The sequence below is a fragment of the Ornithorhynchus anatinus genome, chromosome 10, assembly GCF_004115215.2.
Source record: "Ornithorhynchus anatinus isolate Pmale09 chromosome 10, mOrnAna1.pri.v4, whole genome shotgun sequence".
NCBI lineage: Eukaryota > Metazoa > Chordata > Mammalia > Monotremata > Ornithorhynchidae > Ornithorhynchus > Ornithorhynchus anatinus.
Genome location: NC_041737.1, coordinates 58,194,006 through 58,254,170, shown reverse-complemented (window position 1 = coordinate 58,254,170; position 60,165 = coordinate 58,194,006). Strand labels below are relative to the sequence as shown.

At 52.3% G+C, this 60,165-nt stretch overlaps 2 protein-coding genes across 5 annotated transcripts; both read left to right on the top strand.

Annotated features, from left to right (window-relative positions):
• The first annotated feature begins 30,351 nt into the window (after nt 1-30,351).
• PPP1R1A (protein phosphatase 1 regulatory inhibitor subunit 1A) lies at nt 30,352-38,522 on the top strand. Its single transcript, XM_029072956.2, has 7 exons — nt 30,352-30,574; nt 35,663-35,723; nt 36,547-36,584; nt 36,907-36,970; nt 37,240-37,434; nt 37,666-37,793; nt 38,382-38,522. Exons 1-6 carry the CDS (start codon nt 30,491-30,493, stop codon nt 37,791-37,793), a joined length of 570 nt encoding a protein of 189 aa, XP_028928789.1. The 5' UTR covers nt 30,352-30,490; the 3' UTR covers nt 38,382-38,522.
• A 7,041-nt stretch (nt 38,523-45,563) lies between these two features.
• Nucleotides 45,564-59,168, top strand: LOC114814714 (zinc-finger homeodomain protein 10-like). Of its 4 annotated transcripts, XM_029073889.2 has the most exons (7): nt 45,564-45,888; nt 46,064-46,114; nt 57,188-57,385; nt 57,505-57,543; nt 58,005-58,154; nt 58,440-58,472; nt 59,028-59,168. In XM_029073889.2, the coding sequence occupies exons 3-7, from the start codon at nt 57,328-57,330 to the stop codon at nt 59,054-59,056; spliced, it is 309 nt and encodes a 102-aa protein (XP_028929722.1). In that variant the 5' UTR covers nt 45,564-45,888; nt 46,064-46,114; nt 57,188-57,327; the 3' UTR covers nt 59,057-59,168. The 4 variants fall into 4 exon arrangements, with proteins under 4 accessions (XP_028929722.1, XP_028929726.1, XP_028929728.1 ...); XM_029073893.2 differs by lacking the exon at nt 57,505-57,543; XM_029073895.2 differs by lacking the exons at nt 57,188-57,385; nt 57,505-57,543.
• The last annotated feature ends 997 nt before the right edge of the window (nt 59,169-60,165 follow it).

Sequence of the window (60,165 nt, the reverse complement as noted above, 5' to 3'; positions counted from 1 at the left end):
TCTCCCCCTGACTTTCCTATCACTGTAGACAGGGTCACCATCCTCCCTGTCTCATAAGCATGTGACCTTGATGTTATCTTCGACTCACCCCTTTCATTCATCCACACATTCAATCTGTCACCATATCTTGTCTGTCCAACCTTCACAATATTGCTAAAATAATGATAATAATAATCGCTATTATCATTGTTATTACTAATAACTTATTGTGAATAAAACTGACCTTTACTCTCCATCCAAACTGCTACCATGCTAATCTAAGCACTTAGCCTTGTTGACGTCCTTCTGAACTCCCTCTTCATAGCCAACAGACCATCATTCTCTCCACCTTCAAAGCCTTATTGAAGGCACATCTCCTCCAAGAGGCCTTTGCCAACTAAACCCTCATTTCCTCTTCTCCCATTCCCTTCTGCATTGCTCTTGCACTTCGATATGCACCCTGTATTTACCCCTCCCTCAGCTCTATAGCACTTATCTACATATCCATAATTTATTTACATTAATGTCTGCATCCCCTTATAGACTCTAAGCTCACTGTAGGCAGGGAACATGTTTACCAACTCTCTAATACTGTGTTCTTCCAAGTGTTGAGTACAGTGTTCAATAAATATGATCGATTGATTGATTTATATTCACTTCACCTTCAGTCCCACAGCACTTATGTACATATCCATAATTCCTTTAATGTCTGTCTCCCTGCAGACTGAAATCACTTTGTGAGTAGGGAATGTGTCTACTTACTCTGTTGTATTCTCCCAAGTGCTAAGTGCAATGCTCTGTACACAGCAAGTGATCAATTGATATTGATTTAATGATAAATTGATTGACCTCTCTATCTCTATCTCTTCAACTCCATGACTCCTCTCTCCAACTCTGATCCTCTTTCTGCCTCTCTAGCTCTGTCCTTCTCTGTCTCTCAATCTCTGATTATATTTCCATCTCAGTCTTCACTTATTTTTCTCTCCCCATCTCTGACCCTTTCTAGTTCCTTCTCTGTATCCATATCTGATTGTCTCTTCCCCTTTGCCTCTCCATCTTTGTCTCTCTGCCCATCTCTGCTTTCTGTCTTTCTCTGACTGTTTTCATATCTTTCTGTCTGTCTCTGTCTCTCTCTCCATTTTCATCTTTTTGTCCTTCTCTGTCATTTTACTCATCTCCCCCCTTTCTCCTCTCTTTGCCCCAATCTCCTTCTTCTTCTTGTTTTTCATGGGTGTCCCGCCTCCCTTCCCTTCTCCAGGGACCCCAGCCCTGCCCCCCATCCCCCCTCTTCACTGGTCAGCTCTACACCCTGTCCCCCAGTTTCCAAATTCTCTTCTGTAACTCTGCAAGACACCCGACAATACACACACATACCAGGCAGCATACCAGGACTCTGCCGCAGTTTCTGTTCAATATCAGTCAATTGGTCACATTCATTTAGCACCTACTATGTGCAGAGCACTATATTGAGTACTTGCAGACTAGCAGGGAGCCCAGACATTAAAATGAATTTTAGCTGGGAGGAAGTAATAGAATACATAAAATGGGTCAGTAAATCCTACAGGGGTTGTGATTAATTATGTGCTGAACTGGCAGTTGCAGTGATATTCCCCAGGTGGGTGACCACTCCCTCACTTCTGTGCCCACCTGGCTCCTGACTGGGTCTATGCCTTTTCCACTCTCCACCTCCCTCCATCCTCCAGGCTTGTACCCCCCAACAGGACACCCCACCCTTCAGATCAGCATCTCAAGTCCAGCCCCAAGCCCATGTCCCCATCTTTGGCCCCTCCTCTCCCCCAGTCAGCAGGTGACTGACCATTCCCCTACTTCTATAGCCACCCGGCCCCTGGTTGGGCCCAGGCTTTCTCCACTCTCCACCTCCCCACCATCCTCCAGGAGCCCAAAGCCATTGGCTGGCAGAGAATCTTGGCTGTTTGCGCTGCTCAGCTTCAAGTGTTTGCCAGGATCCGGCTCCTCTCTGACTGCACGTGTCCATCCCCACAGCTGCCGCCACCACCACCACGTCTCTGCCTCTGACCTCCTCGCTGGGTTTCCGATGGTGGGCGTGACGGCAAATTGGGGATTGGACGGGTGTCCCCACAGTCCTCCGCATCTCTCCGACAGGAGCTGAGTCCTTCTGGAGCCAACCCCCAAACTCTGAGTTTGAATCTCTCCATCTCCCCCTGTATCTCAAGTCTTGTGGGCTCCATGTCCTCCTCAAAGGCGTAGAGAGAGGTTCTCAGCTTTTGATGACACTGGCTGAGTCTTTCTGGATTATCATCTCTATGGCTTCTATGTGGGCTCTACAAGTTGCAGGGCATAGAAAGAAGGTACAGGGAACCTCAAAGTGGGGACCTGGAGAGTTACCCATTAATAGTAGCTATTGAGCATTTTCTCTGTGCACAGCACTGTACTAAACATTTGGAAGAGTAGGTAGACAGGATCTGGGCCCCTGAGGATCTTTCGATATAGCAGGGGAGACATGTATTAAAATAAATTACAAGTAAGGAAAGCCACAGAATGTAAGGAAAGTACAGAAGTGCAGTGGGGGTGGGCTGAATATCAAAGTGCTTAAGGGGTACAGACCTAAGTGAGGAGGTAAGGAAGAATGGAGGGAGACCAGGGAGGGAGATGAGAGGCTAGTCAGGAAGGTTTCTTGAAGGAGATATGATTTTAAGAGGGTTTTTGTATAATAACCTATCCCGCCATCGACCCCTGGGCCACGTCCTCCCGCAGTCCTGGAACGCCCTCCCTCCTCACCTCCGCCAAACTGATTCCCTTCCCCTCTTCAAAACCCTACTTAAAACTCACCTCCTCCAAGAGGCCTTCCCAGACTGAGCTCCTCTTCTCCCTCTACTCCCTCTACCACCCCCCCTTCACCTCTCCGCAGCTAAACCCTCTTTTCCCCCTTTCCCTCTGCTCCTCCCCCCTCCCTTCCCATCCCCTCAGCACTGTACTCGTCCGCTCAACTGTATATATTTCCATTACTCTATTTATTTTGTTAATGAAATGTACATCGCCTTGATTGTATTTAGTTGCCATTGTTTTTACGAGATGTTCTTTCCCTTGACTCTATTTATTGCCATTGTTCTTGTCTGTCCATCTCCCCCGATTAGACTGTAAGCCCGTCAAATGGCAGGGACTGTCTCTATCTGTTGCCGACTTGTTCATTCCAAGCGCTTAGTACAGTGCTCTGCACATAGTAAGCGCTCAATAAATACTATTGAATGAATGAATTAATAATAATAATAATAATGGTATTTGTTAAGTGGTTAGTATGTGCCACACACTATAATAGGCACAAGGAAATCAGGTTGGCTACAGTCACTGTCCCACATGGGACTCTCCTTCCTACTTAGTAGGAAGGAGAATGGCTATTGAATTCCCATTTGCAGATGAGGAAACCTAGGCATAGAGTAGTAGCTTTTGTTTAATGGTATTTGTTAAGCACTTACTATGTGTCAGGCACTGCACTAATCTCTAGGAAATAGATACAAAATAATCAGATTGGACACAGTTCCTGTCCCACAAGTTTCTTACAGTCTGAATAGGAGGGAGAGCAAGTATATTACCTCCATTTTACACATGAGGGAACTGAGGCCCAGAGAAGTTAAGTAATTTACTCAAGGGCACACAGCAGACAAGTGGAGGACCTGAAATTAGAATCCAGTTCCTCTGACTTCCAGGACCATGTTCTTTCCACTAGACCATCATATAGGGAGAGAGGATGGGAGATTACTTGCCTGTTTGATGGATATGAAGGGGGAAGACATTCCGGGAAGGAGAGAAGACATAAACAAGGAATCAATGGTGGGAAAAAGGAGATTCAGACACAGTAATCATAAATTCTGCCATCTCTGTAGGGGGCTGTAGACCAAGATAGGCTTTCCTCTCCCCATTTGACTCCTAGGCCTTTTATTATTATTATTATTATTGTTATTATTACTACTAATAATAACAATAATAGTGTTTGTTGAGCACTTACATTGTGCCAGACTGTACTAAACGCTGGGTTGGATACATGATAACCAGAAGGGAAACAGTCCCTGTCCCACATGGGGCTCACAGTCTTAAACCCCATTTTACTGCTGAGGTAACTGAGGCACAGAGAGGTGAAGTGACTTTCCCAAGGTCACAGAGCAGATAAAATGGCAGAGGTGGGATTAGAACCCAGATCCTTCTTCACTCATATATTCAATTGTATTTATTGAGAACTTACTGTGTACAAAGCACTGTGCTATGCATTTGGGAAATTACAATGTCACAATAGACACATTCACTCACTGCCCACAACGAATTTAATTATTCTAAATTAAATAAGAAAAATTATTATTTCACACCTCATCAAGAAACTTCAAGGTGACAAAAAGCACAGCTTTCACCCACTGTGTGGGCTATTGCATTACTGTTAGTCAAGGGTTATTATTTTGCCAAAGAAATGAGATTAGAAACCGGAGATTTATCCCAATGACAGTTAACAAAAAAAAAAGTTGAAAAAATACACAACACAACAAAAAAAACTTCCCCACAAAAAAGTCAACTTTGTGTTCACTGAGGCAACTTTTTCCAATGTGGTCCCTGTTGTGAGCTTCACACATTTTGCATCCACTTCATATTTAGTAGTCAAATCACAGGTAACAAACCTACAGCCTCAGAATAATTTCTTCAATTATAGCAGCTAGGACTATAAAAAGAGGTGTCACCTAACCAGAGCAAGCCTGCCACTGGAAGGTGACTATGAATGCCACAGAGACCAGTCTATTTACTTTCTCCGCTTTGAAAAGGAGCTGCTTATCATGTAGAAGATGTTTCAGCAGAGTTAATTCCTAGGTTAAAAAAAACCTGCCACCCAGTGGCAATTTCAGAGAGTCCATGTGAGAAAATTCACACACTGTGGGAATCCATCGACCAGCCTGCTTTTTGGATTGGGGCACTTAATACTTGGAATTACATAGAACTTTCAAGATTTCCACTTCTTTGGAACTCTCAGGGGTAAGTGCGTGTATTCCCTTTTGGCAGTCAAGGGCAAAGACATAAAAAATGCTTTCAACTCTGGATCCTGGAGTTAAGAGATCAAACTTTGTACATCTGCCATGTAATAGATTAAACTCTACATACCTCCCTTTCTGAAACTGCTATCACTGCTTCTCCTGTGCATTGCTGTGTGCTTCTTTATGAGGGGGATATAAGAAGTCTCTCTTTATTGCTGTATTGTACTTTCCAAGTGCTCAGTACAGTGCTCTGCACAGAGTAAGCACTCAATAAATACAATTGAATGAATGAATGAAGAACCACCTCCTAAGAATAAGACTTCTTAATCATATATATTCTTATTCTAGTATATTCTTATTCTTATCAGAATAAGAATAATATTTATTAAGTGCTTATTATATTCCAAGCACTGTCCTAAGTGCTAGGGTAGATGTAAAATAATCACGCCCCATATGGGACTTGCAGTCCAAGTAGGAGGGAGACCAGGTATTGAATTTCCATTTTTTGCAAATGAGGCAACAGAGAAGTGAAGTAAATTGCCCAGGGCCACCCAGCAGCTACGTGGTGGAGTTTGAGTTAGGATCCAGGTCCCTGGCCTGAGTTCTTTCCATTAGGCTAAGCTCCTTCCCTGAGAGGAAAGGGAGGAGGCGTGGGAGAGAGAAGAATAGAAAGAAGATGGGGAGAAGGAGAAGAACGAGGATAAAGAGGGAGAGGAGGAGGAGGGGAAGAACAAGGACAAGTCCCGTGTTAGAAACACCCATCCTAGGGATCGGAAGTGAAGGGAGAACAGGACGTCCCTGACCCTGAGATTGTACTCCCGAGGGCAAGCGTCTTGGAGGGAGAATCTTCTGGCTGTGTCTCTGGAAACACAGCCGGCCATCTTCCTGGCGCCGGGGCATTCGGGCGACCATGGCTCAGACGCCAGTGGTGTAGAGAAGAAACGTGTGTCTCTCCCCTGCCAGCAGTCAGGGCTGCAGGAACTGAATTTGGGGCTCTAGGCTGCCCTGTCTAGTGGGGACCACCCCTGACGTGATGCTAGATGACATCATCGCAGAATTGACAACCGAAGTGGTGGCAGGGGAGTTGTGAGGGGCCTGGGTTAATATGCTGGGTTAGATACAAGGTAATTGGGTTGAACACAATCTCTGTCCCACATAGGGATCATGGTCTTAATCCCCATTTTCCAGATGAGGTAATTGAGGCACAAAGAAGCAAAGTGACCCGCCCAAGATCACACAGTAGACAAGTGGCAGAGTTGGGATTAGAATCCAGGTCCTTCTGTCTCCTAAGACCGTGCACTATCCACTAAGCCACACAGCTTCTCTATCCTTTCCAAACCCGAAAGTGAAGGTGATGATACCCTAATGAGTGAACTCATATGCTGCCGGTATACAAACGTCACCTCTACACCGCTTAAATATCAAGTCCCCTTTTTCCCCTTTCTATTCACTCTTAATCAATCAATCGAATTTATTGAGTGCTTACTATGTGCAGAGCACTATACTAAGCACCTGGGAGAGTACATTATATCAGACTTGGTAGACGTTCCCACAATGAGCTTACAGTCTAGAGAGGGAGACAACATTGATTTAAATGAATAAATTATGGACTCTGGGGCTGAGGGAGGATGCAAATATAAGAGCAAGGGTGAAGCAGGAAAGAGAGGGAGAAGAGGAAATGGAGACTTAGTCAGGGAAGGTCTCTTGGAGGAGATGTACTTTCAAAAAGGCTTTGAAGGTGGGAAGAGTGATCATCTGTCAGGTATGAAGAGGGAGGGCATTCCAGGAAGAAGGCAGGACGAGGGAGGGAGGTCGACGGCAAGATAGATGAGATTGGGGTGCAGTGTGAAGGTTAGCTTAAGAGGAGCGAAGTGTATGAGCTGGGTTGTAAAAGGAGAGTAACGAGGTGAGGTAGGAGGGGGTAAGGTGATTGACTGCTTGAAAGCCAATGTTATGGAGTTTCTGCTCGATATAAAGGTTGATGGGCAGCCACTGGAGTTTCTTGAGGAGAGGGGAAATTTGGACTGGACATTTTGGTAGAAAAATGATCTGTGCAGCAGAGTGAAGTATGGACTGGACTGGGGAGAGACAGGATGTTGGGAGGTCAGAAAGGAGGCTGATGGATTAATTAAGGCAGGATAAAATAAATGTTTGGATTAATGTGGTAGTAGTTTGGATGGAGAGGAAAGGGTGAATTTTAGCAGTGTTATGAAGGTTAGACTGTAAGCCCGTCAAACGGCAGGGACTGTCTCTATCTGTTGCCGACTTGTTCATCCCAAGCGCTTAGTACAGTGCTCTGCACATAGTAAGCGCTCAATAAATACTATTGAAATACTATTGAAGGTTGAGCCGATAGGATTTTGTGACCGACTATGTGGGTTGAATGACACAGATAATTTGAGGACTAACGCCAAGGTTACTAACTTGTGAGACAGGAAAGGTTTGGTGCTGCCTACAGTGATGGGAAAGTCAGGAGGAGGACAGGGTTTGAGTGGGAAGATAAGAAGTTCTTTTAGTGACCTTTTCCAACCACGGAATCAACCGTGTTCCTTCTGGATATGAAGAGCTGCGGGTGGGGCAGAGATTAGCTCCTGTGATTAGCACTTATTAGTGTTAATTATATCCCTTGCAGATGGGTTACCTGAGAAGAAAGGGGGAGGAGGCTGAATCTGCGAGGATTTTAAAGAAACTCCTGGAGATCTGCAGGCTCCTCATTCCTCTTTAAGAGATAGATGTGTTGGCATGGGTTGCCTTGCAGCAACCTATTAAAAACTAAACAAAACAAAAAAACACAATCTTCATCATGCCCCCAGGCTGCGACTATTTTGGTAAAGTCAAAAGTGGACACAATTTGGCAAGGTTGGATAGTCCCCTGTAAACTCAGGGTCTTGGGTTTAAGGCCAGTGAATGCCTGCATTAATCCTGTCCTGCCAGCAGGACTCGCCCTGAAATTGTGTTTGCTATAATGGTGACGGTTGGCGCTGAGCCATCCGCATTATCTCACCCACCTCCCTGTGCTCAGAGGCCGTCCCTGCAACCCAGGCAGGATAGAGGGATGGGAGAAGGCTGTGGCCACGGGTCAGAGTCTCTCTGAGACCTCAGCAAGAGCAGCAACATCGGACATCGTGCTGTCCCCTCACCGAACCAGCCTGTCCAGGGAATAAGTGGTGGCCGCTGTCTGAGTGCGAGACCACCGCCCGAAAGGAGGCCTATGCTCCAAGAAGAGACCCTTCCGAGAGAAGGGCCCGTCTCCAAAAACTGCCCTGCAACAGGAGGCCTAGCGGACTCGCCACTGCCTTGACATCTACTCCACTCCTGACCCGCTCAGGTGCTTCCAGTGGCCTCACCCATTCCAGGCGGTGATTGGTGTCAGCATTTCAGAGCCCCCATAAGAAGAGATGGGGAAGACATGGCAGGATAATGGATAGGGAGAGAAGGCAGAGGAGTGAGTCTTTTTTGGGGGAAGGGGCCCATCACGCTGCTAGCTCTTGGCTTGGTGCGGAGTGAGTTCACGCGGGAGGTCGAGGGGCATGGCACGCAGACAGAGCCAAGAGGGGGAGATCCGAGTCTGGACAGGTATGGTAGGGAAGAAGCCTCTGTCATGGCATGTGGCATTGGTTGTGCTATATAATAATAATAGTAATAATGTTGGTATTTGTTAAGCGCTTACTATGTGCAGAGCACTGTGCTAAGCGCTGGGGTAGATACAGGGAAATCAGGTTGTCGCACGTGAGGCTCACAGTTAATTCCCATTTTACAGATGAGGTAACTGAGGCACAGAGAAGTTAAGTGACTTGCCCACAGTCACACAGCTGACAAGTGGAAGAGCCATGATGGGGGCAAGGCCTCCAAGTGGAGGAGGAGGCTGGTGGGGTTGGTCCTGTTACAGCGACACCGAAGGGAGATAAAGGTGGGCCTGGGGCGAGGCTAAGGAGGTGCCACGTTGTGGTAGGGCTGAGACTGGAACTGGGACAGCGCCTCCTAGGGAGAAAGGGGCTAGGCTTTGATGGGCCTGAGGTAGGGTTAGAGAGATCAAGGGGAGAAAGGGGCAGGCCACTGACAAGCTATTCAGAAAACCTGTGTGAAAGCGTGAGTGTCTCCATCGTGGGAACATTTGAACTAACGAGTGTGTAACTGGGTATAATAATAATAATAATAATGGTATTTGTTAAGCGCTTACTATGTGGCAGGCACTGTACTAAACGCTGGAGTGAATACCAGCAAATCGTGTTGGACACTCCCTGTCCCACGTGGGACTCACAGTCTTAATCCCTGTTATACAGATGAGGTAACGGAGGTTCTGAGAAGTGAAGTGACTTGCCCAAGGACCCACAAGAGACAATTGGCGGAGCTGGGATTGAACCCATGACCTTCTGTCTCCCAGGGCCGAGGTCTATCCACTATGCCTTGCTGCTCCTCGACGAGTACAAGTATGAGTGTGTGTCAATGTCCCCATGTGTCTGGGTCTGGGTCTTTGCGTCAGAGGGTTGTTGTGAGATGTCTGAATATGGGTGCTCCTGTGAATGAGAGAGACAGAGTATTTTGTAAGAGAAGCAGCATAGATTTAGTAGAAAAAGCACGGGCTTGGGAGTCAGAGGTAGTGGGTTCTAATCCCGGCTCTGACACTTGTCACCTATATGATTTTGGGCAAGTCACAACTTCTCTGTGCCTCAGTCTGTAGAGGGGTGCAGTCTGTAGAGGGGTAGGGGGCTCCACATGAGGAAGGTGATCCCCAAGGGAGGATGGTTTATCGAGCCCCGGCACAGAGATGGGGGCATTGCTGAGAAGACCTTCATTTTCACACCTTCCCCCTTGCCCAACCTGACATGACTCCCCCACCCATCTTGGCTCCAGCCATGCACTGACACAACACAAACTTGGATGCTGATGGCTTATGTAGCCCGGGGGGAACAGAGTCAGCCCGGACCCAAGCCTGCCTCCCCAGGGACCCTACCCACCTTCACTGGCCCAGGGGTCTGCATCTCCTTCTCCATCCCTTAGCAGCCTTGAAGGAAGCAGCATGGCTCAGTGGAAAGAGCCCAGACTTGGGAGTCAAGGTTGTAGTTTCTAAACCCGGCTTTGACACTTGTCAGCTGTGTGACTTTGGGCAAGTCACTTAACTTCTCTGTGCCTCAGTTACCTCATCTGCAAAATGGGGATTAAGACTGTGAGCCCCACATGGGACAACCCGATCACCTTGTACCTATCGCAGCCCTTAGAACAGTGCTTGACACAGAGTAAGAGATTAACAAATAACAGCATTATTATTATGTTAGTGAGTTTGGCCAATTTGTCTTGAAATTTCTTCAGCAGTCTTTCAAACGATGGGATTTCATCACTCGCCAAGGGTTTTGCCATGGTGGAGGGTGAGCAAGAGGAGAAGAGGCAAAGGACAGGGTTGAGACCTGGACCACACTTTCCCTCCTCCCTTCCCAGACTCTGTCACACCAGGATATGCCCCACATCATCAGATGCACTGAAGACTAATGAATGTCAGTAACTGTGGGTAGAGCACTGTACCGGATGCCTATTAGGAATCAAAGTGTACTGGGTGCCTACTGTGTGCAGACAATTGATTTGGGGACCTAAGCATGTAGATTAGAAGAAGACCCTATCCCTGCCCTTAAAGGGTTCACAACCTATTGGACTGGGGAGTCATTTCTGGTCAGTTGCAGGCCCCTGTGTGAATCTGCCAGGTGAGAAATGGCTCAGCTAACGGTGGCGGGAAGAGATCACGGTGGGGCCCAAATTTGTGCTCATCTGGTTTCCACCTTCAAACTAGAAGCTCTTTGAGGGCAGGACCATGCGTCCACCTCTCCCCCTCAGTCATTCGGGGGGGAGGTGGGAGTGGTGGCTGAGGCTGAATCTATGGCTGGGGTGGTGGAGAGGGCAGAGTCAGTGGGTGGGGCTGGAGAGGTAGAGCAGAGCAAGGCAGGGAATTAGAGCAGCAGATGAGAGTGGGGAAAGGGGAATGGGAGGCAGACAATAAGCCAGATTCTTCACAAACAAGAATCTGTCCACACAGGTCATGATCATCACTCTTCAGAACTAAAAATTCTCTTGGGACCTGGGCCGGGAGCCTGCTTGTCCTGGATGCTGGGTGGGCAGAGCCCAGGCCCAGGGCAGTGCCCTGCGGGCCAGCCTTGGAAACTCCTCTGTGGGTTCAAATCAGTGGTATTTATCCCAGCTCTGCCACTTGTCAGCTGTGTGACTGTGGGCAAGTCATTTAACTTCTCTGTGCCTCAGTTACCTCATCTGTAAAATGGGGATTAAAACTGTGAGCCTCACGTGGGACAACCTGATTCCCCTGTGTCTATCCCAGCGCTTAGAACAGTGCTCTGCACATAGTAAGCGCTTAACAAATACCAACATTAATCCCCATTTTACAGATGAGGTACTTATGAGGTATTTATCGAGCACATACAGTGCTTTGGGAGAGAGTACAATACAATAGACTTGATAGACAGGATCCCTACCCTCTAGGAGATTAGCGTGGCCTAGTCCATAGAGCATGGGCCTGGTAGTCAGAAGAACCAGGGTTCTAATCCCAGCTTCACCACTTGTCTGCTGCTAGACCTTGGTCAAGTCACTTCCCTTCTCTGAAACTCAGACAAGTAGCAGAGAAGGAATTAGAACCCACGTCCTGCTAACTCCCAGGCCTGTGCTCTATCCCCTATGCTGCTTCCTTCCCCAGATCCCAACAAAACCAAGAGCATAAGAAGCAGTATGGGCTGGTGGAAGGAGCACAACATTGGAAGTCAAAGGATTTGGGGTCTAATCCCCATTCTGCCACTGCTTGCTGTGTAACCTGTGTAAGGGCAAGTCACTTAACTTATTTGTGCTTTGTTTACCTCAACTGTACAATGAGGTTTAAATCTTGGACTATGAGCCTCATGTAGGACAGGGACTATGTCCAAACAGATAAACTTGTATCTATCCCAGCACTTGGAACAGTACTTGAAATATAATAAGTGCTTAACCAATACCATTAAAAGCCCCCCAGAATCTCCATCCCCAAACCAGCATGACTCCTTTTCTTTTCCTAGAACCCCCAACCCCATCCAGATTCTCCAGCAAATCACCCCCATGACTTCTCTTCTTTCTCCAGCCCCTCTCAACCCTAGCCAGATCTCAAAGTCCCTCACCTTGCCAACTCTCCTTTCTTCCACAGACCCCTTAAACCAACCATGCCGCAATCATGTCTGTGCATGGGGGTGAAGAGAGGCATCCTGGAGCCGGCCTGCCAGTGTAGACCCTGGCGTATCTAGGTTATTCTGATTCACTTGGGTTTATCCACATGAGAGGGTGTAGACCAGGTCCACAGAGTACCGCAGAGCTGCTGAACCTCATAGACCAGCCATGCGGATGTCCATATCAATCAATCAATGGCATTTATTGAGCACTTACTGCATTTCAGTTAGATTTTCCCTATCAATCACTCCACTGTATTTATTGAGCATTTACTGTGCTTCAGTTACATTTTCCCTGTCAGTCAGTCAATGGTATTTATTGAGCACATACTGTGCTTTAAGAGGGAGGACATACATCAGACTTGGTAGGCAGGTTCTCTACCCTCTAGGAGACTAGCATGGCCTAGTTCATAGAGCATGAGCCTGGTAATCAGAAGGACCTGGGTTCTAATCTTGGCTTCACTACTTGTCTGCTGAGTGACCTTGGGCAAGTCACTTCACTTCTCTGTACCTCAGTGACCTCATCTGTAAAATGAGGATTAATGTACTTCCTATGTGAGACAGGGACTGTGCCTAACCTATTTTGCTTGTATTTACCACAATGTTTAGTACAGTGCCTAGTACATAGTACGTGCTTAACAAATACCACAGCTACTATTATCATGGTTATTATTATTATCTAGAAAGGGAGGGAGACCTTGAAATAAATTGCAGTTGGGGAGGGAGCAGAGTTTAAAGATATATAAAAAAAGGACTGGGGGTGAGGAGTGGGCTGAATATCAAGGTCCTTAAGGGGTACTGACCCAAGTGTATAGGTGACACAAGAGGCAGAGAGAATAGGATGACAAGCCGGGGGGCACCAATATGGGGAATTAAGGCAGTGGAGATAGCTCACCGGGAATTTTTTCGGAGACAGAGCCATGTATTGCCAGTTCCTAGTAGGATTATAGGGCTGGACCCAGGTTTTGCCAACACAGCCAGGGAGCCAAGGAGACATGGGCACTGGGGACAAAGGTGGGGAGACCGAGGGAGACCTGGCAGCTGGGCTTTCTGGCCCCCCAGCTGCATGACCAGTGCAGTTGAGGGGAGGTGTCACAGGGTTAATCAGATCTCCATCCAACCTGGCCTCCAGCCCTCCCTGACAGAGATGATGGAGAGGAGGTGTCTCGAGTTTAATCAGATCTCCATCCTCCTTGGCCCCAGGCTGGCTCCCGGGGCCTCACCCCAGGCCTGGTGGATGCACAGTCCTTCCCCTTCCTCAATCCGGTTCCCCAGGCTTGCCAGACCCCAGCCCAGTTTTCACTGGTCCCGGGGCCTTTATAAGGCCAGGCCAAGGGGCAGTTGCACACTCTGAGACTCCCTCCAGACCCTTGGAGAAGATACAGCTGCTACCAGAGCCCTTCCGCAGCCATCTCTGCCGTGCTCTCGGCTCCCTCGTTGACATGAAGCTACTGCTGATTCTGATTGTGGCCACTCTGGCCATCTCACTGACCTCTTCCCGTGAGTAGTCCAGCAGGTCCTAGTCTCCCCAGCTGCAGTCTCAGGCTCCTCAGTCCAATCCCGGGATGTGCAGAGGGGTCTGATGACTGTGCCGAAGATGCACAGGCCATCTAGGGGCTGAGCATAGACTCAAACCCAGGATTTGCAAGGACATCAGTTGTAAGTCACAGCCATCCATCCCCTTGCAGAAAGGACTCTGGCTCCAGAAAGTCCCATTGGCAGGGGTTTGACCTGCAACGAGAGCAGGGAAGGGCCCATGCATAGCCTGGATAGCCTGGCAATGCAAGACCAAATGCCCAGAGTTTGAATTTTTGGGGGTCCCAGCCTTCCTATACAGCCCTGAGCTGGGTCTCCACAGCTGGGCAAAGCGAGAGAGCTGCTATTGCTGGGGATCAGCAGGAAGGGATCAGGCTATGGGAAGTTATCGGGGGGAGGGACAGGAGAGGGGTCATGGCTGATCCAGGCCTGTGTGGGTCCCTACAGCTCCCATGGCCAACCCATGCCCTGAAGCCCCCACCCCTACATCCCTATTTGCCTGGCTACCTCCTCCCAGATGCCTCTCTGGCCCCCCTTTGCTGCCCTCCCCTGCTCTGAGCCCCAACCCCATCCTGTCTTTCCAGAGAGCATGCAGGGGACCTCAGCAGCTCAGAGCATGACCAGCGGAGGTAAGGGTCCTAGGATGGAGGTTGATGGGAGTTTGGGGGAGGACAGGGTCCTTGGGTAAGGAGGAAGGCAGAGTGTAGGGGTAATGGGTCCATGCCCCTAGATGTTGGGTTAGGATCTCCCCTCCCCCCGACACACACACACACACACACACACACACACACACACACACACACTCATTCTGGAGTAAGTTTGGAGCTTCCCTGGGCTCAGACTCTGCCCACCCAGTTTCCAGTCCAGGTTCCAAGTGAATTTTTGGTTCTGAAGAATGAAGATGATTATCCTTGTGGACGGATTCTTGTTTATCAAGAATCTAGCTTATTATCTGTCTCCCCTTTACCCACTCCTCACTCCCTCCTACCTCTCCAATCCCCTGCCTTGCTCTACTTTGCCTCTCCCTGACCTCTCCTCTCCCCAGCAAAGTTGTTTCTCCATTCTTATTGACACCCATGCCCATTGCCCTCTCCAGTTGCTCCAGAGAGTTAGTTCCTTCCTCTAACCTCCTGTGCCCTTGCCTTCCCCATTCCTTGTTCCTAATGACCTGGCCACCTACTTTTTTTGAGAAAATTAAAACTATCAGGAGTGATCTCCCTAAAATCTCCCCTGCCCTTCCCCAGTCCCTCCCTGTTCCTGCCACTTCTTCAACTTTCCCATCTTTTCCAGCAGTATCTCTAGAGAAGATCTTGTGCCTTCTTTCAAAATCCACCTCCTCCCCCAAGCATCCGACCCTATCCCTTTTCACCTTATCAAAGCACTTGCCCTCTCTCTTCTTCCCTCCCTAATCACCATCTTCAATTGTTCATCCTCCAGTGGCTTCTTCCCCACTGCTTTCAAGCATGTTGATCTCTCCCCTGTTCTAAAAAAAGCCCTCCCATGATCCCACGGTTCCCTCCATTTATCATCCTATCTCCCTTCTACCATTCCTCTCCAAACTCCTTGGTCAAATTTTCTACACCTGCTGGCTTAAGTTCCTCTCCTCCATTTCTCTCTTAGACTCCCTTTAATTTAGCTTCCCTTCCCTTTCACTCCAGAAAAACCGCCTTCTCAAAGGTCCCTGAGATCTCCTCTTGCAAAATCCAATGGCCTCTACTTCATCCTAATCCTCCTCAACTTCTCACCTGCCTTTGACACTGTCAACCAACCCCTTGACCAGGAAACATTATCCTACCTCAGTTTCACTGAAACTGTCCTCTCTTGGTTCTCCTCCTATCTCTCTGGCTGCTCATTCTCGGTCTCTTTTATGGGCTTCTTCTCTGCCTCCTACCCCCTAACTCTGGGAGTCCCTCAAGGTTCAGTTGACCTGCTGGAAGGGCAGGGAAGGGCCTTCGCACACCCTGGATTGCCTGGCAATGGAAATCCGAGAGCCCAGAGCTCGAATCTTACAGGTGCCCTGGCCTTCACATCCAGCCTAGAGCTGTGTCTCCACAGCTGGGCCTAACGGAACACACTGTTCTTCCTGGAGAGCGGCAGGCTAACAGGAGGGGTTAGGCCACAGAAGGCTGTTAGTGGAAGAAGCAGGAGAGGTTTGTGGCTGATCCAGGCCTGCGAGGGTCCCTACAGCCCTCATGATCATCCCTTGCCCCTGCCCGCCCTCATGCCCCACTCCTTTCTGCCCTGACATCTCCCAGCTGTGACCCCAGTCCCCCTCCAATACCTGGCCCAACCCTAAACCCCAACCCCATACTTTTTTTCCAGGGAACACGACAGCCATCTTGCAGGGGACCTCGGCAGCCCAGAACACATTCAGTCAAGGTAGAGGGCCCGGGATGGGGGTTGATGGTGGATACAGGGTCCCTGGGGCAGAGGAAAGCAGGATGTCTGGGTGATGGGTCCATGCCAAAGGATGTGGGGTTAGACAAACCCCTCCAAATACTACCCCCCCAACACACACAAACACATTCCAAACTGGGGGGTTCCTGAGGCTGTCTCACAGGTGCTGTGCCCTGGGCCCAGGTTCTGCCCATCCAGCATCCAGAACAAACAAGGTTCCGCCCAGGTCCCAAGAGAAGTTTTGGTTCTGAAGCATGGGAATCGTTACCTGTGTGAACAGATTCTCATTTGTGAAGAATGTGGATTATTATCTGCGTCCCTTTCCCGTCTCCCCACTTCCTCCTGTGGGTCCAGCCCCCTCTCTTGCTCTGCTCTGCCTCTCCAGCTCCTCATCGACCCCGCCCTCTCCACTGCCTCACCTACAGATTCTACCTCAGCCACCACTCCCCCAGCCCTCCTCCGAGTGACTGACCTGGGGAGGTGGACACATGGTCCTGCCCTCGAGGGGCTTCCAGTCTGAAGGTGGAGATCATAGCACATGAATTTGGTCTCAACTGCAGTCTCCCCCTTCCTTTGGTCCTGATCCCACCAACATAAACTGAGCCATTTCTCACTGGGCAGATTTACGTGAGGGCTCGTGATTGAACAGAAATGAGTCCCCCGCCCGATAGGTTGTGAGTCCCTTAAGGGCAGGGATAGGGTCTTCTTCTTCTAATCTACACGCTAGGTCCCCAGTTCAACAGTCTGCATACAGTAGGTGGTCAGTACACTGTTCGGTAAACTGTAGGCGCCCGGTACAATGCTCTGCCCACAATTGGCGTCGTCACTGGCGATGAGGCATACCCTGGAATGGAGGAAGTGGGGGTGGTCTGGAACCAGCCTCTGACCTCCGGTCTCCAACCATGGGACTCCTCCCACCACCTCTTTTCCTCTTCTTCAGCCTCCACCACGTTGAAACCCTTGGTGGTAGCGGGGAACAAACTGTTCAAAGCTGTGAAGAATGATGTAAAGAGTTTTAGAAACCTACTGGCCAAAATCTCTGACTTCTTCCTTTACGGCCACTGAGGGATGGAGAAGAAGCTGCAGAACCCAGGTCAGCAAGGGCGGGGAGGGTCCCCAGGGAGGCAGGCCTGGGTCTGGACCAAATAAATCTTCAGCATGCAGGTTTGGGTCATGTCAGTCAGTTCACGACCAGGGCTGAGGCCGGTATGGGGAGTCACCTCGGGCCAGTCAGGGGAAAAGGGTGGAAAATCAAGGTCTTCTCAGCCACACCACCGTCTCCGTGTCAGGGTTCGATAACCCATCCTCCTGTGTTCCTCATGTTCTCAAGGGGAAGGGAGGGTGAACCACACGGGTCCCAGAGTAGTAAACTGGGCAGGCAGACACGCCGATCATTCCCTCCGTTCGGACAACTTGGCTTAGCCTGGACAGCAGAGAGCGGCCAGGGACATGGTGGGATTGGAGGCCTTGAGAGAGGAGTGAGCAAATCCAGAGGGGCATCCTGGAGGAGGGGGAGGCTATGAGCTGCCGCGTCCTCAGGATAATGGGGATGAGAAGGGGCAGGAGACAGGGAGTGCAGGGGAGGGAGGAGCTGCCCCAGACCAGGGTTTTTCTGAGCCGGGGTCGTGCCTCCCTGCTTCCTGGTTGTCACAGCCACTCCGCCCCAGGCCCACTTCCCTCTCCCCACTCTTTCATCTGTAATGCAGTGTTCCCCGCCACCAGCCCCTAGCAATTACAATTATAATTATTATGGTACCTAAATGCTCACTATATGCTAAACACTGTTCTAAGCATTGGGGTAGATACAAGTTAATCATGTTGGACACAGTCCCTGTCCCACATGGGGCTCACACTCTTATCCCCATTTTACAGATGAGGTAACTGAGGCACAGAAAAGTTAAATGACTTACCCAAGGTCCTGCAGAAGACATGTGGTGAAGTTGGAATTAAAACCCAGCTCCTTTTGACTCCCAGGTCTCTGTGTTCTATGCACTGACACCTCCTTCATTTAACTGATCCGCTCAAGTGTGTGTGTGTGTGTGTGTGTGTGTGTATGAGAGTCTGACCCCCCTGTATTCACCACAAGGCACTGAGGGAGTTAAAGACCTCTCGCTGACAGCCCCCACCCCAATCCTGGTCTACCTTCTCCTGCTTCCAGTCCAGTTCCCCCAGGGCTGAATGCCCTCCCAGCTATTCCACTCTAGTCAATCAATCAGTGATATTTACTGAGGGCTTACTGTGTGCAGAACATTGTTCTAAGCACTTGGGAGAATACAATACAACAGATTTAGCAGACACATTCCCTGCCCATAACGACTTTATAGTCTAGCTTAGCTAAAGCCCACGGCCGGCCCTTCCAGGAAGCCTTCAGAGACTAGTCCCACTTACAGTTTCCCCCACTTTCCTGGGAGCTTCGACCCCTTGGGGAGATGGGGCCCTCAGAGGATCAGACCTCAAGGATATGGAAGGGTGGGTGCCTGTCTCGGTGAGTCTGTGTGTCATCTCCAGGGAACTCTCACTCCCTGAACCTTTCCCAGCAGTCTCCACGTTCCTGCTAGAGAAGCAGTGTGGCTTCGTGGAAAGAGCCCTGGCTTGGGAGTGAGAGGTCATGGGTTTGAATCCTGGCTCTGCCACTTGTCAGCTGTGTGACTGTGGGCAAGTCACTTAACTTCTCCATGCCTCAGTGACTTCATCTGTAAAATGGGGATTAACGGTGAACCTCACGTGGGACAACCTGATTACCCTGTATCTACCCCAGAGCTTAGAACAGTGCTCTGCACATAATAAGCACTCAACAAATACCAACATTATTATTATTATTATTATTGTTAGAGAAACAGCGTGGCTCAGTGGAAAGAGCCCGGGCTTGGGAGTCAGAGGTCATGGGTTGGCATCCCGGTTCTGCCACTTGGCAGCTGTGTGACTGTGGGCAAATCACTTCACTTCTCTATGCCTCAGTGACCTCATCTGTAAAAATGGGGATGAAGACTGTGAGCCTCACGTGGGACAACCTGATCACCCTGTATCTACCCCAGTGCTTAGAACAGTGCTCTGCACATAGTGAGTGCTTAACAAATACCAACATTATTATTATTATTCTGCTCAGAGTCTCTTGCAGCTCTTTCCCTCCCCCGACCAAGTCCCAGTTCTTCTGGCCTGGGTCAGCACATTCTTGGAAGTTGTTGTCCAGAGGCTCTTGCCATGCTCCACCCCTTTTTCGGTTTCCCCGGTCATAGCAGGATTCTGCCCAAGGCTTCACCCATGAGAGGCAGCACGAACAAGTGAGGGGCAGGATGCGGGAGATGCAACTGGGATCAACTGGGAGAGGGGAGAGGAGATCCAGGTGGGGACAAGGATGGGGCTGGGGGGTGGAGGGGAAGGAGAGGGGCTGCGCTACAGGGAGAGGCTACAGGAGGGACATCAGTTTAGAACAGTGCTTGGCACGTAGTAAGCACTTGAGTAATATTGTTATTATTATTATTATTATTCTTTAGGAGGCTGGTGGGAACGGCGGCTCCTTTGTGCCAGAATCCTTGCTATGATTCAGATCCAACAAACTCCACCTTTCCACGGCTTAGTGGACAGAGCAACGCCTTGGGAGTCAGAGGACATAGATTCGAATCCCAGCTCCGCCATTTGTCTGCTGTGTGACCTTGGGAAATCCACTTCACTTCCCTATCCTTCAGTTACCTCTGTGCTTCAGTAACAAATACCAACATTATTACCTCATCTGTAAAATGGGGATTAAAACCGTGAGCCCCAAGTGGGGCAACTTGATTACCTTGTATCTAGCCCAGTGCTTAGAACAGTGCTTGGTTTATAATAAGCGCTTAACAAATACCATTGCTATTATTATTATTATTGTTCCACTGTAGCAGAAAGGGTGAAGGTCAGACTGGTAGCTGGACAGAACTAAGGCACAGGAGTGAGAGCAAGGCCCTAGAAAACCAAGCCATCTCTCGATAACATCCAAAAGCCCTTCCCCCTGACTAGTTGGGCTGAGGCCAGGGGTCTCTGGGGGAACTCTGGGGATTTCCAGGCTCTTCTGGAATCTCCCCTCAAGGTGATCTCAGAAGGAGGCCTCCCCAGCCTTTGTGCAGGCACCAGCCCCAATTCACCACCGGGACTGGGCTGCAACAGGCAGGATATAGGTTAGACAGGAAGTGGGGTCCCTGGTAACCTAGGGAGAGGGACACATCTCTCCTTCCCTCTTCCCCACTCCAACCTTTCCTTTCCCCACTTGCCTTCCCTCCGCCTTGACGTGGAGGCAGAGGATGGGATGGCTTGACCTTAGGGGAGGGGTCAATGACTTCCGTCCTAAGACAAACGACCCTCTCTTCTGTAGGGGACCCAGGCTGGGAGAGGGGCGGGCAGGGCCTTGCAATGAATAAAATCAGACGCGGAATCAGCCCCGGGTCGAATCGCTTTAATCTGGTTCTCGCCTCCGGTGGGACGCCAGCGAGTGACAAAATAGTTGGGGAGGGAGAAAGCTCCGAGGGGAGGGAATGTGGATGAGGGGCCCCGCCCCCTGCTCCCTGGGAGACCCCGCCCCTGTTTCTTAGCCTCTGAACCACAGCGCAGTTTCCTCCAGCCTGTTCACCACCTGGTCCTCCACAGTCTTCACTGAGTGGTCAACCCTCTCCCTGAGCTCGCGGATGAAACTCTGCGCTGTCACGGTAAGGGGGCGGGAGAGAGCCGCAGGGTAAGTGAAAAGACCGGCTCTCCACGCTCCCCTTTCCCGCCGTCCCTTCCCTCCCTTCCCCCAAAACCCACTACCCCTGCTCTCCCTTCGACCCCCGACCCCTGCAAGTCTCCCTAACCCCTTCCCTGCTGCTCCCCATCCCGGCACCCAAAGCCCAGCTCCCCTTTCTCCCTCTCTTCCCCCTTTCTTCCCGCCCTTTCCCCACCTTTCAAGGAAACTCACGTGTATTGCGAGGCTTGGGGTTGCGGCCCGACAGGTACACTACCCGGCCTCTTCCTGCGGGATGGGGCGAGGACATGCAAACTCTCTTTAAAGAGCAACGTTTAATCCTAACCTTGGCCCTGGGTCTCTGGGGTGTGTCTACACGGGAGGGTAGGGGGGAGAGGGGAGAACACCACCGTATTGCCTCTCCCCATAAACGAGTTACTATACAAACACGGTGTGGTGCTTAGAGAGCCTAAGCACTCATGTGGATTGGATTCCTTCGACTCTGAGTCTACATGGCAGGGCTCTATGTTGGAAGTGTTTCACGCTCTGTACCCTGATCCTTCCTCACCCTTCCAGGTGGACTGTCCCTCAGCTCTCACTTTCGAGTTCTAAGACTCCTAGACCTCCCTAGTGTCCTCCCCCGATCCCCACCCTACCCCCATTCTGGGTATCCTGCTCTGAGCTAAGCAGGCCAGGACAGAATTCAGGGAGGGACAACCCTCTTTCAACCCCAACCCCAATTCCAAGGAGGGAGGCAGGGGTAGGAGTCCTCAGATGCCCCTCGGACTCCTTGAGGACTGAGGAGGGGTACCCACCTCCCTCCTGCATCCTGAGGGGGACAGAATTCCCAGGAAAGCAGGGGGACTGCAATTGGAGAGGTGTGGGTTAGGCACCCAGCCCGTCATTTTTCCGTGGAGGGAAGGTCACCACTTACCTTTGTCATCATAGCTATCTTCTGTCCATTCCACGACCCCTTCTAGAAAGAGAAGGCCAATGAGTATCGCCAGTACCCTGACCCTCTCCCACACACACACCCGGGGAGGAGGGGCGGTCTCCAAGCCTCTGGACATAGGACTCTTTCACTTCCCGTGGGGTGGGTGAGCACTTTACGAACAGGGTCCAGGGCCCAGAGAGAAGCGATGTCTTAGCCGACATCACACAGCACGACCAATGACAGAGCCAGGATCAGACCTGGGGTCTGTCCCTCCACTGCCCTCTCCTCCAAGTTTGGATACCCTGACCTTCTCTAGCCTGGCTCTGGGCAAATGGGGATCAAATCCCTGCTCTTCCTTACCCTTATACTGGTAGCCCCTTGTGAGACATTGGCTGTGCCCCATCTAGTCATCTTGTATCTACCCCAGAGCTTGGCACAGAGCTTGGCACATAGTAAGTGCTGAATAAATTCCAGGTAGTCCAGCCCCCTGCCTTCAGGACAGCTTTGTCCTTAAAGATTCCCAGGGTCAAAGTCCTTAACTGTCTCTAGCAGAGTAGATGACTGGGTAAGGCCTTCTTTAAATCTAACTGTAATCCCTCTTGCTGTAAATGGCACCTTTCTCCTCCCCCACTCCTGCAATCTGGTGGGACGGGGCTTCCAGACTCACGGGCAGAGACTGAGATGGACAGGCAGGCCAGGCTGAGCAGGACCAGAGGGAAGAGGAGCTTCATGTATGTAGTTTGTGGAGTCCCAGGAAGAGCCTGTGGGTCCTAGTCAAAATAAAAATGGAAGAAGTTGATCTGGGCACCCAGTTGTCAGAGGGTTTATAAAGACGTCGGAGCCAGTTGGAAGCTACGGACACTTCAGAATAGGGGATGGAGTATGCCCCAGTCACGTCACCACGTTGCGCTCTCGAACCCTGCCTTCCCCGATCCGTATCTGCCCGGACAATGGCAGACCCCCAAGTTCCAGGAAATCCCCCTTCTCCGAAGTCTGGTTTCGAGAACAGCAGAGCTCCGGGGCTTGGGGTGGAGGAGAGCCCCCGGACATATCCGAGGCCCGCAGCTGTCCCCAGGGCAACGGTGGGGGCGTGGCTATGTCGGGGCACGGGCGGGGGTGGACTTGGGCTCGGGGCAGCCGTGGGGGTGAAAGCAAGGGCGAGGGCACGGGTGGTGGTGGAAGTGGGGGACGATTAGAGGAGGGGGAATGGGAGGAGTCGAGAAGCAGCGTGGCCTAGTGGATAGAGTTCGGTTTGGGGAGTCAGAGGGACCTGGGTTCTAATCCCGACTCAACCGTTTGTCTACTGTGTGATCTTGGGCAGGTCCTTTCACTTCTTTGTGCCTCAGTTACCTCATGTGTAAAACGAAGATTAAGACTGTGAGCCCCTTGTGGAACAGGGACTGTGTCCAACCCGATTTGCTTGTATCCACCCCAGCCCTTAGCACAGTGCTGGGAAAGTAGGTTTAACAAATACTATTATTCCTTCACGATCCCAGTCACCCCACAGTCTCTGATCTGAATGTGGGTGGAAAAACGGGCTGACAGGAGGTCGGGATGGTGTCACGGGGGAGAGTCAGGAGAGTGGAGGGAAAACCTCTCCCTGGCGGTGGGGACGGAGGGTCCAGAAGGACACAAGCCCACGGGTCCTCCCTGCGGCCTGGGGAGCCTGGGGAGACGGAACTCAGGTGGCACAGGCCCCGGATGGTCCCGCTGACTTGATTCTGGTCTTGTGTCTACACAGCGGTGAAAGGGGAGCAGGGGGAGGGGACTGGAGGGGAGAGCAGCCGTCCTCGGTGCGGACACTCGGCCCAGCTCCAGAGGACATGCTTGGTTCCTTCACGGACGGTTCCACGCGCTGCAGAAAGCTGCCCGGTGCTCCTCAGACAGGAGGCCCGGGAGGCCGTTAGCTCCCCAGTCCCGAGGCCGGACTCCCTTTCCCAGCTCCCCTGGGGGCACCGAAGGAGGAGAATGGATGGCGCCGGCCGGGGAAGGGCAAAGGTGGACGGATGCGAGCAGGGGGTCCAGGTATCCCCCTCGGATTGGGTGCCCAGCGGCCACAGAGTCAGGAGACGGCACTCAAGACGAGGTCAATCCTTCCTCCATCTCCACGACTGGGGTAACCCCTCTCTCCCTGCATCCCCTCTTGGGTAATGTCCCGTTTCTCCCCGCCCCCTCCCCCCATACATACACCCCGCGTCTTCCCACCTCCTCACCCCGGTTCAAGTGCCTGAGGGTGACTCCGAAACGAGGAGCTGGAGTGTGGGTTGAGGCTTTGTTCTGAAACAATTGTTTCTCACACAAAGCCTGCATTCTCCCCGGCCCCGGCCCCGGCCCCGCCCCGCTGCTTTCCTGGAGATGCTCATTTGGCGGAAGACGGAAGGAACCGGGTTATGGGATCCGGGAAAAGAAGTCTAAGGGCTCCTCGAAGCTCATTCCGGGGCCCTGAGGAAGCAGTACCTCTGTCTTGGATCCCGCTCCTTGGGGTCAACCTCTTGCCTCCCTCAGGCCCTCCTTCGCTCCATTCCTCCGGACTGCGGGTGAGGTTCAGGAGAGACAGACAACCAGCTCAGAAAAGAGATGGTCGAGTGAGGACTGAATTCTGAGTTGGGGCTCCTGAAGGGAAGACTTCTGAAGGGCGGTTCCCCTCCCCACTGGGAGGTAAAGCGATTTATCCCTCTTCTCACAGCCCCTCCTTCTGGATCCTGGGGTCTAATCCCAATCCCTCTCTCGGTCTGCCCCCGTGTAGGAGTGTGGTGCTCGCCGATAGGAGGAATTGGGGTTTTTTCCAAGCTCCAATCCACCGATTTGTCCTTCTGCGCCTCAGCCATGCCAAACTAGCCGGACTGGTTTAGGGCTGAGACGGGACCGAAGGGAAAAGGTAGGGGCAGAGGGAGCCGAGATCCAGACTTCTCCAGGGCGTTAGGTTACCCCTTTATGAAGACCTCCAAAGTAGCTCCCTGCTTCTCCCCGCCAGAAAGTGTTTTGGGGGATCGCGACCCCAGAATCCCAGACCCAGACAAGGTTGGGAAAGTAGTATTTGCGGGATTCTCCCGCAGAGGGCGAAGCTCTGGCGCCATCTCGTGGCCATTACCAGGCCTGTAGGCGGCTCCCGATCTCATCCTCCCGAGCTTCTCTGTCCAGGTTCCGCCTCCTTTTTTTTTTTTTAGATGTTATTTACTAAACGCTTACTATGTGCCAGGCATTGTACTAACTGCTAAGGTAGATATGACAATCAGGTTGGATGGACCCAATCCATCCTCCATATGGGGCTCACAGTGTTAATCACTATGAGAAGCAGCGTGGGCTGGAGGAGAGAGCCTAGGTCTGGGAGTCAGAAAGACCTGGTTTCCAATCCCAGTTCCTCTCCTTATCTGCTGTGTGATCTTGGGCAAGTCACTTAACTTCTCTGTGCATCAGTTACCTCATCTGTAAAAATGGGGATTAAGAGTCTGAGCTTCATATGGGACATGGACTGTGTCCAATCTAATTAGCTTCTATTTACCCTAGGGTTTAGTACAGTGTGCCTGGGACATAGTAAGCGATTAATAAATACCATAAAAAATTTGCACTGTCTATCCACTAGTCAAGGCTGCAGGATCCACACTTGCAAGACCCTCGGACTCAGAATCCAGGGCTTCTGTCCCTAAGTGGGCACCGCCGAGGCCCAGAGAGAGGGCCGCAGATCTGCTCTTTGTAGCTTTTAGCTGGTTCATGAGCTGGGTACAGTACTGTCCGGTGTAGCGGCTGCATCCCTGACCTTTCCCCACTAAGGCCAACCCATCCGGTGCAGGCCGGAGCGGAAGGTTCCAATAAACTGAGGATCCAGCAAAGGAGTAGGGCAAGAGAAGGGGCCCACCTACAAGTGGCATATATGTGGATCAATACTGCAGCTGGTTTTCCCAGGAGCAGGGTGGGGAGGAGCTTCTGGGGGTGAGATGAGAGAAATGAAAGTTGGGGGCTTCTCTCTGTGGCTGCTGGCTCAGCCCAAGAAAACACACACACACACACACACACACACACACACACACACACACACACACACACACACACACACACACACACACGCTTGTTCAGTCCTCACTGCAATCCCCGACCTAAAATCAACCCCACGCTTGGCCTTCCCCAGCCCCCTCCCCAACTCTCTGCCTGCTTTCCATCTTTCCATCTTTCCCTCATCTTTCCTATCTGCTCCTCTCTTCCAAACCCTCCCTGGTTCTCCACGTCCCTCCACATCAAGAAAAAAGTCCTCCAAGGAAGTTTGAAAACTGAAAATCTCTAATTCCCACTTTATAGATTAGCTCTCTTCTCCTGCTTCTCCCCAGTTCTCTCATTTCACTCCTTCCAAGTAGCATAGCCTAATGGAAAGAGTCCTGGCCTGGAAGTCAAAGGACCTTTTTTCTAATTCCCGCTCTGCCAGTTGCCTACAGTGTGATCTTGTGCAAGTCACTTAGCTTCTCTGTGCCTCATTTGTAACATGGGGATTCAATGCCTGTTCTCCTTCCTACTTAGACTGTCAGCTCCAGGTGAGCTCCATGTATCCCTTCTGATTAACTTGTATTTACTCCAGTGCTTACAGCAGTACTTGAGGCATAGTAAGCACTTAACCAAAATAATAACAATATTAATGATGACGATGACGAGGCAACTTTCCATCTGTACCTTGCTCTCACTTCTTCTGCCTCAGTCTGCCCTTCATTCCTGCTGTTCCACCAGCCTGAAGGTCCCTCCCTCCCAACATAAATCAGTCAATCAATCAGTGATATTTGTTGAGCACTTACTGCATGCAGCACACTGAACTCTGCACTTGGGAGGGTACAACAGAATAAGTAGGCCCAATCCCTGCTCTCAAGGAGTGTATAGACCTCCCATCTTCAAGGCCCTCTGGATTAACTCCCAGCAACCCAAATCATATAAACTCATCCTTAGTCACTTAAGTACCTATCTTTATTCACGCTCAGTGCTTACTGTTTATGCTTGTTCAACTGTCTTGTCTCGTCTATGCTGTCGAGTTGCCTCTGATCCATAGCGACGCCATGTACACATCTCTCCCAGAATGCCCCAGCTCTGTCTGCATCAGCGATTTATTTTGACTGCTCTGCTGGTAAATGTTTTTATGCCTGTCTGCCCTGTTAGAGTGGATGCATCTTGAGGGCAGGGAGCATAACACTTGCTTGTGTTGAACTTTCCCAAAGTGTTTAATATTATTTCGCCCAGCCAGTGATCAGTAAATGATAGTGCTACTATTACTGCTATTACTAAGTCTTATTATTATTTTTCGGTACCCAGGGAAGGCAGAAGGAAGGGTAGAATTGGAGGTGCAGAGGAGGCCTCTGTCCTCACCCCACCTCCCCTCCTTCCATTGCCTGGCCCAGTGGGAACTACACCGAGGTCTCGCTGCCATCCTTCCTGCTGCAATGGAGCAGGGCGAGGTGAAACTCAGATTACAGAGGTTGGAGGGAGACTTCCTAGTCCGGGGGAGGAGCGGGAGGGTTCTGGAGGAAAGGGAGAGGGTCATCTTGTAAATGATATCTTCCTCTCTAGACTATAAACTCGTTATGGGTAGGGAACATGCTGATAATTCTGTTGTACTCTCCCAAGTATTTACTACAGTGTTCGACGTATAGTAAGCACTCAATAAATACCATTAACTGATTGATTGATATGCAAATAAGTACGCAAATGAGTCACCCGACTACGCTAATTAAGGAGCTAAGTGGGAAGAGGAGGGAGGGGCGGGGGCAGCAGCGATCTTGACACCCATGCTCCCCCCGCGGTCTGTCGGCTGGGGGTGGGGGCTGAGGCTCTTTCGAGACGGGCTGGCGAGGCGCAGTTGACACCCTGCCGGTATGTGTAATGCGAGAGGAAGGGTGGGGGTAAGGAAGGGAAGAGGGCAGGCGAAAGGGAAGGAGGAGGGAACCAGGCTATTTACAGAGGCCCGGCGGGGGGCTGGGGAGGCGGAGGGAACTGGAATCCCGGCATAGGGAAAGGCTGAGGTGGGAAATCTAGGAAGGAGGTGGACATGGAGTGCTTCCCTCCGATCACAGCCCCTGCCCCCGCCCCTCTTCGCCCCCAGTATCCGACTCCCCCAACACCTCAATCATCGCCCGCAGCCCTCTGACCGCCCCCCAAATCTTTCTACCTCTTTCCCTCCGGCCCCTCATCTCCCCTAACATCCCTCCCCTCGCCCCTCCCCACCTCCGACCCCTCAACACCCCTACCCTTCTCCCCAAAGCCTCTGTCCCACTCTCAATCCCCTTAACCTTTGCACTCCAGCCCCTAATCCCTTCCCCCCAAATCCCTATTGCTTTCTTTCCGGCCTTTGATCTTCCCAACACCCCCTGCCTCCACCCCAACCTCTTCCATGGGACCTGTCCTTGACCCCTCCTCCTATTCCCGCTCAAGCCCTGACTTCCTCCTGCTCCCGCTGCCCCTTTCTCATCCCTCAGCCCCTCGCGGCCCATTCCCTGCCCTAGGGACTTTTGTCCAGATCCTAGCCACTCCTTTCCCTCTCCCCCAGTCCGCGAATCTCCCTCCCCCAGTGGTCCTCCACCTCTGTCTCTACCCAAGTCGGGCCGGGCCGGCCTGGTCCAGGGGTTGGGGAGAGGCCTGAAGGGGGAGAATTTGGCCTTCGCCCCCGCCTGGCTCCCTGCCCTCTGCCCTCTCACCCACTTTCCAGACCCCATAATTCAGCCGCGGGCTCGACATGGCAGTCCCGTTTCGCAACGCCGCAGCCGCCCTGGCGACCCGAGTCTCTCCCTCCCGCTTGGCCCCCCGACCCCATCGGGCTGACCGTCCGTCTGTCCGTCCCACCCCCACCATGTCTGCTTTTATCCGCATAGGATGGGTCGTTCCCTCAGAAATGCTCACCCCACCCCCACCCCCACCACCGTGCCCCACCGGCCCCAACAAGGCCATTCCCCTGCCTCCTCACCTCCAGCTCCAGGAATGGGAACGGCGGGGGGGAGGAGGGGGATCTATGAGGGGAAATTCCAGGAAAGAAGACTCCCCGAGAGGCTCCCTCCGCGCACTCCTGCCCCCACCTCCTCTCCTCTCCCCACTTCCTCGGGATGCCAGGAAGTGCTTCCTGATGTCTCAACTGAATCCCTCCTGCTGCAGGAGAAACCCCTGCTTGTTGTCTTCGATCCGGTGAAGCGAGAGAATAGGAGGGACCCGGCTCTCGGGAAAGAAACCTTTATAACCCACGAAAACCCCCGACCCCCAGCTCCGGCCCACATCAGGCGAACCGGGCCCCCAGGTCTCTCGGCCTCCCCGCACCCATTCAGTCAATCGTATTTACTGAGCACTTACAGTGTGCAGAATACTGTACTAAGAGCTTGGAAGCATACAGTAGAACAATAAACTGACACATTCCCTGCCCAAGATGAGCTTACAGTCCGGTCCCCAGGCGGAAAGAGGCAGGGCGAAGCGGCAGCCTCAGTGTGGCCTAGTGGAAAGAGTACAGGCCTGGGAGTCAAAGGACCTGGATTCTAATCCCAACTCTGCCAATTGCTTGCTGAGTGATCTTGGGAAAGTCACATCACTTCTCTGAAGCAGCTTGGCTTAGTGGTTAGAGCACGGGGCTGGGAGTCAGAAGGACCTAGATTCTAATCCTGGCTCCACCACCTATCTGCTTTGTGACCTTGGGCAAGTCACTTAACTTCTCTGGGTCTCAGTTACCTCATCTGTAAAATGGGGATTAAGAGTGTGAGCCTCATGCGAGACAGGAACTGTGTCCCACCCGATTAATTTGAATCTACTCCAGAGCTTAGAACAGTGTTTGGCACATAATAAGCACTCAATCAGCCCTACTATAATTATTATTGTTATTCATTCAATCGTATTTATTGAGTGCTTACTGTGTGCACAGCACTGTACTAAGTGCTTGGAAAATACAATTCAGCAACAAATAGAGACAATCCCTTCCCAACAATGGGCTCACAATCTAGAAGGGGGGAAATAGGCAACAAAACAAAACAAGTAGACATCAGTAGCGTCATTCTCTGTGCCTTAGTTTCCTCATCTGTAGAATGGAGATTCAATCCTACTCCTTTCTACATATACTGTAAATCCCAGGTGGGACAGGAACTATGTTCAACCTGATGAACTTGTATTCATTCAATCGTATTTATTGAGCGCTTACTATGGGCAGACCACTGTACTAAGCGCTTGGAATGTATCTACCCCAAGCGCTTAGAATGATGATGTTGGTATTTGTTAAGCGCTTACTATGTGCAGAGCACTGTGCTAAGCGCTAGGGCAGATACAGGGTAATCAGGTTGTCCCACGTGAGGCTCACAGTTAATGCCCATTTTACAGATAGAGAAGTTAAGTGACTTGCCCACAGTCACACAGCTGACAAGCAGCAGAGCTGGGATTCAAACCCATGACCTCTGACTCCCAAGCCCGGGCTCTTTCCACTGAGCCAAAGTGAGAGCTTAGTAAAGACTATTAAACCAAAAACTCAGGTCCGATTGGGAACTCCAGGGTGACAAACTCAGCGGGTCCCGGGTTTGGCGCCGGAGGGGTTAACCCCTACCCTCCCGGGCGGGGGGAAAACCGAGAGCCGGAGCCAATCGGAGCTGCCGAGGCGGCGGCGCTGGAGCCGGGAGGGGCGGGCAGGGAGAAGGGGAGACGGGGAGCGCGAGCGGGAGAGGCGGCGGCAACCGTGAGAACCCCGGGACCGTGTCCCCCTCCTCCCCCCCGCCAGGCCCAGCACGCTCGGCCTCAGGGACCCAGGGGTCCCACCGCCCCCTGCCCCCCCCCCACCCAAGTCATGGAGCCGGACGGCAGCCCCCGCCGCATCCAGTTCACCGTCCCCCTCCTGGAGCCTCATCTGGACCCCGAGGCGGCCGAGCAGGTGTGGGGGAGAAGGGGACGGGGAGAGTGGGAGGGGGTCACCCTGGCTAGGCCGGGACCTGGAAGGAGGGGGCTTGGGGGGGCAGAAAGGGGACCCCAGGGACCGGCACCTCCGCATCCAGAGGAGAGTCACCGCCGCCCCAAACTCGCTGCTTCTAAAGAACCCAACCTCCGCCCTCACCTCCCCCATCACCGGACCCATCCCCAGCGCTTAGAACAGTGCTTGGCACATAGTAAGCGCATAACAAATACCAACATTATTATCTCCCCAATACCCCCCTTTTCCCCCTCCCCTTCCCCAGCTATGGAGGGACCGGGGAGGGCTAGGGGAGGAGCAGCCGTTGCGCCTTCCCGGCCATTGTCGAGCTGTGGGTTCGGGGTTACAGTGAAATCGGGGCTGCGGGTCGAGGGCGGGGGGAGGGTGTCTTAGGGCAGGCAGGAGCGGAGCTGGTGTCGGGGGAGGGGGGTTCCCGTTGCGAAAGGGCCATCTGGGGAGTGGGGCGGAGGAGAGGATGGGGGCGGAGGCCCGGCTGCAGTTGGGGGGATTCGGGGGCAGTTGGGAAGGAGATAGCTCGGAGAGAGAGGGGTCGAGGTCCTGATTCCTGGGTCCTTCCGAGAAGCCTCTCCCCGGAGGGGTCGAGGTCCTCTGGAAGAGTGTTTGGGCGGGAGACGGGGGTCTCCTGGGTGCCTCAGCCTCCTGAGAGGGAGGGTGAGGGGCTTCAGGCTCCGTCCCCTCCCTCCCCGCCCCTGAGCTATTTTTAGCTCTGAGAAACCTGCCAGTCCAAGGACAGACGTCCCGCCCCCCTCTCCCTTCCCTCCACTCCCCAGCCCCCGGGTAGGGTGCGGTGTCGGTTGACAGTGGCAGAGGTCGGGGACCCGCGGGGTGTGGCATCTCCCGGCCCCTTCCCCATCTCCTCCAGAGGTCTCTGAATCAGGTCCCGAGGTCACGCCTGAATTTCCTCTCGGCAGAAGGATGGGGACGGAAGCAGGAGCAAAGTGGGGAATGGAGGACCAGCCCTGGGCCCGGCTGAGGACCGAGGCTCTGATTTCGTCGGGGCAGGAGGGCAGCAGGCAGGGGTGAGGGAAGGTGGGTGACCCAGATACCGACCTTGGAGTCGGGACCAGAGGACCAGAGGACCCCGGCTGCAAGGGGATGCCCGACCTCTTCCTTGCTCCCTCTCCCCTTTGTCCTCTAACTGGGCCTCAACTTCCCAGCCAAACCACCGTAAAGTCCTTCCTAGGTCTGCCCTCAATCCCTGCTTCTGCAGGAACTATCCAAGCACTTGGAGAAGAGGGAATCACTCCCTAACGATGGCCTGACATCACCTCAGACACCCCCCGCAACATATTCCAATATACGCACAATCACCTGTCTGTGCTCAAGTACTCCCTGACATACTATATCCTACATACACTAACCTGACTATACCAACATCCCCCCCGACATATGCACATACATCATACCCTAGCCTGCTTGCTCCCTCACACCCACACCCACACAGATACACATATACACGCAGATACCCTCACACCCATGCACACACATTCACCCACTTGAATACCCACACATGCCATCACATGGGCCTTCAGCGGGACACGCAAGCAGACCCACACTCACGTGTACATGCACACACGCATACCCCGCATCCCAACACCCTTGAGCGGTTGTGTCAGACAGATGGTGCTGCCATTCCGCCCGGGGAAAGGTCCTCGAATGAAGAGTTGCCCCCGGCCTCCCTCCCCATTCCCCTTTCCCCATCTCACCCTCGGCCTTCTTGCCATGACACTCTCCGCACCCTTCTACCACCCACTCTCCCCACTCCTGCGGAAGTGTCTCACCCCTGCCCAATCCAGAATCTAATAGTAGTTCATCTTGCTGCAGGGGCCCTGGAGCAAGTTCTCTAAAGGTATCGGAAAGCAACCCGTCTCCGTTGCCCGGGGAATGACCCTTCATAGAAACCTGATCAGTTTTCCTCCCTCTCTCAGCCTTCGCTTCTCCAGGCTGAAAAATACCAACTCCTTTTGCCTGTCCTCCCAACCTCCGCTACCTGCCCCTGATCGCTTGGGAGCTGGAGTGACCCAAACCTTTCTTGGGTACCCTGATCTCGGGGAAAGGGAATGAAGAAGTGAGGTTGGAGGCTGGAGAACTACGTTTCCCAGGAGGCCCTTCGGCATACTTTTACAACCCAAACTTTATCAACAGCTCGAAGGCGATGCCGCTTGCCCAGGACTCAGACAAAGGGGAGCTGCAGGGTGCATGTGCTAGAGTGGGGATGGTGGCCGCCAGTCGGCTACTTCATGAACATGAATGCAATTAAGAGGAGAGTAGTCATTACTAAAGCCAAACACCAGGGTTGATGAGGTCCACGCTGTGGTCGAACTCCTGAAGCCAAACTAACGGGTGAATTTGCCTGACAATTTGCATGTCATTTGCATGTTCGTGTCAAGCACCGGGAGCTCTCCATCGCCACGCCCATCGTTGCCTCTCCAGGAGGTTCAGTGGCAGGAGGCTGGACTGCGGTTCCCTTGGGAAGATTTGCGTCTAATTTTTTTTTACCGAAAATGATGCACGTTAAGCAAGGCTCTTCCTAGCCCTGAGCCCTCTCCCCGGAAGGGCCACCAGTTTTCGGGTCAGCGATCTGCAGGCAGAGACAGGGAGGGAGACCAGAGAAATCGAAGGGACTACAATCAAGGCAGCAGCTGGGCTGGACAGCGACGACTCAGAGCAGGGGTCAGGGCCGGAGAGGGGTCAGGTCGAAGGTCGGGAGGAGGATTGAGGGAGCTGAGCCTGGGGTCCGGAAGAGGTTTTGTAGCCAAGCCTGGACGGGAAGGAGGAGAAGTTGACTTATTTCATATCTCTGGAGAGGGAGGGGTAGGAGGTAGGAGGTGGGGGTAGGGTGTAGGTGGGGCAGAGGCCAAATGGGCTGGCAGAAGCCAGGACCAGAAGGCTTGGGACAGCTCTTGCAGCAGGAAGGATGTAGGTTAGATCTGCAGGAGGACTTTGTGGCCAGCAGGGGGCGGAGGAAGGATTCCCCCCGCGCCACACACACACACACACACACACACACACTCCCCCTCCCCACCCACCACCCCCCCAAGAGACTATGGATCTCCTCCAGAGGCAGGGAATGAATGGGATGAGCTCTGGAGATGGAGGGGACTGTGATAGAGGGGGTCTGGTGGCCCCGATTCTGAAGCTTCCCTGTCTTGTCCACAGGGCTAGATGAAGGCATTAAGGCCAACATCCCTTGGCCAGGAACATCCCTTGGCCAGGATGAAATAGACAAACCATCAGGCGAAAAGAGGAACTCTGGGTCAAAGTTGGAATAAAATCAGATGGGGCCTGAAAGAAACAATAGAAGAACAGTATGGCCTCCTAGAGAGAGCATGCTCGTGGGAGTCGAAGGAGCTGGATTCTAATACCGACCTTCTGGGTGACCTTGGGGAAGTCCCTTAACTTCTTTCTTTCTCAGTTTCCTCATCCGTAAAATAGAAATTCAATGTCTTTTCTCCCTGCTACATAGACTGTGAGCCCCATATGGGACAGGGGCTGTTTCCGACCTGATTAGTTTGTATTATTCCAGATGTAATAATAATACTGAGAGCTAGGGAGGAAAGGGGAAATAGCTGAAGTATTTCTTTCCATATCTAATATAGCCCATTACTTAAACACTAACTCATGTCGCTTAGTACAGTGTTTGGCTCATAGTAAAGACTTTACAAATACCACAATTATTATAATCATGTTCGTATCCCCTTCCCCCTCTTCCTTTCATCTGTAATTTATTTTAGTGTCGGTCTCCCCTACTAAACTGTAAACTCCTGGAAGGCAAGGATCATGTCTGCTAACTGTGCTGGTAGCCGGGGTGGGGCACGGAGCTGTGCAGATGGTATGGGGCGGGGGAGGAGCTGCGTCGTAAATATAGAAGGTGCTCTGTTCTGCTGCATAGGATAAGGTTGGGTCGGGTTGTGTGGACTGATGCCGCATTCAGAGGCCCAGGTGAGGGGTGGTCTCCATGTGAGGTGGGGGTGGGGGCAAGGGAGAGACCTCACTCTTGTGTCCCTGGGTTACTTCCAGCACCGCTGGGGTGACGGGGCCGGGAGAGTCACAGAGGAGCTTCCAACTGTCTCTCCTTCTTAGACTGTGAGTCCCTTGTGGGACAGGGACTGTGTCCAACCTAATTATCTTGTATCTACCCCAGAGTTTAGAACAGTGCTTGGCACCTAGTAAGCGCTTAAAAATACCATTACTATTATTGTAATTAAATATAATAATAATTAAAAAATTGGTAGGATTAAGACCGTGAACCCTACATGGGGCAACCTGCTTACCTTGTATTTACCCCAGCGCTTAAAATAGTGCTTGGCACATAGTAAGTGCTTAACAAATACCATCATTATTATTATTAATAAATATAATAATAATAAATAATTGTGGTATTTGTTGAGTGCTTACTATGTGCCAGATGCTGTTTTAAGCACTGGGGTAGATACAAGCTAATCAGTTTGGACACAGTTCATGTCCCACATGGGGCTCAGAGTAAATGTCAATATTATTATTAATGATAATAATAATTCCCATTTTACAGATGAGGTATCTGAGGCACAGAGAAGTTAAATGACTTACCCAAGGTCACACAGCAAACATGTGGCACAGCTGGGACTAAAACCCATAACCTACTGACTCCCAGGTTCATACTTTATCTACTAGATCAAGCTGCTTCTTTAGTAATAATAATAATTATGATGGTGATCAAGAAGTACCCGCTTCTTTCCGAGTTGTTAGATTTGGACACTCCTCCCCCTGACATACACACACCCTGCCTTGCTCACAGTCCCCCCGGCCAGGTCGGGTGGACCACAGAAACCATAAATCGGCTCTACTGGTCCAGTTAGCTCCGTGGGGCCTGCCAGCCTGCTCCCTTTCCCGCACCCCCATTCTCGGCCGTGATCCCCCTACCCCCACCCCTATTCCCAAAGAAACGTGGGTGCCTGAGTGTCACCGGGCCAAGGGGCTCATGCTTAGGGCATTGCTTTGTACTGTCGTTGCCGGCCACTCCCTCCCTCTCCTTCCCTCCCCACACTGCAGATCCGTAGGCGCCGGCCGACCCCAGCCACCCTGGTGCTGACCAGTGACCCCTCGTCTCCAGGTGAGCCCCTCCCCGGGTCTTCTCAGCCCTCTTCCCGCCCCTCTACCCCAGCCCCCTGACCTTCGCCTGGGCCTGGGCCAGGAATCTCCAAGTACCACCAGTGCTAAAAATCTCACCTCTTATTCCATCTCCCTCCTCTATACTTGGGGGGGGGGGGTCCTTCACGGCCCTAATCCCCCCATCACGCACCTTACCCCCCCAAGGAAAGCCCTTAAAGGGCCAGGGGCCTGGACTGGGGATGGGGGGAACGGGAGGCAGGAGAGGGGTTCTCTCCATTTGCGGGAGTCAAGATGCTCTGATCTCCTGGGTGGTGGGGAGCGGGGGATGGGGGGCGGGAGAGAGCGGGGCTCCAGGATACTGGTAAGGATGGGGAGAGCCCTCACTCGGGACCCTGGAGGACCGGGGTGGTCAACCGAGAGCTGGTTGTCCTGGCAACGACCTGTTAGTTTCCCCGGCAACAGAGACGCTCTCGGCATTTGGGAGGCGGTGGCAGCTGCAGTGAGCGGGCGGGGAGAGGCGGGGGTAGGGGAGGGAAGCTGGCTCAGTCCCCCTCCCACCTCCACAATTCTTCCCCTCGGCTCCCCAAACCCACTCCCCCACTCTCGTTGGCCCCGAGAGAGCCACGGCGCTCGAGATGGGGAGGGGGATTCGGGACGCTGGGGTTTCCAGCTCGTTGCCCTGGCGACCATACAAGATTAACCTGAACATCTGAATCCGGATTTTCTCCGGGCCTTGGGAGGCCCGAGAGGCAGGATTGGGGCTTGTGAAAGCGAAAGCCCTGAGTCTCCCTCTCCCTCTCTCTCTCCTTCTCACCCCTTCGCAGAAATCGATGAAGACCGCGTCGCCAACCCCCTGCTCAAGGTGAGCGGATGGAGACTGTGTCCTCCCCTTTCCTCCTTTTCTCTTCTTCTCATTTTCAATGTATAGTATTTACTGAGCACCTATTGCGTGCCAAGCACTGTTCTAAGCGCTTAGGGAGTGTAGTAGATCCAGTAGACACGAGTACTGCCTCCCAGGAGCTCACCTCCGACTCTTCTACGCCCCCTACTCCTGGATCATTTAGGGTGGTCGGGGAAATGTACCCGCCCACCGTCCCATCGTCGCAGCTCCACTCTGCAATGAGAGGGAGGGAAGGGTTGGGGTTCGTGAGAAGCTTCGGGGCCCAAATTCCGTCTCCTTCCAGTCGACTCTCACAATGTCCCCACGGCAGCGGAAGAAGGTCACGCGGACCACGCCCACCATGAAAGGTCGGTGATGCGTGGACTCCCCGTTTCCCCCACTCACCGCCACCCCCCCACACGGTCGACCCATCTTTTGGTGAGGGGAGGCCTTCACTGAGGCAGGGGGATGGACAGGACGGTCTCTTGATTCCTAGAAGGGACCGGACTGCCTTCCCCGCCTGCGAGAGGTGGAGTTCTGTTTGGACCTCAGGAATGGGAGACGGGGTGGGTCCAGGGGCCGCGGGCTCGGGGTGGGTGAGGAGCCCACCCTCCCTGTAACCCCCCCCCCCCCCCAGAGCTGCAGCTGATGGTCGAGCATCACCTGTGCCAGCAGCAGGATGAGCAAGAGGAGGGGGCGGCAGCAGGGGGAGCCACGGACCCAGGCAGTCGGGAACAGTGGGATCCAGCGGCCGTGGTCCCCGACCCCCCCGGCCAAGACACTTCCACGGACGCCGAGACGAGGCTCAGCCCCCCCGGGACGGCGGCCGGAGGTGGGGGCAACGCGAAGCCCCAGCTCGGGAGCGATGGACGGGCCGGAAAGGGCCGGATGGGCTGAGCGACAGAGGGGAGGGGGCGGAGGGCTACAAGGGGTACCTCCTCTTTGTGCCCCTCTCCCCTTTCCAGCCCCATGCCCTTCTCTCCTTCCCCTCCCTCTCTCCTTCCTCCTTGCCTCACGCTGCTGCCGTCTCTCTCTACGCCCCTTTCCCCATGGCACCCAACAGGGCCAGAAGGTCCAGTTGCTGACCTTACGGCTCCAGAGGCCGGCCGGGCGGAACCGTCCATGGAGCCGCCGACGCTGTATATACCACCGAGGGGGGACCCGGGGGGCCTGGGTCCTGCCTCCCACTAGGTACGGGGCCGGGTCTCTGCGCAGGGCATAGGGGTGACTGGGCTTAGTAAAGAGAAGGCTAAGGGCAGAAGGATGACCAAAAGGTCATCCTCAGGGGAGAGGACAGTGGGCAGAGAGAGAGAGGGACATGACCAGTGCTGCAGCGGGAGGGATGATAATAATTACAGTATTTGTTAAGTGCTTACCAGGCACTGTACTAAGCCCTGGGCTGGATTCAAGTAAATTGGGGTGGACACAGTTCCTGTCCCACAAGGGGCTCACAGTCTCAATCCCCATTTTAAAGATGTGGTAACTGAAACCCAGAGAAATGAAGTCACTTGCCCAAGGTCACAAAGCAGACAAGTGGTGAATCGGGATTAGAACCCATGACCTTCTGACTCCCAGGCCCATGCTCTATCCACTACCTCGGGCTGCTCCTAAGTCAACCTACAGGAGGAATGCAGGCGTCACAGCAGTGGGAGTTGGGGGGAGACCAGGGAATATCAGATTCCTTCGTTGGAACTTCGGATGGGGGTCAGAGACTTGGGCATTGACGCAATGACCCCCGATGACCCCGCTCTGACCGCTTCCATCTCTCTCTATCCGCAGGTCCGAGAAAGACGGGTCCAGAGCTGCCCGCGGCCGGAGCCTGGGTGGGGAGGAGGGGGCCAGTGGCATTCCCTGGCTGTTTCTTCACTTAGGGAAAAATTCTGGTTTTTAAAAAGGATAAATTTGGAGTAGGTGGCTGCAGCCTCCTTCTTATCCGGTTCCAACCCCTGTAGGGGAACCCGGGGTGCCCCCCACAGGCGTGTGTGTGTGTGTGTGTGTGTGTGTGTGTGTGTGTGTGTGTGTGTGACCCACCTTAGGAGTTTGGGGCAGGCTCGATATTGGGTGGCAGAGCCAGGGCCGAGGGGTGGGGGTAGGGGGGTAAGCGCGCCCTCTGCTGGTCTTTCGAGGGCCTTGCACCCCCGAGACCACACCAGCTTGGAGGTGGGACAAGTGATGTTGCACAGGAGAGAGGGCCTGGGCTGTGGAGAACTATAATAATAATAATCATTATTATTATGGTATTTGTTAAAGGGGCTCCGGAGGGGAGGTTCCGGATGGGGGAGAGGGTCGGTGCCTCCTCCCTTGACACACTGTGCAGTCACTGCAGGCCCGCGGGGTGGGGGTCTGGGGAAGTGGTGGGAGGGGGCGCCGCCTGAGCAAGGCAGGCCGGAAGACGGGGGCACAGAAGATTTGGAGAGCGGGGTGCCGGGGCACTGCATGGCAGATGGACTAGAGGTCTGCAGGGTGGGAAGTCGGGGGGCTGGTGGTGAATAAGTTGGGGGATTGGTGGACTGGGGTGCTGGCGGGTGGGGAGGCTGGGAACTGGCGGACTCAAAGTCTGGAGGGTGGGGGTTTTGGGGCGCTGGTGGACTGGGGGTTTGGAAGACACCCCCCCGGGGGGGGGGCTGTGGAGATGATAGCCCAGAGAGGTTGACTCGCTCTTTCAGGGTCACATAGTGCCGAGAGTCTCTGCTTCGAGGAAGAGAGCCTGGGCCCCGATGGACAGAGGGAGAGGTTAGCAGAAGGGGACCCTAAGACAGAAGTGCTGGGGGAAGACACAGGGGGAGGCGGGAGGATTCGAACTCAGAGCTTTGGAGTGGGCCTCGGAAAGACTCGATTCCTGTCGGAGGGATGCGGGAGATTCAGGAGGCGCAGGGGATTGGGGGAACACGGGCCCATCACCGAATCCGCCGTCGCCTCCCCCTCCCCGCGGAAATCCGGTAGAGTGATCGAAGGCAGAGACACTGCGGCGGCAGCCGTCGCGGGGACCGGTCCTCCCGGTCAGAAAGGAGTCAGGTCTCAGCAAACACCTGGAGCGGAGCTGCGCAAAACCGACGGAAGGGATTCTCTGCCGACCCCCGGAGGATGAGGGTGGGGAGGGGGGCGGGGAAGGCGGGGCTCAGAGAAGGGCTGCACTTAACCAGAGGTCAGGGAATTACGGAAATGGGGAGAGGCCACCCAGCCGGGGAGATTTGGACAGGCCAGCCCTGGAGGGGAGAAACGGGGCAGGGCTGGGGGGCGTGGGCTTGGATCTGGGGTTGGGGTGTTCTGAGAAGTGGGGTGTCCTGCTAGGGGGTGCAGGGCTGAAAGTGGGATGAGGGAGGGGTGGGGATACAGGCGGGTGGCCGGGAGCGGGGAGGGTCTCCAGCCCCTGGGCGTGGGTAGAGGAGGGATGGGGGGATGCAGAAGGGGGGCCAGGGGCAGGGAGGGTCTCTAGCCCCAGGGCGGGGGGCGGGGGGAGGGAGAGGAGGGCATTCTGAGAGACAAGAAGGGATTCAAAATCGGAGAGAAGAGAGAAAGCAAGAAGGAAGACGAAGAAGGAAGAGAGCTAGAGCTAGAGAGACGGGATGAAAGAAAGGGATCACTGGACAGAGACAGAGACCTGAAAACGTACAGAAAGAGAGAGAAAACACAAATAAAAACAGAAAGACCAAGAGAGGAGATAGACAAGGACAGAGACAGGATCGGACAGAGAGGTAGGGATAGACAGAGAGACAATAAAGAATAAAGAGAAAGGGTTGGATAGAGAGACAAAGACGGAGAGAGGGCTGGATAGGGAGACAGGAATGCAAACAGGAAAGGATAGAGAGACAGGGACGGACAGAGAGAGAGAGGCTGGATAGAGACAGGAATAGAGATAGGATCAGACAGAAAGACAGGAGTAGAAGCAGGGACAGACAGAGAGACAGGAATAGAGACAGAATAATAATAATAATGCTGGTATTTGTTAAGCGCTTACTATGTGCAGAACACTGTTCTAAGCGCTGGGGTAGATACAGGGTAATCAGGTTGTCCCACGTGAGGCTCACAGTCTTAATCCCCATTTTACAGATGAGGTAACTGAGGCACAGAGAAGTTAACTGACTTGCCCACAGTCATACAGCTGACAGAAAAGGATAGAGAAACAGGACTGGACGGAGAGACAGGGACAGAGAGATAGAAATAGAAACATTGAAAAGCAGCGTATAGAGTGGATAGAGCACCGGCCTGGAAGTCAGAAGGACCTCGGTTCTAATCCCAGATCCACCACTTATTTTCTGTGTAACCTTGAGCAAGTCACTTCACTTCTCTGTACCTCAGTTACCTCATCTGTAAAATGGGGATTGAAACTGGGACAGAAACTGATCCAACCCAATTTGCTTGTATCTATCCCAACGCGTAGTAAAGTGCCTGGCATATAGTAAGCGCTTAACAAATACCATAATTATAATAATAATAATTATTTCACTTCTTAGTGCCTCAGTTATCGCATCTGTAAAATGGAGATTAAGACAGTGAGCTCCAAGAGGAACAAGGACTGTGTCCAACCTGATTAGCTTGTATCTGCCTCAGCGATTAGTACCGTGCCTGGTACAGAGTAAGCGCTTAACAAATACCATTAAAAAACACAGGAAAGATAGAGAGATAGGAGTGGACGAAGAGATAGTAAAAAATAGAGAGACAGAGCTGGACAGAGAGACAGAGACAGGAAAAAAAAAACAGACATGCAGCCTTGGGCAGAAAGGAACAGAGGCAGAGAGGCAAAAAGATGGGGATGGTCAAGGACAGACAGAAAAATCCCGCGGCAGATTCGGGATTTCAAGAAGATATGTGGCTTTCCACTATTTGTCTCGCGTCAGACATAATACCAGGGGTTGTGGACTAGGAGAAAGGAAAGAGGCGAGAGCAGGGAGGAGGGAAGAGGGAGAATTGGCGCGGAGCAAGCACCCAGGCTACAAACACGGCACCCAGCCAAGTGGTTCTGTCCATCCGACCCAACCCCCCCTGACCTTTTCCTAGCCCCGCTTGCCCCTGCCTGGAGGGAGCCCCCGGATCACCCAGTCCTTCTCCCCTCCTCCATCCTGGTGACCGGACGCATAGGGGTGGCTGGTGAACCCCCATCCCGGAGTGGAGGAAAAGCCTGGCTAACATCAGAGACACAGCGTGACTCAGTGGAAAGAGCATGGGTTTGGGAGTCAGAGGTCATGGGTTCGAATCCCAGCTCCGTCACTCGTCAGCTGTGTGACTGTGGGCAAGTCATTTAACTTCTTTGGGCCTCAGTTCCCTTATCTGTAAAATGGGGATTAAGACTGTGAGCCTCATGTGGGACAACCTGATTACCCTGTATCCACCCCAGCGCTTAGAACAGTGCTCTGCATATCGTCAGCGTGGCTCAGTGGAAAGAGCACGGGCTTTGGAGTCAGAGGTCATGAGTTCGAATCCCAGCTCTGCCACTTGTCAGCTGTGTGACTGTGGGCAAATCACTTCACTTCTCTGTGCCTCAGTTACCTCATCTGTAAAATGGGGATTAAGACTGTGAGCCCCACGTGGGACAACCTGATTCCCCTATGTCTACCCCAGCGCTTAGAACAGTGCTCTGCACATAGTAAGCGCTTAACAAATACAACATTATTATATCGTAAGCGCTTAACAAATACCAATATTATTATTATTATTATCAGGGCAGGAACGGGGCGGGGAAAGGGTGAAAATCTCTCTGGCTTCGATGCATGTTCCCTCTCGGTCCCCGAGCCCCTGGCCCGGCCTCCAGCCCCATTCCCCTGTGCCCGGTATTTGCACAGCAAATGGCGGAGGACAGATGGGCCCGGAGGCGTTGACTCTGCCCACTGCCCAGAGAGCTGTGTTTGCCACCTTGGAGATGGGTGTTGTACTTCCACATAACTCACTTTATCCGTTCGCAACCCCTGGAGGTTCGCAGGTCCTTCCACATTTTCCAGAAAGGGAAAGGAGGTCCGGAGAGGTGACATGACTAGCCCCAGGTCACCCAGCAGCCCAGGTAATAAACTGAGGGACTGAGAGGTGAAGAGAGCTTCCTAAGGTCACAAAGAGGGCCAGAGGTTGAGCTGGGTTAAGAATCCCAGAATTGGGCTCTTTCCACTGCCCCGTACTGCTTTGCACCAAGATCACTTACCTCTTCCCACTGACAAAGGCTGTACTGAAACACCTTTTCTATTCGAAGACACCTCTTTCATCATCCTGATTATAATAATAATGATAACTGTGGTATTTGTTAAGCCCTTACTATGTGCCGGGCACTGTACTAAGCGCTGGGATGGATACAAGCAAATAAGTCCCTGTCCCATCTGGGGCTCATAGTCTCAATACCCATTTTATAGATGAGGTCCACCCTTCCCCATCGCACAGCACTTATATATATGTACATATTTATTATTCTATGTATTTTATTAGTGATGTGTATATATCTATAATTTTATTTATTTATATTGATGGTATTGAAGCCTATCTACTTGTCTTGTTTTTCTTTGTTGTCTGCCTCCCCCCTTCTAGACTTTGAGCCCTTTGTTGACTAGGAATTGTACGTTCCAAGCACTTAGATTAGTGCTCTGCACATAGTAAGCACTCAATAAATACGATTGAATGAATGAATGAATGAATGAATGAATGAATGCGGCACAGAGAAGTGAAGTAACTTGCCCAAGGTCACAAAGCAAACATGTGGCGGAGCCGGGACTAGAACTCATGTCCTCTGACTCTCAAGCCCGTGCTCTTTCCACTAGGCTATGCTGCTGCCCCGGCTTAATGATTTTCATCATTAATGGTATTTAATGAGTACTTACTGCATGCAGAGCACTGTCATAAGAGCTTGGAAGAGTATTCATTCAATAGTATTTATTGAGCGCTTACTATGTGCAGAGCACTGTACTAAGCGCTTGGGATGAACAAGTCGGCAACAGATAGAGACAGTCCCTGCCGTTTGACGGGCTTACAGTCTAATCGGGGGAGACGGACAGACAAGAACAATGGCACTAAACAGCGTCAAGGGGAAGAACATCTCGTAAAAACAATGGCAACTAAATAGAATCAAGGCGATGTACAATTCATTAACAAAATAAATAGGGTAACGAAAATATATACAGTTGAGCGGACGGGTACAGTGCTGTGGGGATGGGAAGGGAGAGGTGGAGGAGCAGAGGGAAAAGGGGAAAATGAGGCTTTAGCTGCGGAGAGGTAAAGGGGGGATGGCAGAGGGAGTAGAGGGGGAAGAGGAGCTCAGTCTGGGAAGGCCTCTTGGAGGAGGTGATTTTTAAGTAAGGTTTTGAAGAGGGAAAGAGAATCAGTTTGGCGGAGGTGAGGAGGGAGGGCGTTCCAGGACCGCGGGAGGACGTGACCCAGGGGTCGACGGCGGGATAGGCGAGACCGAGGGACGGCGAGGAGGTGGGCGGCAGAGGAGCGGAGCGTGCGGGGTGGGCGGTAGAAAGAGAGAAGGGAGGAGAGGTAGGAAGGGGCGAGGTGATGGAGAGCCTCGAAGCCTAGAGTGAGGAGTTTTTGTTTGGAGCGGAGGTCGATAGGCAACCACTGGAGTTGTTTAAGAAGGGGAGTGACATGCCCAGATCGTTTCTGCAGGAAGACAACAGAGTTGGTAGACGCATTCTCTTCCCACATTGAACTAACAGTCTAGCGGGAGACACATATTAATATAAATAAGTAATCTATAAATATGTACAGAAGTTCTGTGAGGAGAATAACAAAGCCCAAATGCCACAGATCCAAGTTCATAGACAACGCAGAAGGGGGAGAGGGAGCCGAGGAAAAGAGGGCTTAATCAGAGAAGACCTCTTGGAGGAGCTGTCACTTTTACTTTTTCTATTACTTCTGTCTATCCTCAGCACTTGCGCACATATATACATATATAGTCAATCTTCAACACCTTATTTACTATGACCATGTAATTTGTAAATATTGTCCTGTCTGTCTCTTCTGATACAATGTAAACCCCTTATGGACAGAGAATGCCTAGAACTTCCCATCCAGTGGGCAGCCAATGAATACCATTTCTGCAACAGAGAGAGAGAGTGTGTGTGTGTGTGTTTGTGTGTGTGTGTGTGTGTGTGTCTGTGTCCCCAGGATCTTCCATGGGACCGAAATCTTTTGGATACCAAGGATTGTGTGTGCATGTGCGTGTGCATTATCAGACAGATAAATGTTCTCTCCTACTTCAAAACCTTATTGAAGGCACATCTCCTCCAAGAAGCTTTCCCTGAATAGGCTCTCCTCTCCTCTTCTCCCATTCCCCTCTGGACTGCTCTTACTTGCTCCTTCATTCATTCTCCCTCCCATCCCCACAGCATACACGTATGTATCTGTAAAATGGGGATTAGGACTGTGAGCCCCAGGTGGGACAAGCTAATTACCTTATATCTACCCAGCGCTTAGAACGGTGTCTGGCACATAGTAAGCGCTTAACTAATACAAAAATTATTATTATAATGTATTTATTTATTTATATTAATGTCTGTCTTCCCCTCTAGATGGGCACCTCATTGTGGGCAGGAATGCGTCTCTTTGTTGTTATATTACACAGTGTCAAGCACTTAATACAGTGCTTTGCATACAGTAAGCACTCACTAAATAAATTGAATGAATGCATGCATGCATGCATGCATCTATGTGTGTGTGTGTGTTTCTGCTATCTCCCATCGGACCAGTAGCTCCTGGAGGGCAGGGACCCTGTGTAAGTGTGAATGTATGCATGCTTGTATGTGTGTCCTGTAGCTATCATCAGACTGGCAGCTCCTGAAGGGCAGAGATCATGTGTGTTTGTGTGTGTGTGTGTGTGTGTGTGTGTGTGCTTTGTCTCCTCCATCAAACTGGTGGTCTTCCGAGGGTAGGGCCCTTGTCTCCCCCTCCCTCTGCTTCCCGCCCCCACATTCTCCTCGGGGGAATGAGAAGAGCCGGCCACTCAGACCAGAGGCGGAGCGAATCCGGGGGAGGGCAAAGGGGCAGGTCCATCCAGAACCCCCAGCCTCAGGCCCCGGGGAGCCCTGCCAGCCTACCACTGCCCAGCGGGCACCCAGCCCATCTTTGCCCTGTTGGTTTTGAACCGTTGCTCCCGGCCCCCTCCCCTCCACCTGACCGCCCTCTTCCTCGCCTTCCACGATGCCTCCCGTCCCCCGCGGAGGAGCAGCTTCAATAAGGCCCTAGGAGCCCCCCAAGCCCCAGCCACTGCGCCCCCCGATCTGTTTGTCCGCCCACCCCGCTGCCGCCTCCAGGAGGGTCTTCGCCGTCCTCGTCCCGACCGGACTCCTGGGAGCCATCGCCTCAACCCGTGAGTCCGGGGGCTGACCGCCGTCCTGTCCATCCGTGCGGGGAGAGCGGGCCGGGCGGTCTGGGTGGGGAGGGGCAGGGCCGGGGTGGGGGGGCGAGGGTGGAGATGGGCCGAGTGGGGCGGCCATGGCCCCGACTCTTTCCCGGCTAATTCGCTTTTCTCTGTCGCTCCCCAGAAGAAAACGCCATGACGACGACGACGACTACATCTGGCACCACCACGACAGGTCGGGCCCGCTCCGCTTTGCCAGGCCCGGGGCTGGAGGAGGGAGCGGGGAGGGAAGGGGAGGAAAGGCCAGGCCCAGGACCCGGGAGGCCGGTCGGGGTTCAGGTCACTCTCAGTGGGAGGACCCGAGGATGAGCCGTGCATGCGGGATATTGGGGAGAGAGGGAGGAGGGTCTGGGGTGGTCCACCCAGGCCCGCGGGGGCGGTGTCCAGCGGGAGACCAGCTCCCTCCAGTCACCTGGTGCCGCTGGGGAGACCGAGCTCGGACGGGGAAGGAGGAAGGGAGAGAGGTGGCCATCAGTGTTATAGATGGAAGGAGGGGGGTGGACATTCCCGGCCCCCAGAGAGGGGCTTCCTGTCCCCCGTTTGAGAGTCCCCAGTCCTCCTTTCTCCATTGACTCTTTAATAATAACGATATTTGTTAAATAAACTGTGGTATTCGTTAAGCGCTTACTATGTGGAAAGCACTGTTCTAACCGCTGGGGCATACAAGGTGATCAGGTTGTCCCACGTGGGGCTCATAGTCTTAATCCCCATTTTACAGATGGGGTACCTGAGACACAGAGAACTTAAGTGACTTGCCCAAAGTCACACAGGTGACAAGCGGCTGAGCCTGGATTTGAACCCATGACCTCTGACTCGTAAGCCCGTGCTCTTTCCACTGAGCCCCGCTGCTGCTCTAAGCGTTTACTATGTGCCAAGCACTGTTCTAAGCCATACTCCTCACTCACCATCAGCACCACCGGTAAGGGCCCAGCGGCTCCAGGGGCTCCCGTGACCAGGGTCCACCAGCTGCTCGGACTGGGCTTGTGGGTGCATGGAAGTACAAAGAAATGGTGACAGAGGGATAGCGGAGTTGAGAGAAGCAGTGTGGCTTAGTGGAAAGAGCACGGGCTTGGGAGTCAGAGGTTGTGGGTTCTAATCCCAACTCTTCCACTTGTCAGCTGTGTGACTTTGGGCAAGTCGCTTAACTTCTCTGTGCCTCAGTTACCTCATCTGTAAAATGGGGATTGAGACTGTGAGCCCCACGTGGGACACCTGATTACCTTGTATCTACCCGAGAGCTTAGAACAGTGTTTGGCACATAGTAAGTGCTTAACAAATACCATTATTATTATTATTATTTTTAATCTCGCTGGAGATGGGGGCTTCGGGACTTGATGATTGGCTTTAAGCCAACCAGTCAGCATTCTCTCTCCCTTTTAACCTTTTACCTCTCCCAGTACACCTCAGCTCACACTCTACACACCCTACTTGTTGCGCTTCATTCTTCTCCTTCATGCAGCCAGCATTTGACTAATGCCCTCTCTTCTTCCTGGAAGCCCCCCACATTTCACATTCGACAGATCACAGCTCTCCCCATCTTTGTAGCCCACCTTAAACCCCATCCTCTTTAGAAGGTCTCACTTGATTAAGCCTTACTTTCCTAAGACGAGGTCTCTCCCTCAGAAGCCCATAACGCCTTTTTCAGCAGCTCCCCAAACCAATTACACAGTGTTTGACATAGATTTACTTACACTTATTTATCAACTTCTTCTATGGATCTGCTAGGGCCATAGCCCCAGCACCAAAGACTCCAGGGTGAGGTCCAAGCAACATCTGCCCCCCCTATGTCCCTGCCCCTGCCCCCAGACCTCACAGCCTCTGGATCACCCTGTACCCCTTCCCACCAACTCCAAAACACCTTCAGTCAGGCCCACCGCCTCCCCAGCTCTAATGCCCCCCCTGGGTCAGTAGTCCTCAAATATCCCCATTGCAGCTCCAACCCTACCTCTATCACCACCATGTCCCCTACAAGACCTGATATCCCCTGGTCAGTCCCAAGGGCACCCCCAACCCAACATCTTCTGCATCTGTCAATCAATCAATGGTATTTATTGAACACTTACTCTTTGCAGAGCACTCTACTAAGCACTTGGGAAGGTACAATACAATAGAGTTGGTATACATGTTCCTGACCACATGAGTTTACAGTGTAGAGGAAGACCGGCTTTAATATAAATGAATGATTAATGGATATATACATTAGTGTTGTGGGACTAAAGATGGGGTGAATTCCAAATGATCAAAGAGTACGGATCCAAATGCACAGATGATGCAGAAGGGAGAGGGAGTTGGGGGAAAGAGAGCTTAAATTGGGAAGGCCTCTTGGAGGAGATGAGACCTCAGTAAGGCTTTGAAGGTGGGGAGAGTGGTGGTCTGGTTTATATGGAAGGAGAGGTCATTCCAAGCCTGAAGCAGGTTGTGGGAAAGGGGTCGGTGGCAAGATAGACTAGGCGGGGAACAATCAATCCAACATTTTTTTTGAGTGCTTACTGTATGCAGAGGATTGTACTAAGTACTTGAGAAAATACAATATAACAGAGTTGGTGGACATGTTCCCTGCCCATGAGGAGCTTACAATCTAGCCAGGGAGTCTTATAGATATATGTAAGTGTTGTGGAGCTGAGGGTACAAATCCAAGCTCAAGGGTGATGCAGAAAGGAGAGAGAGAGTGAGGGTAGGGGAAATGAGGGCTTAGTCAGGGAAAACCTCCTGCAGGAGATGTAAATTTAATGTCTTTGAAGATGGGAAGAGTGATTCCCAGACTGAGCTTCCCCTTCTCCCAGACTGAGCTTCCCCTTTTCCCTCTGCTCCCTCTGCTCCCCCTCTATGCCCCCCTTCACCTTCCCTCAGCTAAGCCTTCTTTTCCCCCCTTTCCCTCTGCTCCTCCCCTCTCCCTTCCCCTCCCCTCAGCACTGTGCTCGTCCGCTCCACTGTATATATTTTCATTACCCTATTTATTTTGTAAATGAGATGTACATCACCTTGATTCTATTTATTGCTATTGTTTTAATGAGATGTTCATCCCCTTGATTCTATTTATTGCTACTGTTTTTGTCTGTCTGTCTCCACCGTTAAGACTGTAAGCCCGTCAAAGGGCAGGGACTGTATCTGTTACCGATTTGTACATTCCAAGCGCTTAGTACAGTGCTCTGCACATAGTAAGCGCTCAATAAATACTATTGAATGAATGAATGAATGAATGAATGAATGATTGTCAGATATGAAGGGGGAGGAGTCCAGGCCAGAAGTAGGACCTGGGCAAGGGGTCAGCATCGAGATAGACGAGCTCAAGGTACAATCAGTAGGCTAATGTTAGAGGAGTGAAATGAGTTGAACGTGCTGGGTTGTAGTAGGAAATCAACGAGGAAAGATAGGAGGGGGCAAGGTGACTGGGTGCTTTAAAGCCAGTGGTAAGGAGTTGCTTTTTAATGAGGTGGTAGATGGACAACTGTTGGAGTATTTTGAGGAGTGGGGAAGCATGGACTGAATGGTTTTGTAGAAAAATGATCCGGGCAAATGATCTGTGTCAGCACCATATCCTCCCCAGTCCTCACATTCTTTGGGTTAGCCCCCAGGCCCACACCCAGCCCCTTATGTCAGCACCGTGACCCCCTCCCCCGGTCCCCACATTCACTGAATCAGCCCCAAAGCCCACCCCCAAGCCCGCATCCCTTATGTCAGCTCCATGACCCCTCTCCCCAGTCCCAACATTCTCTGGGTCAGTCCCAAGGCCCACTCTCAGCCCCGACATTCTTAATGTCAGCACCATGACCCAGTCCCGACATCCTCTGTTTTAACTCCACGACTTTCCCAGAGCCACATCCCCTGAGTCAGGCCCAAATCCTTCTGCCCCCCCCCCCAATTCCAACATCCCCTGGGTTAATCCCAGCCTCCTCCCCTCCATTTCGGATGCTCCCTTGGATCCACCCTATGGACTCCTGGGCCAGATGGTTAATTGTAGAGGGTGGAGCTGGTCCCTCAGCCACCAAACATCTCCTGGGGGTCTGCTCCTCCTGCTCATTTCCTTATTTCCTAGCGAAAATTCTTCACCTTAGTACCTGGGTTGATTTATCACCCCCTCTTCTCCAGCCCACACCTGCTCTCCCACACATATGCACACACACACACACACACACAAGAGAAGCAGCTTGGTCTAGTGGATAGAGTAAGGCCTGGGTGTCAGAAGGACCTGGGTTCTAATGCTGGATCTGCCACCTGTCTGCTGTGTGGCTGTAGGCAATCACTTAGCATCTCTGTGCCTCAGTTACCTCATCTGTAAAATGGGGATTAAGACCGTGAGCCTTCTGTGGGTCAGGGACTGTGGCCAACCTCATTATCTTGTATCGACCCCAAAGCTTAATACAGTGCCTGGCACATTGTAAGAGCCTAAGGAATACCATTTAAAAATACCCAACAGCTGCCTCAAATACTTATTAAATTGTTTACATCCATCCTCAGCACTTCTGAAGCTTAGCACAGTTTTTGGCTACAAGGAAGTGCTTAATAAATATAGTACAATGCAATATGCTATAATTAACTAGTGTGTTTGTGGGGGGCGGTCAATCAATCTTTCAGCCAATAGTATTTATTGAACACTATCTTTACACAGAGCACTGTACTAAATGCTTGGGAGAGCACAAGACAATAGTTGGTAGACATGATCCCTACCCTAAATTTGGGGAGGAAGACAATAAAATAAATTACAGATAGGGGAAGTGATAGAGCATAATGACCTGCACAAATGTTTTGGACTGGGGGTGGGAAGAGTAATATAGTGCTAAAGAGGTACAGCCCCAAGAGCATAGGCAGAAGGGAGGATGAATAGGGTGGGAAAATGAAGGCTTAGGGAAGTCTTCTTGGAAGAGGCAATTAAGAAACAACATGGCCTAATATAAAGACTCCCTGCCTAAATATTTAGGTACTCATCCCTACCCCCAATCCCACAGCACTTAAGTGCCTGTGCTTAGGCTCAGTTGATTCCCTTATCTGCATTTTACCTTATTGTCTGGCCCCCACTGTAGAAGATAAATTCCTCCAGAGCAAGGATCATGTCGATTTATTCTTTTATACTCCCCAAGATAGATAGATAGATTGGTTGGTTGATTAGCCTGGGAGCCAGAGGACCTGGGCTCTAATCTCCTCTCAGCTACTTACTGGCTGTGAGACCTTGGGCAAGTCACTTAGCTTTTCTGTGCTTCAGTTTCCTCATGGCCGGGGCATGGAGGGAACGGGATGGGAGTCGCCAGGGGTGGGCTGGGGCCGTGGGGCGGCGGGACCCCGGAGGGGGGGAAGGCCTGGGGCCGGCGAGTTCCCCGTTGAATTCGGCAGCCCAGGGGCTTAGCCAGCAGGGGGCGCCTTGGGCTTGCCAGAGCCCTGCTGGACTCCGTGTTGATGGAAAGGACTAAACCCTTCTTTTCATTCATTCAGTAGAATTTATTGATCGCTTACTATGTGCAGAGCACTGTACTAAGCGCTTGGAATGTACAAATCGGTAATAGCGGGCTTACAGTCTAATCGGGGGAGACAGACAAGAACAATAGCAATAAATCTTTTCCTCTGCTCTCCCTCCCCTTCCCTCCCCATTGCCCCCACCCTCTCCCTTTGCTCTACTCCCTCATCCCTCCCCACAGCACTTGTGCATATATGGCAGGAATTGTCTCTATCTGTTGCCTAATTCTACATTCCAAGCGCTTAGTACAGTGCTCTGCACACCGTAAGCGCTCAATAAATACTACTGAATGAAAGTAAGCACTCAATCGATACGATTGATTGAATGAGTGAATGAATAATTATGATTCTATTTATTTTTATTAATGATGTGTCTATCTCTAACATTCTATTTATGCGGTGTGACCTTGGGAAAGTCAATACACTTGGATCAGTCCCAGCTCAGCCACTTGTCAGCTGTGTGACTGTGGGCAAGTCACTTAACTTCTCTGTGCCTCAGATACCTCATCTGTAAAATGGGGATTAAGACTGTGAGCCCCACGTGGGACAACCTGATTCCCCTGTGTCTACCCCAGCGCTTAGAACAGTGCTCTGCACATAGTAAGCTCTTAACAAATACCGACATTATTTTACACACTTGACATTCACCCCAACCTCAGCCCCACAGCACTGAGGTCCATATCCGTAATTAATTTTTACATCTGTTCTCCCTCTAGACTGTAACCTCGTGGTGGGTAGAGAAGGGCAGAGTAGAGGACGTTGTATTTGGCAAGGAGATCAATGGTGACCTTTGCCAGGGCGGTTTCTGTGGAGTGAAGGGGCAGAAACCAGATTTGAGGCGGGGTGGGGTCAAGCAATGAGAAACAATGTGGCTTAGTGGATCGAGCACGGGTCTGGAAGTCAGAAGGAACTGGGTTCCAATCCTGGCTCTGCCACATGTTTGTTGTGTGACCCTAGGCAAGTTACTTTACTTCTCTCTGCCTCAGTTACCACCTCTGTAAAATGGGGATTAAGACTGTGAGCCCAGTGCGGGACATAGATTACCTTGTATCTACCCCAGCGTTTAGAACAGTGCCTGGCACATAGTAAGTGTTTAGCAAATATGACAAATACCACAATTATTGACAAGGAGAGAAATGAAGGAGAGGAACTCGAGACAGCTGCTGTAACTCGCTCAGGGACTTTAGAGAGGAAAGGTAGGAGGGAGATGGGGCAATAACCAGAGGGAGCTGGGTGGAGGTGGGGGAACAGTCAAGGGAAGGGCTTTTTTTAGGATAGGTGAGACACAAGCATATTTGAAACCAGTGGGGAAGAAGCCACTGGAGAGAGAACAATTGAAGGCGGTGGTTGGTGGGGGGAAGCAGGGTGGGCCGCATGTTTTGATAAAGTGTGAAAGTTTGGAGTTGGATACTCAGGTGGATGGGGTGAATTTGGAGAGAAGGCAGGAGATCTCCTTTTGAGATACTCGTGGGAAAGATGGGAGAGTTGGAAAAGGGACAGGAGGAGGGAGGGACTGAAGAGGAGCAAAGGTGACTTTAGGGAAGTAACATCTGATTGTTTCATTTTTAAGAAGTCATTTAACTGTTTCAGTTTCTTCATCTGTAAAATGGGGATTAAATCCTATTCCTTTCTCCCAGAAGAGTGAGCTCCCTGAGAGAAGCAGCATGGAGTAGTGGATAGAGGATGAGCCTGTGTGCAGAACACTGAACTAAGTGCTAGGGAGAATAGTATATAACAATAATCAGGTCCATTCTCTGCCCACAATGAGCTGACAGTCTAGAGGGGGAGGTAATAATTGCAGTATTTGTTAAGCACTTACTACATGCCAGGCAATGTACTAAGCACACCGGGTTGGATAGAAGCAAATCACGTTGGACACAGTCCCTATCTCACGTGGGGCTCACAGTCCAATCCCCCTTTTACAGATGAGGTAACTGAGGCACAGAGAAGTTACGTTATTTGCCCTAGATCACATAGCAGGCAAGTGGCAGAGTATGGATTAGAAGCCCAGGCCTCATTCCACTAGGCCATGTGCTTCCATGCTGCTTGGGGAATAGGACAACACTTCCCTCTCAATATGTTCAGTGCTCTGCATATAGTAGTCATTCAATAGTATTTATTGAGCGCTTACTATGTGCAGAGCACTGTACTAAGCGCTTGAAATGTACAAATGGGTAACAGATAGAGACAGTCCCTGCCCTTTGATGGGTTTACAGTCTAATCGGGGAAGACGGACAGACAAGAACAATAGCAATAAATAGATTGTGGTCAGAGAACGTGTCCACCAACTTTGTTGTATTGTACTCTCCCAAGCACTTAATACGGTGCTCTACAAGCAGTAAGCACTCAGTAAATACCCTGTTGATAACTATTAGAGAATCAGAGACAGGTCCAAAGGACAGACCCCACTCTGGGTCTGGGATTACCAGGAAACAGATTTGTGGTTTTCCATTTATTTGTTCCCTGTCTGAAACAAACAGGATGTCAGAGACTATAGGGGAGGAGGGAGGAGGAAGGAAGGCTTGGAATGAGGCAGAGACTTACCTAAATACTGCCACTGGCTACGTGGCTTCATCCATCACATCCAACTACCCCTGCCTTCTTCAGCTCCAGACTCCCTCATCAAGAGACATTTCCTCTGCCTGGATGGGCTCCCTGGAACCATCCCATTCCTCCCCCTGCCTCCAGCCTGGTGGTCCAGCACCCTTGGAAATCACTCATCCTCCTTCCCTCTCTTCAATCCCCTCTCAGCAGAGGGCCTTTCAGGAAGTCCTGCCTGTCGTAATAATAATAATGATGGTGATGGTACATGGTAAGCATTTACTATGTGCCAGGCACTGATCTAAGTGCTGGGGTACAAACAGGTTAATCAGGGTTGAACACAGTCCCTGTCCCATATAGTAATACTGTTGGTACTTGTTAAGCACTTACTATGTACAAAGCACTGTTCTAAGCGCTGGGGGGGATACAAGGTGATCAAGTTGTCCCACATGGGGCTTACAGTCTTCATCCCCATTTTACAGATGAGGGAACTGAGGCCCAGAGAAGTGAAGTGACTTGCCCAAAGTCCCATAGCTGACAAGCGGCAGAGCCGGGATTAGAACCCATGACCTCTGACTCTCAAGCCCGGGCTCTTTCCACTGAGCAACGCTGCTTCTCTGAAGCAGAGAAACGAAGCCACTGGTCCAAAGTCCCACAGCAGACAAGGGGTGGAGCGGGATGAGAACCCACGACCTTTGAGTCCCAAGGCCGGGCTCTTGCCACTGAGCCGTGCTGCTTCTCTTAGAGTGCCCGCTCCAGCGGCCTCCATATGGGACTCACACTCTTAATCCCCATTTTACAGATGAGGTACCTGAGGCCTAGAGAAGTTAAATGAATTGCCCAAGGACACACAGCAGATGGAGGTGGGATTAGAACACAAGTCCTTCTGATTCCTAGACCCAGGCTCTCTCCAGTACTCCATGCTGCTTCTCAGATGTCCAACCTCCTCTCTCCAATCCTCACCTCACTCTACTGCTTGGTTCATTTGCCTGAAGTCTTATCCTGCACCAATATCCTCAATCAGTCAACCATATTTATTGAGTGCTTACAGTGCGCAGAGCACTCTACTGAGTGCTTGGGAGAGTTGGCAGATATGTTCCCTGCCCACAAGGAGCTTGCATTCTAGGCTACAATCTAGTCCTCACTCCTCAAAATATTTCAGGTGTTACCCATTCCCCTCCGCATCAAGCAGGGATTCCTGACTCCCAGGCCTAGGGTTGTTCCACAAAGCCCTGCAGCATCTCGAGGGTGTCTAGGTCTCCCCGGCTGCCCCAGGAATGTGCAGCCCACTTGAAGGCAGGGGGATAGATGAGGCAACCTCTCATTCCCAGGACCCTCTCTTTCAGTTTTTGCAGCTCCCAGACAGAGACTGGACCCACAGAGAGGTCTGGTGGGCCCCCAGGCTCGAAGAGGAGCCATACTGATGAGGGACAGGGTCCAGGCCAAGTAAACAGTGGAAAAACTCTTGGTCATGACTTGTGTTCCTGCTCTGTATCCGGGCTGCATCTCCCCATTTCCCGCCTGGCTGGATGGGCTGGACCGGAACAGCCAGAAATGCTGGTTCTACCTGCAGCCCAGGCATAAGGTGGCAACCACCGATGGTGTGTGGCTTGGCGGGAGGGGAGAGGGGCAGAAAGCTGCCTGGGAGCTGGACCAGAGGGAACAGATACACCTGTTCTCCCTCCCACTTTAGACTTTGAGTCCCACAGATTTAATTATCAGATTTAATCATCTTGTATCCATCCCAGTGCTTAGTACAGTGCTTGGCACATAATACATGCTTAACAAATATCAGAATTTTTTTACTGGTATTTTTAAGCGCTTACTATGTGCTAAACACTGTTCTAAGCACTGGGGTAGGTACAAGTTAATTAGGTTTGACAGAGTTCCTGTGCCACATGGGTCTTGCAATCTAAGTAGAAGAGAGAACAGACACTTAATTCCCATTTATAGTTGAGGCACAGAGAAGTTAAGTGACTTACCCAAGGGCACAAAGCACACAATCGGCAGAGCCAGGATTAGAACCGAGGTCCTCTGACTCCCGGGCCCATGCTATTTCCACTAGGCCATGGCGCTTCTCTAGTTATTTCCCCATAGCACTTAGATACACTGTGGTGTTTTCCCTATCGGTAATTTATTTACTCTCTGTCTTCCCCTTTCTGTGCTCCTTCTGGGCAGGAAGCACATCTATCAACTCTAGGGTAACATCCTTTCCCAAGTGTTTAGTTCAATACTCCATTCAAGGTAAGTACTGAACAACTACCACTGATTTATTAATGATGATGGTTTTTGTTAAGTGTCCACTATGTGTCAAGCACTGTTCTAAGCGCTGACGCAGATACAAACTAGTCTGTTTGGACACTGTTCCTGTTCCATAAGATTTGCACAGTTTTAATCTCCATTTCACAGATGAGGGAAATGAGACCCAGAGAAGTGAAGTGACTTGCCCGAGATCCCACAGTAGACAAAAATCAGAGGCCGAATTAGAACCCAGGACTTTCTGAATCCCAGGCCCATGCTCTTTCCACGAGGCTATGCTGCCTGTCCTAAGTGATTAACTTTCGGGGGGTAAGGCGGGTGCTTAAGGAGAGGAGGGATAAGGTGGGTAGGGAGACCCTGATAAATGTGAAGTAGGCGGCTGGGGGGTTCTGAGTTTTTCACTTTGTTCCCAGAGAGACCACAGAGGTGACAGGAGAGTCCTGGTTTGGACCCGCTGAGCGTGTCCCTTCAGTCAAGAGGGCAGGCTGAATCAGGTCATGATCAGGAATGCAGTGTGGCCTAAGTGGAAAGACCCAGGCCTGGAAGTCAGAGGTACTGGGTTCTAATCCTGTCTCTGCCATTTGATTGCTGTGTGACCTTGAAGTCACTTCACTTCTCTGTGCCTCATCTGTAAAATGGGGATTAAAATCCTCCTCCCTCCAATTTAGACGGTGAGCCCCACGTGGGAAGAGACTGTCTACCTTGATTATCCTGTGTCTACCCTGGCATAACCTAGTACAGTGCCTGGCACAGAGTAAGAGTTTAACAAGAAGCATTAAAAAAAGAACAATGAAGGGAATGGCGACTGAGGATGAGGTGGGTGGTCAGAGTGGACATTGAGGGGAGGGGGTGGTAGCTCAATTCTGACCCTCAATCTGAGGGCCCAGGCCTCAGCCTCAGACCTGGGTTTGAGCGTTTGAGCCCTGCCAATCTGCCACAGCCTAGCTGACATTGGAGCCAGGTTTCTCCTGTTTGCTCTCAACCGTCTCTCCCGGCCCAGCCCCTGGCTCCTTCCTCTCCACCTGATGGCCTCTTCCGCGCCCTCCCACGATGCCTCCCGTCCCCCGCTGAGGGGCTGCCTTTATAAGGCCTGATGGTGCACCCCGAGTTCCAGCTGCCGTACCCCCAGATCCCACCATCATGAAGGTCTTCACCATCCTCATCCTGGCCGGACTCCTGTGCACCCTCGCCTCGGCCCGTGAGTCCAGGGGCTGACCGCTGTCCTGTCTGTCTGTGCGGTTGGAAGGGACCGGGTTGGGTGGCTGTGACCCCGGCTCTTTCCCCGCTCATTTTCTTTTCTATGTCACTCCCCCAAAGAAAACGCCACAACGACAGCTGCTGCCAACACCACGACAGGTCGGGCCTCCTCTGCTCTGCCAGGGCTGGGACCGGGGCCTGGAGGTGGGGGGTGGTGAGGAGGGTAGGGGAGGTGAGGAGAGGCCAGGCCCAGGGCCCAGGCGGCCAGTTGGAGTTCAGGCCCCTCTCAACAGGAGGACCAGAGGATGAGCCGTGCATATGGAATATTGGGGCGAGAGGGAGGAGGGTCAGGGTTGGTCCACCCCAGCCCACGAGGGGGGTGTCCAGCGAGAGACCAGCTCCCTCAAGTGTCCTGATGCCGCTGGGGAGACTGAGCTCGGACGGGGAAGGAGTCCAGCCGGGCCGGGGGCCGGGAGTGGGGAGAAATTAAGGACCTATGAATGTCCTGGACGGAAGATGGGGGGTGGACACTCCCCGCCCCCAAGAGAGGGGCTTCGTGGCGCCCGTTTGAGGGTCCTCGGTTCTCCTTCCTTCCTTGGCATTTTCCACCCGTACTGCAGAAGCTGCCAACCCAACCACCACCGGGGCCACGCCCACTAACACCGCAGAGGCCGTCACCCCCAGCACCACCCTAGACCGCCGCCACCATCACCACCACCACCCACGACCACCACCATCACGAAAGCCCAGGACCACCTCCAACACTACGAGTATGCATTGGGTCCTTTCGAGAGCTCCCGAGGACCGGGTCCTCGGCTAGATGGGGAATGGAGGAGGCTTGGGGAATGGAGGAGGCGGGGAGCTGGAGACAGGGGGATGGCGGGATTGACCTCACTGGAGACGGAGGCTTCGGGACCCTCGGGTTCATGGTTCCGGAGCTACGAAGACCAAGTGGCGGGAAGGGGAGGCGGGGGCTGCGGGGAAGCGGTTTAGGGTGGAGTCCGATCTCTCCCCCGTCCCACCAGATCTCACTCTGCTCTCACTCTGCCCTGCAGGAAGTGCCACCACCACCAAGAAGCCTAACGAAAGTAGGTGTTCTGGGGTGTCTCTGGGAACGGGGCTCCCCCGGCTGTTACGGGGGTTCGGTTCGGGAAGACTCGCTCTCTCCTCCCGGTTCCCCAATTCCCAGAGGAACAGGATCCGCCTGTTCTCCCGATAGCCCGACTCTTTCCTGGAGAGAGATTCAGAGAGGGCGCAGGGAGAGAGTGCCTGTGAAGACAGACGGACCGAAGAACAGACGGACGGAGGCTCGGGTCTCAGACCTCTCCCCTCTGTTCCCAGAAACAGGCCCCAGGCGGACTGGGGTCTCCGTTCGGGCCGCGCCTCTTGGCCAGCCCCTCCTCTCCCACCCCCACCACTTCATTGACTTTCTGGTCCCCTGGTTGTGGCAAGGGGATGACCGAGTTGGTGTTTCCTTTGATCTAAGAGTCCTCAGACCCAAGACCCCTTCACCCGGGGTCACTGGGTCACCTGGGCCGTAGGGTTGCAAGACGGTTGGAGACCTCCGGCTTGAGCTGGGTGGAGGGGGAAGGAGGCTGAGAACGGATTGGGGTCGGAGTGATGCGCCGCGCTTTCTCTTTCAGATCTGATACTTACTCTCTTCAACTTTTAATTTCGTGGCTAAAGAGCAGCGATGCAGCATGGAGACGGCCCGGCCCGGAGCTCCCTAACCCTCCCCATCACCCACCCTCCGCTAATCAATGAATAAAGTAGTAACAGCATAACCCGATCGGTCTGCGCGTGGTCTGTCCGCTCGCTCCCTTCCCCCGGCCCCCCCGCTCCCACCGGCTCCGGTGGCCCTGGAGGTTGGAGGAGGGGCCAGTTAACGGATCCAGATTTGGGGTCTGGGGTTGCGGCTCCTGGATTCGTCCCGCTCCACCCACGCCCTCTCTCAGAAAGGTCACGAATCTCGGGGGAAGCGGGCAGGGGGATTAAGAGGCAGGGAAAAGGATGTCGCGCATTGCCCCGAAGACACACAGCAAAGGTGGGGCCCGAGAGAGGTGTTGACCGGGCGCGCAGAGGGAACTCACTCTAAGTGAGAGGACGAAGAGAGTGCGGAGGAGCCGGGGTCCGGGCTGAGGGAGCGATAGAAAGCCTGGCCGGAGGAAGGAGGAGAAAGAATTCAGACAATCGGCCTGATTGACGGAGGATTCCCCTCCTCTCCGCTACCCCACCCCTTGGCACTTAATCAATCATCCACTCGCCAGGCATTAACCATGCTGACCCTCTCGGTGACCTACTCTCAGCTCTCTGACTAGTTATCCCTGCGATCTCCCCTTTTCTATCCCCGGTGGATACACGTCTCCGAACTCCCGCAGGGGACCCCGGAAAGAAGCACGGTCAGGACCCCCACACCCCGCCCCACCTGACTAGTTTTTTGGCGACCATGTGTCAGAAAATGGCACAGTGTCAGGGGGCCCATCTCCCCGCTCAAGTCCACACTTCACTCAGTCGCCTAAAGCGCTGTTGGGCACATTTAATAGTAATTATGGTATTTATTAAGTGCTTACTATGTGCCAGGCACTGTACTAAGCGCTAGGGGGGATACAAACATATCGGGTTGGACAGAGTCCCTGTTCCGCATAAGGCTCAGAGTCTTAGTCCCCGTTTTACAGATGCAGTAACTGAGGGACAGAGAAGTTAAGCGACTTGCCCAAGGCCTCAGAGCAGACAAGTGGTGGAGCCAGGATTAGAACCCATGACCTTCTGATTCCCAGGCTC

What these genes read in the sequence shown, in the direction of transcription:
- PPP1R1A (XM_029072956.2), top strand. Translation starts at nt 30,491, where the DNA reads ATGGAGCCGGACGGCAGCCCCCGCCGCATCCAGTTCACCGTCCCCCTC. An exon ending in CAGTGACCCCTCGTCTCCAG is followed by an intron (nt 35,724 to 36,546) that starts GTGAGCCCCTCC and finishes ACCCCTTCGCAG; the next exon opens with AAATCGATGAAGACCGCGTC. An exon ending in GACCACGCCCACCATGAAAG is followed by an intron (nt 36,971 to 37,239) that starts GTCGGTGATGCG and finishes CCCCCCCCCCAG; the next exon opens with AGCTGCAGCTGATGGTCGAG.
- LOC114814714 (XM_029073889.2), top strand. Translation starts at nt 57,328, where the DNA reads ATGAAGGTCTTCACCATCCTCATCCTGGCCGGACTCCTGTGCACCCTC. An exon ending in GTGCACCCTCGCCTCGGCCC is followed by an intron (nt 57,386 to 57,504) that starts GTGAGTCCAGGG and finishes ACTCCCCCAAAG; the next exon opens with AAAACGCCACAACGACAGCT. An exon ending in CACCAAGAAGCCTAACGAAA is followed by an intron (nt 58,473 to 59,027) that starts GTAGGTGTTCTG and finishes TTTCTCTTTCAG; the next exon opens with ATCTGATACTTACTCTCTTC.